This window comes from Anas platyrhynchos, chromosome Z (assembly GCF_047663525.1).
Source record: "Anas platyrhynchos isolate ZD024472 breed Pekin duck chromosome Z, IASCAAS_PekinDuck_T2T, whole genome shotgun sequence".
In the NCBI taxonomy this organism is placed as follows: Eukaryota; Metazoa; Chordata; class Aves; order Anseriformes; family Anatidae; genus Anas; species Anas platyrhynchos.
This window is the reverse complement of record NC_092621.1, coordinates 85,641,567-85,709,768: the sequence shown is the minus strand read 5'-3', so window position 1 is coordinate 85,709,768 and position 68,202 is coordinate 85,641,567. Positions and strand designations below refer to the sequence as shown.

The 68,202-nt window shown below is 52.5% G+C and overlaps 4 protein-coding genes and 1 long non-coding RNA gene across 13 annotated transcripts in view; 3 read left to right on the top strand and 2 right to left on the bottom strand.

Annotated features, from left to right (window-relative positions):
• The window catches only part of LOC113841751 (adenylate cyclase type 10), a 64,952-nt gene extending 52,254 nt beyond the window's left edge, over positions 1-12,698 (bottom strand). For 3 of the 6 annotated variants that reach the window (XM_072030692.1, XM_072030688.1, XM_072030700.1), the window contains exon 1: positions 4,120-4,237. The gene's annotated coding sequence lies outside the window, so the exon portion shown is untranslated. Of the gene's footprint in view, positions 1-1,813; positions 1,940-4,119; positions 4,238-11,141 lie in introns of those variants that run through there. The other 3 variants (XM_072030689.1, XM_072030691.1, XM_072030690.1) reach the window with 3 other exon arrangements.
• Positions 12,699-12,796: 98 nt separating this feature from the next.
• LOC119715215 (mitochondrial import receptor subunit TOM5 homolog) lies at positions 12,797-13,728 on the top strand. The gene is made up of 2 exons (XM_072030705.1): positions 12,797-12,986; positions 13,215-13,728. The coding sequence occupies exons 1-2, from the start codon at positions 12,866-12,868 to the stop codon at positions 13,247-13,249; spliced, it is 156 nt and encodes a 51-aa protein (XP_071886806.1). The 5' UTR covers positions 12,797-12,865; the 3' UTR covers positions 13,250-13,728.
• A 14,646-nt stretch (positions 13,729-28,374) lies between these two features.
• LOC119714600 (maestro heat-like repeat-containing protein family member 7) lies at positions 28,375-40,255 on the top strand. 2 transcript variants are annotated; one of them, XM_038171491.2, is made up of 22 exons: positions 28,375-28,761; positions 29,359-29,450; positions 29,677-29,787; positions 30,062-30,147; positions 30,600-30,711; positions 30,950-31,036; positions 31,202-31,306; positions 31,415-31,595; positions 32,165-32,256; positions 32,745-32,885; positions 33,077-33,231; positions 33,343-33,481; positions 34,038-34,225; positions 34,314-34,451; positions 35,189-35,303; positions 35,434-35,574; positions 36,103-36,279; positions 36,760-36,915; positions 38,008-38,109; positions 38,522-38,624; positions 38,942-38,998; positions 39,176-40,255. In XM_038171491.2, exons 1-22 carry the CDS (start codon positions 28,605-28,607, stop codon positions 39,364-39,366), a joined length of 2,826 nt encoding a protein of 941 aa, XP_038027419.1. In that variant the 5' UTR covers positions 28,375-28,604; the 3' UTR covers positions 39,367-40,255. The 2 variants fall into 2 exon arrangements, with proteins under 2 accessions (XP_038027419.1, XP_038027420.1); XM_038171492.2 differs by lacking the exon at positions 38,942-38,998 and having other exon boundaries at positions 28,376-28,761.
• Positions 40,256-42,973: 2,718 nt separating this feature from the next.
• LOC140000785 (uncharacterized) lies at positions 42,974-47,642 on the bottom strand. Of its 2 annotated transcripts, XR_011805988.1 has the most exons (4): positions 47,576-47,642; positions 45,969-46,738; positions 45,150-45,383; positions 42,974-44,679 (listed from the first exon to the last, which is right to left on the bottom strand). It is a non-coding gene; the product is annotated as an uncharacterized lncRNA (long non-coding RNA). The 2 variants fall into 2 exon arrangements; XR_011805987.1 differs by having other exon boundaries at positions 42,974-45,383.
• A 6,572-nt stretch (positions 47,643-54,214) lies between these two features.
• On the top strand, positions 54,215-66,089 carry LOC119715216 (maestro heat-like repeat-containing protein family member 7). Of its 2 annotated transcripts, XM_038172451.2 has the most exons (22): positions 54,215-54,592; positions 55,190-55,281; positions 55,508-55,618; positions 55,893-55,978; positions 56,431-56,542; positions 56,781-56,867; positions 57,033-57,137; positions 57,246-57,426; positions 57,996-58,087; positions 58,576-58,716; positions 58,908-59,062; positions 59,174-59,312; positions 59,869-60,056; positions 60,145-60,282; positions 61,020-61,134; positions 61,265-61,405; positions 61,934-62,110; positions 62,591-62,746; positions 63,842-63,943; positions 64,356-64,458; positions 64,776-64,832; positions 65,010-66,089. In XM_038172451.2, the coding sequence occupies exons 1-22, from the start codon at positions 54,436-54,438 to the stop codon at positions 65,198-65,200; spliced, it is 2,826 nt and encodes a 941-aa protein (XP_038028379.1). In that variant the 5' UTR covers positions 54,215-54,435; the 3' UTR covers positions 65,201-66,089. The 2 variants fall into 2 exon arrangements, with proteins under 2 accessions (XP_038028379.1, XP_038028380.1); XM_038172452.2 differs by lacking the exon at positions 64,776-64,832.
• The last annotated feature ends 2,113 nt before the right edge of the window (positions 66,090-68,202 follow it).

Below are 68,202 nucleotides of genomic sequence, written 5' to 3'. Positions count from 1 at the left end.
CTCCAATCTGTCCAGATCTCTCTGGACAGAGATGATTAGCAGATGTGTCCAGTGGAGCAGCACGGCCTGGGGACGAGTTGACCATGGAGGAGAGGAATGTCATGAGACCGCTCAGCCTGCAGACACACCGTCCACTGGCAGAGGTACAGACTCAGCCCTGCTGAGGACCTGTGCAAGGTGGCTCCATGCCCCACCCCGGAGGAGGAACTTATTGCAGCAGAACAGAGGAAGGGACACAGCAGCTATTGACAAGCTGAAAGACGAATCTGAGGGTCCAAATGAGCCATGCCCTCCACAGGAGTTACCTAGAGTAGCCACTGCCCAAGAGGCCCAGAAGAACCACTGCCATTTGGAATCTGTAAGCAAAATCCAAGTAATGCTTGGCAAGATCTGAGGAGGCAGGAGCACTTCTTGCGGTTTGCCTGAGAACAGGCACAAACAGCAAGCTGACAGTGTGCTACCAGATAGTCGTTAACACAGTCCCTCTCATTAGCCTGACCACTCTTACTACTGGTGCCCAGAAGCTGTTACTGAACACAAGCTGTTGGCTGCTGTGCAGCTCAGCCAACCTGCAGGGCCGTGCCAGCTGCTGGCTTTTTGTCGGCAGTCATTTGCAGTACTTTGGACTATACCATTGCACCTTCATACTGCTTTGGTTTAAGAACTTTCTGCAGACCTAAGAGGATTCAAGTCCAAATTAGTTTCAAAATACAAGGTTCTAGACATAGTATGGAAAGAGTTTACGCACCGAATAACAACACTAGCAAAGACCTCACATTCCTGCCTTGCGCGTAGATTCAGAACAGAAGACGAGAGTAGTAAGAATAGTGCCATGGGCCACTACACACAAACCAAAGAAAATTATACATGTTTTTGAGCAAGGGGGAGAAAGGAGAAAAATCAATGCCTCTCTTCCTGTATACCTTTCACTTCTAGAACTAGACTGGTGTGGAAGTGTGTGAAGACTTTGATCCCTTCAGTTATATTTCTCTGGACAAGAACTACCAGCATATAAGGAACTGTTCCCCTTTAATTTCACACAACCACGGAATTGCTCAGGTTGGAAAGGATGTTGGAGGTCATCCAGTCCAACCCTCCTGCCCAGTAGGCTCACCTATAGCACATTGCACAGGATGGCATCTAGATGGGTTTTGAGTATCTCCAGAGAAGGAGACTCCACAACCCCTCTGGGCAACCTGTTCCAGTGCTCCGTCACCCTCACGGTAAAGAAATTTTTCTCATATTCAGCTGGAACTTCCTCTGTTGCAGTTTATGCCCATTGCCTCTCGTCCTGTTGCCAGGCACATCTGAAAAGAAACTGACTCCATCCTCTCAACACCCTCCCCTCAGATATTTATAGAGATATTGATGACGTCTCCCCTTGGTATCCCCTTTTCCAGGCTAAACAGGCCCAGTTCTCTCAGCCTGTCCTTGTGTGACAGGTGCTCCCGTCCTCTAATCATCTTAGCAGCCCTCATCCGAACCCACTCCGGTACTTCTATGTCCCTCTGGTACTGAGGAGCCCAGAACTGGGCACAATACTCCACGTGTGGCCTCAGCAGGGCCAAGCAGCTGGGGAGGATCACCTCTCCTAAGCTGCTGGCAACACTCTTCCAAATGCAGCACCTGAAGTTTGCACAGCATGGAGGGAAATTCACACACACACAAAGCAATCCTGTGCAGAACTCCACGTACTGGCACTGGTCTCCATGTTCTGGTGCAGACCTTGAACCGAGAAACATGCCTCTGAAATTCAGCACTCTGCAGTATTCCCAGGATCTTCCTGTGGTCGCTCATGCAGAAGAAAACTAACCTGATCATGCACAAGCTCAGGGCAGGCAATGTAACAGGTTCTTCCACGTCTGGAGGTGGTCGTCACTTGTGCTTGGGGTTTTATCAAGCTTGAGGACTACATGTTGGGAAACAACTTCTGCATAACCTTTCAGTAAATGATATGAAAGGAAGATTAAAGAAAGGAAAACCACACGCACTTAAAGAACACTGACGTGGGAATGTCGTGCTGCATACAGAGCCGTTCATTTCACAAGCAGCCTAGGAATCCTCTTCAGTTTTAACAGTATCAAGCTCTTTGGAAGCATTACAGCCCAGATGGCTAAGCAGCACTAAACACACCGCCCTCTTTGCTGGCAGTTTGCTTAGAGAGTAATTTACTAAAACTTAGATGGGTGAAGTCACCTAGGGATGGTTAGATACATTAGATAGCACGACGCTTGGAAGCATGTGCCATATGCCTGCTACCAAAGGCTACATTACGGAAGCAAAGGAGTCTCTATGGCAAGCTCCACACTTCACTGCAAGCCCAGCTGCAACTGAATGCTTGCGGTTCTGCTGCCCAGCTGCTCTTCCCCACAGCAGCCATAATTGGCACAGAATGCAGCTGAGAGGCTCTGGTGGAAAAGAATTTCACTTGCTATTCCCTGGAAGTTTTCACTGGCTTCTTTCAAGCCTCCTTTTCTTCCAGAGCACTCCTACCCCAATAGTCAATCTGAGAACCCATCTCCACACTGCCATCTCTACCATCCCCTTTTGCACAATGGGGCCAGCACCTCGTTTTCAGTTATGCCGAGTCCTTGCAGATCGTCCCAGTGCCTCTCCCCCCCCCCCACCTCCAGTCTTCCCACCCAATTCAGTCCCTGAGCTTACTCATCACAGGCAATTCAGGAACAGAGAACTGGACCACAAGTGAAGTGCCTCTCTAGTTGATGTCAGGTAAAATGTACACAGAGAGAAAAGTTCCGCTTTGCAGGCTTCTAGATTTTTTTTCCCAGCTTTGATTTTTATCAGGTTGTATGACAGCCTTCTCAACATTTCATGATTTGCCTTGTTACAGATCACCCAATATGGGAGTGGGAACTGCAACAAAGGAAAAGTGGAGAAAATGGTTCACTGAGGGCTTCGTATCTCACATCACTACACTTCATCTCCAGTTCTGCAGATTCTTCTGCATCGGTAGGACTGCTCCTCCAGGAGGAGACCCTTGTAGCTAACACACTTCCTGGTATTTCTGGTCTTACAGCCCCTTTAGACCATTGGTCCGATATATATCTCACAAACAGGGAAGTCTGGAACCCAAATCTGCCACGAAGGAGAAACCTCAGATAGTTGCCCATTGCTTTAGTTACAATCACCTTCAACAAAAGAGCCACAAAGCACACAGAGCGTTATCAAAAACACAGAAGGCAGAGATCAACACCTACATCCAGAACAGGTTTCTCAGGTGGAATGTGGCAGGTGCGTTTCAGTGCTTAGATAGCCACCGTAAGCACATACAAGTGGAGCAAATCCGACCAAAATCCATAGCACCTACCAGACAAACACGCACAGGGTGTCTGATCCTACCTACTGTCCCCTGCAGAGTTCTGATTTCTGCATGTCATCAGACCCACACAGACCCTGCCTCTGCACAGCAACACCAGTGCCCTTGGTCATGAAGAACCCCTCTGGAAACCAGTTTACCCACCACTCACATGTTGAAGCCGCTTTGACTTCAGCTCCCTCAACCTCAGGTAAAATTGCTCCCGTCATATTTTCCCATTGCGGTTAAAAAGCCGGTATCACGCACTGAATTCTACAGCTGGAAGCCTTCTTTGAGAAGAGGGGAGCATCTAGAGCTTCTTCCCACGCAAAGGAAAATCAGCCCACAGCATTTGGTGCGAGAGCGAGATCAGGCCAGGAACAACCAAACAAGTCACACGCAGACAGCCACGCAACGTTCAAGGTCGTTAGCATTTCATTCAGACTGACGGAACACAAAGAGCTGCCATGCAGGTAGGCACGCATTTTTTGGCTAAGAGAGAAGAGCAGGACGCGAGACCACACCCCAGAGCCGCTGCTTTTCTGCTGGACCCGACGCAAAGCGGGGCAACCTCTCCCGCTTTGTCCTGGGCTGACCACTGCCAGCAAAGCCCCCGCCGTGGCTCTCGCGCCTCAGCCGGCAGCTTTGGGCCGGGCAGCACCGAAGCCAACCGAGCACGTCGGGAGGACACCGGGAGAAGCCCGGGAGAAGCCGCGGCAGCGCCGCGCTGCCCTCGCCCCCCCCCCGCGCCCCTGCCTTGCAGCCGCGGCTCGGGCGGCGCCGCTGGGAGCGGAGCTCGTTACCTGCTGCGCGGAGGCGAGCGCAGAGCCGCCGGCGACAGCGGGACAGGCGCGGCCTCTGCCCGGAAAGGCGGAGCCGGGGCGGGGGTGCTGGGGGCGGTGGGGGCAGGGGGCACCGCCCCCGGCCCGCCCCGCGCAGGAGGGCGCAGCGGGGGTCCCGGCGGCCCTCGGCTCCGCGCCGCCCCCTCCCGTCCCTCTTCCTCGCCGCCGCTGCGCCCTGCTCGGTCCCGCTGCCTGCCCCTTCGGGGGCGGCTGTCCCGCTCTCTCGCCCCCCGCAGGTCTCCTCCGCGCAACCTCCGCTGTTTCGGAGAGGCTCTTTCTGACTGTGCGCCGCGTCTCCGGGCAAGTCTCGGGCTTGCTCAGTCTCTGCAATGTCTTGAGGAAGACAAGTCCGGAATCCTTACAGAGGTGAATGCGCTGCAACTCTTTGCCCCGGGTAAAAGCAGCAGCGAGACTGGGAATGCGTTCCCCAAAGGCAGACACAAAACACATTTACACAACATACCTCAGCGAGATGAAAAGAGATGCATGAAGCACCCGCAGAAACACAAACAGCACCAACGGTCTCATCCTGTTCTCGCTGGATGCTTGGCATGAAGGTCCATTACTGAGAAAACGATGTATGGATAGATATATATACGTACGCACACATGCATGCAGATATGTGTGTTAGAAGTAGAACACTTCACTTGGATGGGACCTTCAAAGATCATTGAGTCCAGATGCCTGACCTCTTTCAGGGCTAGCCAAAAGTTAGAGCAGTTATTGAGGGCGCTGTCCAAATGCCTGTTGAATCCTGACGTGCAACCACCTCCCTAGGAAGCCTGTTCCAGCGTCTGACTGCTCTCATGGGAAAGAAATGTTTTCTGACGTCTGGTCTCAGCCTGCCCCGGCGCAGCTCTGTGCCATTACCGCGTCTCGCCATCAGCTACAGGGAGCAGAGGCAGGCACCTCCCTCTGCGCTTCCCCCCTCCTCTGGAAGTTGCAGAGCGCAAAGTCACCCCTCAGCCGCTTTTTCTCCAAGCTAGAAAACCTGAGTGTGCTAGGAGACAAAGCTGCGCATTTCCAACCTCACCTGCAAGGGAGACCTCCCTCCCTTAGTAGCACCTCTGCCTCTGATTGCAGCTCCTGCTCACAGGCAGCGTAACCCCTTCTGCACCCAGGCCTCCTTGCCAGGTTGTTCCTGGGTCACAAATCACCAGTGGTACCAGCAACTGTGATCTGAAATTTCCCTTTATGCCCCTCAGTCCTGCTTGCCCTGGTTGCTGGCGCCAGCAGGTGGGAGCCCCTCGCAGCAGCAGCACTGCTCCAGCTGCTGGCACAGCCCGCCTTGCACGCACTGAGCTTCACGCAGGCACCGGCACACAGCTGCCCAAGGCTGCCCTGGTCCCCCCTCAACAGCCAGTCCCTCCGGTGGTCTCACGCCTTGAGACCCGCACCCCCTGGCTCCCCAGCCACATCCCCTCCTTGCCCACTTGCCCGGCTGGATCTCCACTTGTGCTTGCACGCTCACGTGCACACCCGCGCTGCTCCAGGTGCTGCACCACTGACACGTGGGCCCTGTGACCCTGTGCACACATACACTCCAAACAGAGACCCTCCCCCAGGAAAGCAACTAGAAGTGGAGTTCAGCTGGGAGGCAGGACAGGCTGCCCCGATCAGGCAGACGGCATGGAAGACAAGCATCCTGACCAGCAAACCATTTATATGCTGCTGGCCCTTTTTATCCCATTCTCTCTCATTTTTCCCACATTTGTTCACCACAGGCTATCACCATCCCTGCCCTTCCCTACGTTTGGTTCCTGCCCTGAGCATCGTGCAATAAGTCCTCTGCAATCTTGAAATGCTCTTCTCCTGCACGCCATAGCATTTCCCATGCTCCTGGCAGGGACCCTCCTAGGTCCCAAGGGTGCTTGGGCTCTGACTCCCATTGAAGAGTTTTATGCCTGGACCCTGGGGCTGAGGTTCTCCTGAGAAAGCTCTGGGAGGGTCCTGGGTAGGGTACCCCTTCTGCTGAGCTCCTAATTTGAGTTTCCACCTGCCTTTGTGCTCCTCTGCTCCTCTGAGCTTGTGGAGACAGACCTTTGTTAGGCTGATGGCTCCTGGGAGTAAGTGGCACAAGATACTCTTTGGGTTCCTCCGCCACCATTGCCTCTCCGTGCTCCTCTGAGTGTGCAGAGCAGCTTCTATCACATAACACGGTGTGCTGTGCTCTTTCTCCTGATGTGGACAAAGCAAGTGGGTGTAGGGCTGCTTGGTGATTGCCCAGCACTGCACAAATGGGTGTACAGGAACCCACATCCACTGTGTCAGCTCTTCGTCTCCATCTCTGACACTAGCCTTCCCTGTAAAAATGCCCTGTTCTGTATTTAAACGCCTCTGCTACTCTCTGCAGCCCTTTATTTAGCATAGGGTTGGACAAGAAAAGAGTCGCCTACTGAAAGGTATTGATTTTTTCTGTTTTGTGCCTTTCTGGTTTTGCTTTTTCAGACTCCCTAATTAGCCAGAGTATTTCCGCACTGCGGGTCCTTCTGCCTTTACCTTTGTTCTTTTTTGCTCCCGGCTCAGGAACTGCTCGTCTCCCAAATCAACACTGATTGAAACTATCATTATTTTTCTCTTCTGCTGTTGTAAAAGCTGAATTTGTCTGTCACTGTTCATGACCAGTACTATTTTGTGATTGCTGAACTTAGCCAAAATTACATTTGCTCCTGCCATCTGTAACTAATATAGCATTAAATAGTGCCCTGGAATAGGTTTTGCATCAACTGCTGATTCATGTACCTTTCATGGACAATGGACAAGCATACATCTGTACCTACCAGTGCCGATAGATGTTGTTTCCAAAGCAATCTACACAGGAAGCAGAATCTGAATTAAAAACAAAATTAAACAATAGTTGTCTTTCATGTGGATGAAAAGTGGAATCCATTAAAAAGATGAATCAGAGCTCCATGTCAAACTATCAGATGCATTAGGTATCTACCTGTGTACATTGTAGAGCTGAACATGTAGTTTTCCTCTCTCTGAGTTTTCCAAGTTTCAGAAGTTTGGGAAACATCTATCTAAAAAGGTATGAGACACTTTATCTCTCAGCAGTGTTCTTCCTTGCCTGTGTATTCATCATGTCAGAGCTGATCTATAAAAGCCTTCCGTCTGGGGAAACATTGCAAAACCATGCGGAAGCGTCCAAATGGTTGATTCTGAGATGTTCTTCTGAAGAATGCAAGAACAGTTCAGATGTGTGGGGGTTAAACTAGATGGCCCACAATTTGGCCTTGAAACTTGTGACTTCCTTCTTACACCTTTGACAATGTATTTCAAAGGCAGAAAGCTCAAAAAGGAACCCACGCATTTTATATCTGTTGTAAAAGGCAAAAAGGGGAGAGAGTGACAAGAGAGATGCTTCTGCTAATGAAAGTGACCAGAAAACATTCCCAAGTGACCAGAAAACATTTCTCCAGAAGGTTCAGGCTCGCTCAAACTGCAGACACACATCATAATACTCTGTCATTCTTAAGAGTAGCAACTGCTTCTCAAAGTCACCCACACAAATGATACAAGTGATGTTCCCTTTCTTGTTCTCCTCAGTATAAAGTGCATTAAACTTTCAGAAGACATCAGAAATAATTTTCAATCATGTCTGGGCAGAACAGGAGGAAAAGCCTTCCCTTGGAGTCCTAGCAGAGCCAGGGTACCCCCTTGGAGCTGTAGTCCCAGGCTAGAATAGGAAAACGGGACTGGCCGAAGACCTGGGGTGTTGAGGACATCCCTGGGATTCCTGAATCAAGAACCGATGGGTGATTTCAAACTGTCTGACCTCACCTGGGTTGACTAATGCAGATTCCAGCCTGACTAGTCAAATAACACTTCTCTAAGCATTGTCTCTCAGAAAAGAAAACGTACTTTGCAGGTGCTTACTTTGGCACCAAAAAGCTCCTTTGCACAAACAAGAAGAGCCCCGGACTCAAGGGCTGTCAAAGGATCCCCACTGATACACTCCAAGACAGAGGCCCCTGCCCAGTCCCTTCTGGAAAAGGTAGCTTGGCCACGTGTGGGGGGTGGACACCCACCCTACCCTGACCACCCCACAGACCCTGCCAGGAGCATGGGAAATGCTATGGCGTGCAGGAGAAGAGCATTTCAAGATTGCAGAGGGCTTACTGCACGATGCTCAGGGCAGGAATAAACGTGGGGAAGGGCAGGGATGGTGATAGCCTGTGGTGAACAAATGTGGGAAAAATGAGAGAGAATGGGATAAAAAGGGCCAGCAGCATATAAATGGTTTGCTGGTCAGGATGCTTGTCTTCCATGCCGTCTGCCTGATCGGGGCAGCCTGTCCTGCCTCCCAGCTGAACTCCACTTCTAGTTGCTTTCCTGGGGGAGGGAGTGTCCTTTTCATGTGCAGGTGTTTTTTGGCATTTCAGAGACAGAAAGAGAAGCAGAATAAGGTTGTTTGGGCCATCTGAGTTTGTAGGAGTGCTGAGGGGGTCTGTCTGTGTTGGTGTGTGTGGCCAGCCATGTACCTAAGTGTGTGCATGCACCTTCTGGTAACACACATTCAGATTTGCTCCTGGCAAATCCTGGAGATGCAGCAAACTTGCCACTCTTGAGCTGCTGGATCCATCATCCCCTGACAGGGAACAGCCAGAGATCATGTCTTTGCTGATGAGGCAGTTGCAGCACTGTGGCAGAGGCACACAAGGGAAGATTGAAGCATTACCACTAGTAGTACCCAGTAGTGGTAATACTGAAGTATTACCCGAGTATCTGTCCAGGTGTGTTTTTTCCCCATATTATCCACTTGGTTTACATAACACAGGACAGCGGGCCTGAATGCTGCTTTATTTGTTGTTACTTGGTCTGCAGGAAAATAACATCTCTCCCACGGTCCTAATGTCACCTAAGGATTCCACTTTCTCCAGGAGTACCATGTTGAATGTACTCCTGCATGAGAATCTATGCAGTCTCCTTCCTTACGCCTAACAGAGGTCACTGCAAGATAGTATTTTAAGTCTCTTTCTCCGATTAAGCTCCTTACCATTCTGCTTCCCCTTCAGATTAGGAGTTGACAGCACTACTACAGCAGAGCATTCAAAAGAGTAATGTAATTTCCATTTTGGTCTCTGTCATTCAATGCAGTTATCTGGGCCAGAACATCTTCCCCCCTTGTACAGTCACCAAAAGAACCCTGCTTGGCTCTGCTGACTCTCCTGGACCTAAGAAGCAGACATGAGCTGCAATCCATGGCAGAGCTTCTGGCTGGAATTAGTTGAAAGGACAAGATTTCCAGTCTGGTGAACTCAGAAGCAGAGCTTTAACTGTGCATAGTTAGATGCCTGTCTTGCAGACTTTGTCTCTTCAGTGACCTGGGGATGGTTTTACCTGCTGCAGATATGAAGAGAGGGACTAAACAGAGGGAACACTGTGCCCCCTCTGGGTGTCTGTTACGATAGCCCTGGATGGTATGACTGCTGTGAACACTGACTGGACACTGATGTTGCTGTACAGCTGCCCCTGACACACCATGTACAATGTCTGGATTTACATGTGCACCATTTGAGTAGATACACTGGCCAGAAACTCGCAGAATCCCTACATAATAGCCATTGTCATCTTCCATGGAAAACAAATGCAATTAATAAGAAAGCTATCCAATATTGACTGGCCCAAAAGAAAACAGCTTGCACAATGACATGGCAGACCAAGCCTCAGAGGCAATTCTGCCAGTGCCATCCTGTCTGGGAGGGTCTGCCACAGCCTGGCTTAGATACCTGCATCTTCCCATGTGCCTGGGCAGTATTGTCTGCAGAAGATACATGCTGTAGTTTAACACCGGTGGGTAGCTAATAACCACACAGCCACTCTCTCACTCCCCCTTCTCAGAAGAACAGAGGGAGAAAATATGATATATATATAAAAAAAAAAAAAAGTGGGTTGAGATAAGGACAGGGAGATTGCTCACTCATTACTGTCATGTGCAGAACGGACTCAGCTTGGGGAAGACTCATTTAATTTATTGCCGATTACTAATAGACTAGAGCAGTGAGAACTAAAAGCAACCTAAACCCACCTTCCCATCACCCACTCTCTTTTACCTCTCTGCCCAAGCAGTGCAGAGGAATGGGGAATGGAGGTTGTGGTCAGTCCAGAATATTTCGCTGCTCTCCCACCCAACACTACAGAGGACGGGCAGGTTCTTCAGGGACCTTTGGCAGAATGAGGACTGGCCACAGGTTTGTGGTTATAATTATAAATATATATATAAAAAGAGATTAACAATCAACATATTTTATTATCTACAATTTCCAGCACCTAGCATAGCTGATAGCTGCACAGAATTTCTAGAACTACAGTAGAATTACTAGTTACACAGGTTTTTCAGTCACCTGGACCCCTGCAGATTGGGTCAAAATCTTATCAACCGGTGCAAGATACAAGCATAACCTAGACTCGGGATTTACATAGAAGAACAGGAGTCACTCAGTCACTGCTCAGAGGAAGAAGACAACAGCGGAGGTGCCCCTGCCCACTGAGGGACCACAGGTTTTGCCACCCAGCAGCAGCTCCAGTTTAAGACCCCCTTTGGGCTGGTAGCCTGCTGGCAGACAGTGCTCCTGGTGCTGTTACGCTTCCCTGAACCAGAACCCATGCTGACGTGTGCTACTAAGTTCTACATCTACACATTTCGTGAAGACCTCCAGGGATGGTGACTCAACCGCTTCCCTGGGCAGCCTGTTCCAATGCTGCATAAGCCTTTCAGTGAAGGAATTCCTAATATCCAACCTAGACCTTCCCTGGCACAACTTGAGGCCATTTCCCCTTGTCTCACCACTTGGTGCTTGGGAGAAGAGCTCGATCCCCGCCTCGCCATAGCCTCCTTTAAGGTAACTGTGAAGTACACTAAGGTCTCCCCTGGGCATCCCCTTTTCCAGGCTAAACAATGCCAGCTCCCTTAGCCACTCCACATAAGACCTGTTTTCTAGAATATTATGGATATTTCACATATTCTTCGTCATGCTCACCATACTGCCAGGGATCAGGAGCAGGGAGCACCAGTCACATACTTCACGGTCACTCTCTGCCCATGCGCCATGTGGGGTCCCTCCCATGGGATGCCATCCTTCCCAAATTGATCCTACGTGGGCTTCCCACAGGAAGTGGGAGCTCTTCAGGAACATCTCCAATATGGGTCTGTATCATGGGGTCCATCCCTCAGGAGCAAAATGCTGCAACATGGGTCTCCCGTGGGCAGCAACTACCCCCAGATCCCCAGCTCCTGTGTGGTCTCCTCTCCACAGGCTGCAGCTCATTCTCTGCAGGGTGTCTGGAGCACCTCCTTCCTTCCTTCTACACTGATCTTGGTGGCTGCAGGGTTTCTTCTCTCTCAGTTTCTCAGTCCCTTCTTCCAGCTGCTACAATGCAGCATTTTTTTTTTTTTTAAACTCTTCTTAAACACCTCCCAGAGGCACAACCGGCATCACTCACTGGCTCGGCTCTGGCCAGCGGCAGGTCTATTTTGGAGCTGGCTGGAGCTGGCTCTGATCTGACATGGGGCAGCTGCTGGGCTTTGCTCATCCATGCCAACCCCACAGCCTCTCCCACTACCAAAACATTGCCACGTAAGCCCGTTGTATATGCATCAGTCCTAGACTCAAAACATACATGGAGGGGTGGCGTGGCCATAAACCAAGCCTGAGAAGCTGGGGAGGCGTCAGTAGAGTGGATGGGAACCGTCCCTTCAACCTGAAATAGCACTGACATTCATTTGTTTTCAGGCTGGCTTAACGAAACCCAGAAAATGCATCTTTGCACAGTCTGACTGACTGTACGGAGCCCATACAGAGAGATCACAGAGCTGAAATTTATTGGCCAGATGAAGACAGACAAATTCTTTTTGCTTTCACAAAGGTAAACACTGCCATTAGTGTATGATCAATATTGATCCTTTTGATGGGGCGAAAGGGTCAACGTAGTAGGTAGCACCAAGGCTCCACCATTATCTACTTTGCCTCCCCTTTGTGCTTCTGCAAGTCTTCCCCTGGGTCTCTGAAACCTCTTTGGTATGCATCAGTGATGAACATCCTGATCTGACTGCAGCAGCGAAGGTTTCTGGTACTTCTCTGTATCTTCTTAGCAGGTGCTCAAGGGGCCAGAGAAAGCTATTGTTGCCTTGCCTAAAGGGAAGGTGTGCTGTCCTTTCAGGTGGCTGAGGAGCCATCTCCTGGATGTTGGAGCAGCCCTGGAGAAACACCCCAGAACAGCGTGTGCAGGGCCACCTCACAAAGCATCTTCATCAAGGAGGATGCAGGCGTCTCCTCAAGTTCCTTTCCCCCCACAGAAGTGCTTGAGATCGCAGATGATGAGATCTGGTGTACTTTCGTTTAGGGCCTTGCGCTAGAACTCTTGGGAGGACAGCCTTTCAGCTGTGGTAACGAGGAAGGGCTGCCCATTCCTTCGGACTAGGGGCTGCAAGCTGGGAAAAGTCCCAGTTCGGAGCAGGGCGCTTTGGGAAGGCTCCTCCTCGGCCATCCTCTGCCAAAGTCAGGGCTCTGTGGGAGCACCCAAGGGCAGGGCAGCTTCCCCAGGCGGCAGGGACGCACCGAGCCCCACAGCCCCCCGCCCCCAAGAGGCCCCGCCGCGGGGGGCCGGGAACGCCGCCGCCCTCCGTGCGCATGCTCGGAGCCCGCCCCGCTGCCCGCCGCCGCCTGTCCCTGCTCGGCAGCCGTAGCGGCGCGGGGCCGGCGGCATGTTCCGCATCGAGGGGCTGGGGCCCAAGATGGACCCGGAGGAGCTGCGGCGGAAGATGCGCCGCGACGTCCTCGCCTCCGTGCGCAACTTCCTCATCTACGTGGCGCTGCTGCGGATCAGTGAGTGCGCGGCACCGCGCCGGGCCGGGCCGGGCCGGGCCGGGCCTTGCTGCTGGCGGGCTGCGCGCTGCGGCGGGGCCGGGCGGGCGGGGGCCTCGGCGGGCAGAGCAGCGGCGGCGCGGCGGGGGGAGGGAGCTGGGTGGCGGAGGCGCAGCCCGTCTGGGTAGGCGAGGTGCGCGGCAGCTTGGCGGCAGGCTCGGTGATGCTCCTTCTGTGTTCTCTTTTCAGCTCCTGTCATCCTGAAGAAGCTGGACAGTGTCTGAACAGCGTGCGAGGTGCAAAGAAGACGCGGCTTCTGCAGACGTGAAATGAACTGTAGCTGCTTTCCCTTTCGTGTTAATTAAACGCTGTGCGAGAGACAGGCATGCAGTCCTAAATGGTGTTAAAAATGGACATTGAAGCATATCTGACCTGAAAGTGATAGCTTGGCTGGGAGTGTGGGGAAGATGTCTGTTTCTCCTGCAGCTGACTTCTGGTCGCAGAGTACTCTGTACTACAGGAAGCAGTATGTTATGATGGAATACTTCTGGTACTGTTTAAACAACAACAACAAAAACCCACCTCCATCTTCTTTTTGTATAAAGTGCCAGGACGTTGCTTTGTTATGCATCTGCCTCTAAATTGCCACATAGCTGTTAATATTACTGAACCTGTCTGTATGAGAAATCAGGTTGTTAATGAATCCAATTCAGAAAGTTGATTTAAAATAAATGGAAGAGCAGTCCTATCAATTAATGAACAACTCTGGTACTGATTGATTTATAACGTCTCCCAGGGGGAACAAAGTCACTCCCATAGTAAGCAAAAAGAAGGATTGATACCACCTGATCAGACTGAACAGGTACAAGTCTGGGGGGTTCATGGTGTGCATCCCAAGGTCCTGAGAGAACAGGCTGATGCAGATGCCAAGCCTCTCTCCATCCTATTTGAAAAGTCCAGCTATCTGACCCAAGGAAGCCAGCTGTTGTAGTCTCTCTGGATTTCACTAAAGCATTCGATACTGTCTCGCAGAACTTGTCTGGACAAAATGACCAGAAAGCAGTTAGATAAAATCACAGTAAGATGGGTGAACAATTGGCTGACAGGTGAGACCCAGAGGGCTCTTGTAAATGGGGTTACATCAGGCTGGTGATCTATCACTAGCGGGGTTCCCCAGGGCTCCATTTTAGGACCGGTCCTCTTCAGTGTTTTCATAAACAATCTGGATGAAGGGCTTGAAGGATTTTTGAGCAAGTTCACAAATGATTCCAAACTGGATGGAGCTGTTGACTCCGTCAAGGGTGGTGAGGCCTTGGAGAGAGATCTGGACAAATGAAGAGAGCTGGACAGTCACCAACAGTACGAAGTTTAACAAGAGCAAGTGCCAGATTCTGCACCTGGGAAGGGGCAACCCTGGCTATTTATAAAGAGTGGGGGATGAGAGGCTGGAGAGCAGCCCTGCAGAAAGTGATCTGGGGTTTTTGGTTGACAGCAAGCTGAACGTGAGCCAGCAGTGTGCCTTGGTGGCCAGGAGGGCCAACCATACCCTGGGGTGCATCAAGCACGGCATCGCTAGCTGGCCAAGGGAGGGGATTGTCCCAGTCTGCTCTGCGCTGGTGCAGCCTCACCTCAAGTGGTGTGTGCAGTTCTGGGCACCAGAGTATAAGGAAGAAAGACGTAAAACTGTTGGACAGTCTCCAAAGTAGGGCAATAAAGATGGAGAAGGGTCTAGCGGGGAAGACGTAGGAGAAGCAGTTGAAGTCGCTTGGATTGTTCAGCCTGGAGGAGACAGGAGGAGACCTCATTGTGGTCTGCAGCTTTCTCACAAGGGGAGAGGAGAGGCAAGCACTGGTCTCTGCTCTGGTGACCAGCAACAAGACCTGAGGGAATGTCAGTGTTCACCGAGAGGGTGGTCACGCACTGGAACAAGCTCCCCAGGGAAGTGGTCACAGCACCAAGCCTGCCAGAATGGAAGAAGCGCTCGGACAGTGCTCTCAGGTGCATGATCTGATCTTATATTATTATTATTTCACTATTTTATTATTATTTTGAGTGGCTCTTTGGGGAGCCAGGAGTTGGCCTTGATCCTTGTGGGTCCCTTCTAACTCAAACATTCTAAGATCCTATGATTCGATGAAGTCTGTTGGGCCTGATGACGTGCATCTCAGGGTCCTGAGGGAAATGGCTGATGTCGTCGCCAAGCCTCTCTCCATCCTACCTGAAAAGTCTTGGCAGTCAGGTGAAGTAGCTGGTGACAGGAAAAAGGGAAACATCACTCCCATTTTTAAAAAGGATGGAAAAGAGGACCCTTTTTTTAAACTAAGAGAGGGGAGACTTAGATTAGGGGTTAGGAGGAAATTCATCACTGTAAGCAATGTGAGGCACTGGAACAGGTTGGCCAGAGAAGGAACCTGTGGATGCCCCATGCCTGGAGGTGTTCACAACCAGGTTGGACAAGGCCCTGAGCAGCCTGATCTAGTGGGTGGCATCCCCGCCTATGGCAGGGGGCTTTGAATTGGATAGTCTTTATGGTCCCTTTCAACCCAAGCCGTTCTGTGGTATGATTCTAAGGCCCTCTCTCGTTCACAGTACTTCATAAGGCACTCTGACATAGTCCATTGTCTTAAACTAATGTGAGAAAAGTGCTGACATTCATGAGACCCTTCAGAGAGATGAGGACAAGACCCACCCCCAACAGGTGGCAGATGGGTACTCCAAACTTAAGAAGTGTTGGAAGAAGCTGTCCCTACATTGCTATCAGCAAGGAAACAGATAGTGAACTAAGTTACCTGAAATGCAGTATGACAATAGAGAACCTAAGCGTGGGAATGCAGAGCCGTGTCTGCTTTTAAATGCTTAAAGTGGTCTTCCTGTACAAGTTCCTACTCATACCTTTCTCCAAGTGGTGCCAGGAGTGGGCACTTTATTCAGTTCATGGGATAGATATGGCCAGGCCCCTGTGACATTGTGAATTTTCTTCGGTAACGGAATGAGCACAGGAGCTGGAAGAAACTAAACACTTACCTAGATGTGGCTACCTGGCATGGCTAGCATTCCCCCCGTGGTATGCCAGATGCACCAGGCAAGCTGTCTTTGTGCAGGCAGGCAGGGTGTGAAATCATCTACTGGCAGAAATAGCTTGGGCTTTCAACTCAGCTGTCAGGGAAGCTCACATTCTTGTGAACCAGAACTAGGTGGTTTGCAATTTCTGATGTTTAAACATGCAAAGAGACTGTCAAAATTAATAAAGATTTAATCATAGAATCATAGAATACCCCGAGTTGGAAGGGACCCATAAGGATCATCAAGTCCAACTCCTGGCACCACACAGGTCTACCCAAAAACTCAGACCGTATGACTAAGAGCACAGTCCCATCGCTTCTTAAATTCTGACAGGCTTGGTGCAGTGACTACTTCCCTGGGGAGCCTGTTCCAGGGCGTGACCACCCTCTTGGTGAAGAACCTCATCCTGATGTCCAGCCTAAATCTCTCCAGATTCCCAAAACTGTTGAAAAATAATTGAGAGAGGTCCCGTGATGACATCAGCCAGCTTTTTAAGCACTCTGGGATGGATCCCATCCGGACCCATGGACTTGTATGGATCCAGGTGGAGCAGCAAATCCCGCACACATTCAGGGTCGGTTGGGAGCTTGTCACATCTTAAAGGGCATATTTTGTCTGTGTTGACGCACTGAGGCTGTGACCATCACGCTCACAAGCTAAACATCATTAGCTGGTTTTACCCACTCTATACCGTGTCTTTCAGTGAATGAAGAACGATCAATCAACACAGAAGAAAATTGCAGAGGGCCCTCTGGTACCACCTAGCTGCCGCACAGGAATGCATCTGTTCCAAATCAAACTTCACTGGTCCCTCCTGTGAAGGGAAATGCCTCCGGTGGAAGTGTCACATGCTCAGTCAGCCTGCTCCCAAATACAGGAAATCTTAGAATTTCTGTTGAAAACCAACTCTCCTTGGGAAAAAAACAAGCAAACAAACAAACAAACAAAAATACTCTGATTTAAGGACTAAACCTCCTGCACACCTTGTCCTATCATCTTACTTAGTGCATGTATACTGCATTCCTCACTTGAAACTCTGTGGGGACATTGCTCCCCACATTCCTACTTCTGGAAGACAGCTCGGGAGGCAAGCTAATAAACATGTCTTCACGGAGCAAGCATTCAACCCCGTCCCAAGAAAAGGAGAACTGTTATTTCCAGGCAGAAGGTTTAGCCTCTAATAAGGACAACTATTTTAACAGCGATACCAAACCCATGGTCTCAACACCTATGGGTGCAATACCTTCACAGGTTTTTACAGTGGGTCAGTGTGTCCTTGGCTTTGAGTCATACACTAAAATTATTGGCTTGATCAAACGACACCCTCTGTTGGGACAGGAGCCTTCTGGGTCAGGGCATTTCACATGTACGGCAGGTCTTAGATACAGGGGATTTAGGATGGCTTCACACACTCTTACAAGCAGCAGCAACAATGCATTTTCACTCTGAAGAACTTTGCAAATAGTAAGGAAACTGCATGTCTCATCCCTAGGGATCAAATATCAGCTCAGATACGTCAAGGCAAGCATCCACTGAAGGAAAGGCTCCAATGGAAACTTGAGTGCAAGAACTTTCCCTGTGCAATCTGAACTCCAGCTCAGGTTGGAAAGATCCCAATAGTCTGGAGTGCGTGCAGTAACAGCAAGAATAGGTTTTACTCCAGCATATTACACCAGTTCGGAGACCTACATCTCTCCCACAAGATTTGCTGGTGTCATACTCTATATAATGTAGACAGATAATGTAGATTCAACTGCATCCTAATCCCTGCCTGTTAAGAACACCTCACAAAATCGTCAGTTTCATCACCAATTTCAGTAAGAACTGGTCTGACCTCAGGCAATGTCCCTTGTAAGTATATTCCTATTCTACTGTGAGCATCTTCCTCAAGCAAGAATCTGGATGTCCCTGATGAAACATGGGGATTCACCTGAGTAGAGCCAAGGACCTTTTAACTCATCAGCCCCAACCATGACCAGAAAGGCTCGCTGTGGCCCCATGGCAATGGCAGAACTTCATAAAACAGGCTCTCTTGAGTCCCTAGGCACATTTCATCAGACTGCACCTGTTCTGGGGCAGGCACTGGGTAGAACCAATGAGAATGGCATGCTCCTAACTGCTCTCACTAGTACTCCTCTTCAGGACCTGAACCGTGGCAGAAAAGCAACTGTAAGCAGTCTGAACATAAGCCTGAGGAGATTAGATCCATCCACAGACATGGCTCATTCTGTAGCAAACGAGGTGCAACAACTAGCAAGCAAGGAGGTCGTTTTTTGAAAGGAATGAAAAAACCCATCAGTGATGGGACAAAAGAACCGTTCTTGCAGCACAGATCACAACATCACACATAAGGGGAGCATGCAAGCATTTGGACATAGCGTGAGAAGTCAGACATAAGCAACATGGCACAGCTGTTGGACAATTGTATAAGCCCCAGAAAGAACTTCAGTTCTCCTGACCTCAGCGTGTTTCTCCTGAAGTGCTGGAGCCTCTTGAGAACATTTTCATTTGTACTGCATCAACCTGGCTGGTAGTTCAAAGCAGCAGAAGGGTGGTCTGGCACCCCTCTGACCTTTCCCCATCCCCTCAAGACCTTATCTGCACTGGTGGATGAGCAGATAAAGCTCCACTTTTTCTGTTATCCTCATCCCATGCTTCCTCCCGATCCTCAGGTTCTGCATTGTTATTGTGATTTCCCAGCTCCTCTTCCTCTTTTAGGACTCCCTCACTGTTCAGCCCCTGCAGGAGTGCCACCACTTCCTCCGGCTTGGGCAGTTTAGTTATCTTAAAAGTGTTTCTTATAATGGGGTGTGTCCTTGTGGATAAGCCTCTGTTTCTCCACTGGGAATGGTCACTTTTCATCTTCATCCTCATCTTCACTCCTTATTAATGTGTCCTCAGTAAAGTGTACAGTGGGCTGCAATGGCAAAGCCCCAGAAAGGCTGCGAGCCTCAGATAACAGCCATAGCTGCAGGCAGCACATAAATCTGCTGTCCCTCTACTACCAACGCATGCAAAGCCAGCATTTCTGCTTTAATGTTAAAGAAGATGCAGGAATACATACCCCAATTTCCCTATACTTGTTTTTGCCCCATCTCCCATATTAACTCCTTCACCTAGACACATCTGTCAGCTTCATGGGCACTCAAACCTGTAAGCCTGACTTTTGCACAGTCCCTGCCCCATTCCCATGCTATTTTTCCTAGTCTTTGATGGACCCTGTTCCACCACGCTCCCTGAATCTCTCCTTGCAGTTAGCTTCCAGGGCCTTTACTTGCCTCCAGCAATGCCCAAATCATACTCTGTAAATCCATTTATCATTTTCTCAGAAACTGTCAAATCCTTCCACTTTTTAACATGACCCTGATGCAGTTCCTAGATTCCTACCTCATTGTATTCTACTTCTACATCTTCCTCCTCTTGGACAGCTGCTTCTTTATGCTCCTCTTCAGCTTTTGGCTTTACAACCTTCCCCAGCTCCTGCATCTCAGACAGCTGCCCATTTGGCCAGCTCCTTTGTCCCTCTTTTCCCTGTTCCTCTGCCCTAAGGTCAGCAAGAGGTGGTGCTGTTAGAAAGGTGGCAGTCCTCACTGTGATTTGACGTGGCACTCAGTCTTTCTCCTGGGAAGATGATAGATTACAAAAATCAAGACGGAAACCAAAGTAGGAAATGGATCAGTATAATCTGATTGGTGCAGGGTGGGGTATGGTCCACTGCCAAAAGAACCAGCTTTTTCAAGTTGCCCACTACCTTCCTAGCTCTACCCCTGTTTCACCATCTATGTGGGCATTTATTGTCAATATCACACCTGGGCAGCAAGGCAACATCCCCCAGTACTCTATTCCCATCAATCTTTATTCAGTATATCAGAGCCTTCTTTTTCTCTCCCTCTTCTGTGACTGAAGTGGCACTGAGGCACACATTCCCCGTTATGGCCTTTTCTGTATCCTTGCTGCATCTTGTGCTGTCTCAGTGGCCCTAGCAGACACCACAAGGTAGGTTCTAACTCATGAAATGCAAGCAATCCATGCTCAGTCCAGTCTCACATTTCCCAAAAGTTAAGTTCTTTCTGCCCAGCTTACAAACACTGCCTCTCCATTTCCCCCATCTGCGACATGCTCTGTACAGTTATCCATTTCTTAGTGAACAGCACTCGCTTCTGACTTAGGTGAATTCAGGTCTGTGCCAGGTTTTGCAGCATGTACCTCATTGCACGGAACTTCAATAACTTTCTTCATAACCTTCAGCTCGCTGGGATGAGGGGTTGCTCTGCGCTGTAGGCCCTACCGAAGAAAAAGCACTCATGCAGAGCATGACATTTAACAATCAGAGGAATACGTGTCATACCTCAAGATTGAATCAGTTCAAATGACGTGTTTTATCAGACCACTAGAGCCCAAGCTGGACATGAACAAAATGTCACAGAATCTGATGCGGACTTCTCTGCTATTACAGCGTGCAGCTGGGTACAGGACTTCATTCTGGTCTAACCAAAGCTCGCACAAGTTTGGTAGCACTCCCAGAGTTATCTGGCTGTAACAGAGCAGGGCAGTAGCAGTGTCACAGCAGTAGCAGTGTCAGTCCTTTCCAGGGGAGAAACTGCTCTAGGATATTCCAAATCACACTAAAACTCTGCAAAACTCGATGGTACTGCTTTCACACCTCCAACAACCATTCATCAAATGGTTTATGAGACTAACATTTTGGTGTGCCACAATACTGCAGCAAATATGTTTGGAAGTGTCTGGGTTAGCATACTGGCTGCAGAAGCTCCCAACAGGAAACATAGAAGACAACAGGAAGGACTGTCCAGTAGCAAGGTTTTGGAAATGCTGGACCCACAGTAGAAATGTGTCTTTCTCCCCCTCCTGCCAGACATGAATAAAAGCTTTTGGTTAACACTGACAATCCCAACATGATATAGCAGCGCTATCAGCAATGGTAGACGTGTTCATAGTGTTGCTCCTTTTGTTACCTGTAAACACAACACACTCTGATGAGTGTTTGGTTTAGGACTTAAAGCACCACTCGAGTGCTGTTCAAGCATCAGCCAACTGTTCTCACAAGCAGGCTGCAGCTTTGTGCGTAGGAAGCTGCAAAATCTCTTCTGTCCCCATTTTAGTTGGCTTTCTGCCAAAAAGCATTTCAGAACATTAAGAACAGGATTCAGTAACAACTTGATCCACAACTGCAAAGTTAAATATCACTGGATTTCCCCCAGTGTCAAGACGAGCTGTAATTCAAGATTATGCACTGGCTCTCAGCATACTTAGGTTTAGGCTTGGGTTTAGAGCCCTCCATGGAGGCACCCTGATCCAGAGGGCACACACCACATGCTAGGCTGACATAACTGTCAGGAACAACATGGAATGGTCCTGTACTTTCTAAAGGAGAAAATAAATTACGAAGGGAAATGCAGAAAGTCAGCCCAGCAGAAGTGGAAAATGACAGCTGGTGGCAGTGCAACACCGCAGATAAATAAAGTACCAGACAAGAATTTCATTGGAAAGGAAAGATCTTTAGGCAGCTAGATAGCAACAAAGAATGTCTCAGAGCAAAGGGGCTTGGAAAAAGCAGAGCAAGGTGTGTATAAGGGTAGTAGAAAGTGAAACAGGGCCAACACACAAAGAAAACATTATACTGGGAACACTGACTAGGCCATCCTGGGCAGATCAGAATCTTCCCAAACAACCTGAGGGTCTACTTCTTTGCATTTCAGACAAAACAAAACAAAACAAAAAACACTTCCACAAAGGTACAGATGCTACCTCTACCAACCACCCATATTCCCTCCCCACCATCCCTCACCTACCAGTAATTCCAGGTCATTAGCACCAAGGTCCAACTGTTCTAACTTGACAAGGAATGAGAGCGAACTGCAACACACAGGGAATGGAAAGGGAAAAAGAGAGGAAGAGGAAGAGGAAGAGAGAATGAGAGAGAGAGAGAGAGAGAGAGAGAGAGAGAGAGAGAGAAGGGAAGGGAAGGGAAGGGAAGGGAAGGGAAGGGAAGGGAAGGGAAGGGAAGGGAAGGGAAGGGAAGGGAAGGGAAGGGAAGGGAAGGGAAGGGAAGGGAAGGGAAGGGAAGGGAAGGGAAGGGAAGGGAAGGGAAGGGAAGGGAAGGGAAGGGAAGGGAAGGGAAGGGAAGGGAAGGGAAGGGAAGGGAAGGGAAGGGAAGGGAAGGGAAGGGAAGGGAAGGGAAGGGAAGGGAAGGGAAAACTAATAATACAGTGTACAAACAAGTGATGTACAATGCACCCGCTGACTGATGCCCAGGCTATTCCTAAGCAGCCAGACCCCCCACCCCGTCCAGCCCCCCATATAATTGTTCAGCATGACGCCATATGGTATGGATTAGTCCTTTGGCCAATTTGGGTCAGCTGTCCTGGGTTTGTCCCCTCCCAGCTTCTTCTTCACCCCAGCCTGCCTGCTGGCAGGACAGAGCAAGAAGCTGAGAAGTCCTTGGCTTAGTGTAAGCACTGCTCTGCAACAATTAAAACATCAGGGTGATACCAACGTTAGTCTCATACTAAATCCCAAACACAGCTCTGTAACCTGCCCTGACGCTGACATCAGACTGACGGGCCTGTAATTCCCTGGAAAGTCCTTCCAGCCCTTCCTGTTGCCTGGAGGCACGTCTGCCAGCCTGCAGTCCACTGGGGCCTCCCTCATCACAGTGGGCAGCAGAAGAGACCTGCTGCGCTCCTCCCTTGCCACGGGAGCCCCACGGCTCCCACCGTCCCCCCAGGCCACAGTGAGCTCCACAGCCCTTCCAAGGAGGCAGGAGCAGGTGGTGCAGCAAGGCTGCCTCTGCCCTCCGCAAGCAACCTCAGGGCCCGATACACAACAGCCTGGCAGCATGGCTCTTACCCTCCAAACCGTCACACAGGTAGTCATTGTGGGCTTACATATGATGTTACAAGCACCCTGAAGTCCATAGCACTAATATCTACCTCTCTGTGAATATAACAGGCCATCAAATTATGGTCCCTTCATTTCGTATTTCATGTTAACAGTTAATATGTCACTCAGTAGTCATATAACTTATTTCTCTTGAGACCTAAGACAATATTAAATTACATCTCATGCTTCTTCTGTATTTGTCAAGGTGTGTGATTTATGGACTAATGAACACATTTCATGTGAACTTTTACAATATTCACCTCTGTTTCATTTCCATACTCAATATGATGTTCATGAAGGTGCATGACTACAGGACTGCTTTTCTCCAGTTAATTAGAAATCAGAGCATTTCTCTAGGTTAAAAGCAAAGAGTATGCAGCCACTTATGTTAAAATTGTTGCCCTGATTTTCACTGCTAGTGATTTCAAATTCTTTTCAGGCTGATCGGTCTGCTTTTCACATTACTTAGCTTTCATCATCCCTTTGCACTTCATTTATAACATATTCATTTTTTATATATCAGAATCCTACTCACTGCACTTTAGAAAACAGTCTTCCTGGCAGGGGAGAAGGAACAGAGGTCTATGAAATAGGATACAGCTAATGATGTAATTAGCAGTATACCAAGCTAGTACCAGACCCAAAGGATTATAAATTTTATAAATATTTATAAATCTAGTTATCTGATTAATTATATATTTTGGCTTTTGGTTTAGGTTGGATGGTTTATTGGTTGGTTTGGTTTGGTTTGGTTTGGCTTGGTTTTGTTGTTGTTTTGTTTTGTTTTTGAGAAAGCCTGAGAAAGTCATAATTTTGATAAGGCTGAAACTCATGAGTGGTATATGGATAACTTTTCAGCCCAGGGAGGTATGCATCTCTTTTTCCAGTGAGCTATTCATTCAAGAATAGCTCTAGAATAGTTGAGCTATTGATCAGCATCCAGGTGACTTTTTTATATTGTTTTTGCAGATGTGGAGGGATGAGGCATGTGCTACAGGGTAATGGATGCAGTGGAGTTCTCTGTGAAGGTGATCTAGTGTATAGTGTTGGAGGGAAGGCACTACAGTTGGTGACTACACGAAAATGGTTTTTGCTTGTTTGGAAGCTCTCTACAGGTACCTCAAAGGAGGCTGTAGCGAGGTGGGGGTTGGCCTGTTCTCCCACGTGCCTGGTGACAGGACCAGGGGGAATGGGCTAAAGTTGCACCAGGGGAGTTTGAGGTTGGATCTGAGGAAGAACTTCTTTACCGAAAGGGTTGTTAGACATTGGAACGGGCTGCCCAGGGAAGTGGTGGAGTCACCATCCCTGGAAGTCTTTAAAAGACGTTTAGATGTAGAGTATAGGGATATGGTTTAGTGGGAACTGTTAGTGTTAGGTCAGAGGTTGGACTCGATGATCTTGAGGTCTCTTCCAACCTACAAATTCTGTGATTCTGTGTGATTCTGTGAAGATGCAAAGCAGGGCATGACGTGGAATGTCAGCACCAGAGTCTACCTGAGCAAGTTAAGTGATGACCACCATGTTGAAACAGAGGTTATTTATTTGAGGTACTGGTGTGGCAGTTTTAAGTATTTCCCATTTGGGTATTACAGGTGATGCCCAGTCCTCAGTGTGGGAGAATTATCCTTGGGGCAGGTGAATGGTTTGGGTAAAGGAGTGGGAGAGAAAAATCACGGGAGGTAGATGCAGAGAATAGTCAGACTTGCTAGTGTCTCTGATAAGCACTGGCCTTGGGCAAGGTGGGAGTTGAGCAGCCTGCTTCCACTTCTCTCTTACACAGATGTTGTGGATGGAGGTCTGTAGGCTTGGTATGAGGGGCTACTGAGGGACAGTGTCTTGCCATATGAGGATGGTCCTTATCTGGCAGCAGAAGAGAATCTTGAAGGCCATGGTGCCTGGAGTGAAACGTTTCATTTGATTATTTGTAAAATGAATCTTAATGAAATACATGCTAAACATACATGTCTTTACTATTTGACTCTCCACACAAATCATGCTAAACATCACTCCAGGGAAGGGAACAGATAATGTAAGGATATAAAGGAAAAGGTTTTAGTGTTAGGAAAAAGCGTTGGTGTTAGCATTAGTTGATAAAGTGAGATGAATGTCATAAAAGAGCTGGGGGGAGAAAGAAGAGATTGGAAAGCTGGAAGAGGTAGTTGAAAGGCTGTGCTCCTTCTTCTCCACCAAGACAGGGATGCCTTGTTGGTAAGCTCTGCACCTTCATCTTTTGGAGAGGAATACCTGAGATAGCATTTTGCTAGCACTGTTATCAGATATGAGCGCTATTGCAGAAAGGGCGTTTACCAAAAGCAATTCCAAATCTCATATAGAAAATAGAATCATAGAATCATCCAGGTTGGAAAACACCTCTAAGATCATCTAGTCCGGTCCCATCTGTCACCTTATTAAAAGTTTTCAACTTTGTGAAACTGTCTCAGTGAAAGTCCTTGGCAGGGCTCTTAAAACAGGCAAGTGTTTGACTTTGATAGGCACCTTTCAATGTGACACAGATCCTACTCCCACTCCACCTAGGTCTCCCACAAAAAATTATTTACAACAGAAGCCATTTGGTATATCTCAACTTCCTTTAGCAGTGTGAGAAAAATCTCAATTAATTTTCTTCAGACAGGATCTTCTGCAAAGCTATTTTATTTGTGATTGGAATAGCGGAAGTCCTTTCAATTACGAGTGCATTTTAGTAAACAAATCATAACCTTTTATTTCCTATTACCCGACGCCTGATCACCTCCCCTGTTTCCTCATTGACTGAGTACTACAGGTTCACAAGCTACTCAACACTCCTCTATAGCATATATGTACAATCTTTCTTCCTTCCTTCCTTCCTTCCTTCCTTCCTTCCTTCCTTCCTTCCTTCCTTCCTTCCTTCCTTCCTTCCTTCCTTCCTTCCTTCCTTCCTTCCTTCCTTCCTTCCTTCCTTCCTTCCTTCCTTCCTTTCTTTCTTTCTCTCTTTCTCTCTTTCTCTCTTTCTCTCTTTCTTTCTTTCTTTCTTTCTTTCTTTCTTTCTTTCTTTCTTTCTTTCTTTCTTTCTTTCTTTCTTTCTTTCTTTCTTTCTTTCTTTCTTTCTTTCTTTCTTTCTTTCTTTCTTTCTCTTTCGTTCTTTTCGTTCTTTCTTTCTTTCTTTCCTTCTTTCTTTCTTTCTTTCTTAGTTTCTCACAGCAGCCTTTTCACACACTCACTCACAACGGAAGTCTGTACTCTCTCTGTCTCCACATCCTAACCCTAACTCTGAACTTTCTGTGAAACAAAACAATTTGTGGACTTTGACTGATTCCAAAGTCCTGCCCATACAGCAGAGCCCCACGTGCCCCAAGGCTCCAAGAGCCCTGCTGGCATATCATAGTGGGACTGGCTCTGGTCTGCACTCAGCTCACAACCACAAGATGTGTGCTGCTGTGTCCCCAACCCCAAAGGCACATCCTTTGAAAGCCCCTTCACAGTCACACTAACAATGGGAGTCTGTGTTTTCTCTCTCTCCAAACCCTAAGCCTAACTCTAGACAGTGCCCAGGTCCAACACACACCACACCCAGCACTTCCATGAAATGCTGCTTGCAGCGGAAGCAATTTATTTAGTAGCCCTCGATGTCCTTTGGCAGCCTTTTAATTAAACTGTTCACAATGGGAGTCTGGACTTTCTCTGTCTCTCTCTAAACCCTAACCCTAGCCCTAGACATTGCCTAGATCCAAGAAACATTTCACCTAGTGCTCCCAAGAAAAATTGCTCGCAACAGAATCTTTTGGTAGCCCTCCACTTGCTTTGGCAGCACTCTCACAACTTCAGTCACAAGGGGAGTCTGTGCTTCCTTTCTTTCCAAACATAAGGACAGGGCTAAGACAGCTCCCAGGTCGAACATTCATCCTAGCAAGAGCTCCCATGAAAAAGCGTTCACATCTGAAGCATTTGGTAGCCCTCAACTTCCTTTGGCAGCCCTTTTACAAACCTTAGTCCTAGAGAGAGTTTGACCTTTCTCTCTCAAAACCTTAATCCTAACCCTAGACAGTGCCCTAGTCAACACCCTTTTCCAATACCCACCCCACCTAGGCTCCCATAAAATAGTGCTCACAACAGAAACCTCTTGATAGTCCTTGGCCTTCTTTGGCAGAATTTTCACAAACCCACTCAAAAAGGGAATCTAAACTTCTTCTGCATCCAAACGTATCTGTAACAGTGACCATAACTCTACTTGACCCTTGTTACTCTAGGACATGTTGGAATGCTGTGAGGACATCCTTTAGTGTTCCTTGGAGAACCACTCTTTCTCCCAGAAGATGCTTGGTTTGCCATGGAGGTGCTTTGGTCCACAGGGAAATGCTAGCTTGGTAAACTGCTAATTACATCATTACCTATGTCCTACTTCATAGACCTCTGTTTCTTCTTCCCTGACAGGAAGACTGTCTTGAAAGTGCAGTGAGTAGGATTCTGATAACACTAATAACAGAAGGATTCTGATAACAGTAGGATTCTGGATAGGTACACAAGCACTACTGGGCCCGTCCAGCCTGGACCCCAGCTCCAGGCTCCCCAGCAGGCTTTTCAGACAATAAACTGCTGTTAGAGCTCCTCCTTTTTGCCCTTATCAGTGGTCGCTCAGGAGGTTTCTGCTTCTTAGGTGCACAGCCAAAGTTCCAAGGGGCCACTTGGGCCTTCTCAAGGATTAGCAGTTTGCAGGCTGACTGGCAGTTGCGTCTGCCAGTGTTTTAGCAGACCTTTGCTGTCAGAATGTCTCCCAGGATTGCCAGCTCACATCCATGGCTGCTCTGGCCACTGAGTGGGAGAGGCAAGGCTCTGGTGTGCCCATGAAGACAAAGGGAGGTCCTTCAGGCACACTGGCGCTCTGGGACACGCCACAGAGCCACAGGGTGGTCCCAAGAGAGTGTGAGGGCACACAGGTGACGCGCGGAAAAGACTCCACAACCATAGGGTTGTAAAGTAGGTACACTTTATTGCGGTGCACCAGGCGCACTGGGAATGGCTTCCCTGAAAAAGTGCGCACCTGCCTGGTCGTCTCTCACAACTTTATACACGAATACTGTTACATATTACATGAGCTCTCATACATATTCTTTATTGTCCCCCAAAAGGCGGACCTCTTCCAAGTACTCATTTCCATACTCCCCGCCCTTAGCTCCTCCCGGTTGCACCTGCGCAGTGTAGCCTGGTGGTCGTGGGCAGGGGTCTTTCGGGATGAAGGCAACGAGGAAGAGCAGGTTAAACTCTCTTGACCTTTCTGGACTTGGACCTGCTGTTGGACAGTATTTAGAAGTTTTTTGTTCATCTTTGCCTTGTTTCCTGCCAACAAGTTGTTCATCCTTCCCTAATGAGTTGTTTGTCCTTCCCTCACCCGTTGGCCTTGAGCGATATCTTCCTTTTTACATCTGCTTCTCATCTACATCCCTATAATTAGGATATTTTACCATATATGTAGCTAGATACTAATTTGGATAAGTTTTAGCATCTTCCCCATCTCACAGCGGCCTTGTGGCATCTGAGAGGAGTCAGGTGCCTGGGCCTCACGCCCTCCGCCCTGGAGACAGCGTCCCCCTTCTGGCCTGGGTGACATCACAGCAGAGCCCTTTGTGACTCACCCCTGGGACAGCTACAACTACCCAGCACCAGCAGGGCAGCCCCACAGTGTCCAGAAGGATTACAATGGGAGAGTGCATGAGTTGTGTGGCTCCTCGCCAAAACGATGCTGACGATCTTCCCCTGGCGGGGCTGCTATTAGTTATCCCCAAGATCCTGGACGCTGAGAAGGATAGCGGATCTGCTGCATATTCTATGTGGGAGACCCATGTGCTTCAGAGGGGTAAGTACGCAGGCACCGCTGGGCCCGTCCAGCCTGGCCCCAGGCTCCAGGCTCACCAGCAGGCTGGAGGCGCGCTCCACCAGGGACGGGTGCCGCAGCATGGCACTGCCATGCCACTGCCAGAACTGAGGAAGCCAAGCGAGCGAGGGTCCCCAGCGGGCTGGACGGGACCAAAGCGAGCGAGTGCACCCTGTTCTGCAGCAGGAGCCCGCTTCCCTGGAACATCAGCAGAGGGGTACAGCCGGCGGGGGGCATGCCGGTTCCTGAAGGGCAGGGCAGCTGTGAGCCAGGAGCCAGCCCCAGCACAGCCTCCCCTGGCAGCAGGAGAGGCTCCCGGCCGGAGAGAGTGGAGGGGACCCAGCTCTTGCTGCGGGGACAGGCAGCGGAAGGCTGCTCACCCGGCAGGAGGCAGCGGTGCTGCAGGACAGGGACCTTTCCTGCTCTGCTGCCAGCGGCAACCTTGAGGAAAGGGGGCATCAGTGCTCCGACCCAGGGCTTGCAGTCGGCAGGGCGGTGGGCACAGGGTTCAAGAGAGGGCACGGCTCTTCCCTCTGCCTCCTGCCCCGCTTACAGCTCTGTCCATTCTTTCTTAATCAGATAATGTTTCTGCTGTCTCCATCTTGTCTCTGGCGCCCAAGGACATGGAAGACTATGACTACTTCTGGGCTGTTCTCACTGGCACCAAAATGGTAACTGCAGACTTTGTCAGTGCGTGAGGCTCAGCGTGCTTCTCCCAGCTGGGGGCTGCTGTGTTTGCTGCCCACGCACAGGCTTTTGGAGGGCTGCTGGCTGTGCTGAGCTGCTGCCCTCCTGGCCCCTTGTGCTATCACTGCACCCCTGTGGTGCAGTGGCCCTGCTGGCCATGTCGCCGCCCTCTCACCGTCCCTATTTGTCTCTGTGCTCCCTGACTGTCAGGAAGAGGACTGGAAGCTGAAGTTTCTGGCCTCGATCCGCACCATCTGCAGCAACACGGTGCAGAAGAGATACATGTACCTGCCCTGTGACATGCTGGGAGTGGAGGAGAAGGTGAGGGGATACCCAGTGGGGCGGGGAGGGGGAAAGGGTGAGCTGTCCGGGCACCAGCCCAGCAGTCAGAACAGCACAGGGGTTTCTGCGCACAGGGGAGGGTGGGACGGGCCTCTGTGGGCACAGAGCAGCCTGGCCCGTGCCCCCCTTTACCCCGCCCCCGTCTTGACGCCAATGCTGGTATAGTGCCAGCAACGCTCTGCCTGCCCTGCAGATCAGTGCCAGCCCCTGGCAGCTTCCCGTGTCCCATCCTGACCATGTTGTCTCTCTCCAGATGCAACTGCCTGAGTCTTCCTCCGACCACCTGCGCACTCTGATGCTCCTGGGCTGGCAAGCTGCGTATGCCATCAGTGAAAGGAGGTACCTGCCCCAGACCTTGGCTTGGCCAGGGCCTCTCCACAGCATGGGCCTGACAGTAGCGGGCTTCCCCCACCCGGGCAGGACTTTGGTGCTCTGTCTTAGGGCCTCAGCTCTCCCCTGCGCCAGATAGGAGGGCAGAGGGTGCCATGCCGGCAGAGCCAGCCGGCAGAGCCGGCAGGGGCTCTCCATTGTCTCCCTGCCCAGCTTTTTTCCCTGAAGGGAGAGAGGCAGGAGCTGGAAAGGGCTTTGTGCACTGCATGCCATGACTGCCCTCTATCCCCGGCTCAGCAGCACGGGAGAGGGAGAAGATGCCTCCACACAAGCCTTGCCCACCCAGTACGGGTCCCACCTGGTGACCCCAGGCCCTGACATCTACGGTCACCTTCCCAGGGCATCTGGGCACTGCTCCTAGTGCCAGCCTCCAACGGGCACCTTCTCTCCTCTCCTTGCAGCAAAGAGAACCTAGCACTGCTGTCACAGCACCTCGGCCCCTGCATCAACGCCATCGGCTCTCTTGCTTCAACGAGGGAGAGGGGCAGTCTGGATGCTTCACTTTATGCTGAGGTAAGCACCGAGTGAGCTACAGAGAGCCTGCTGCCAGTCAGTTCCTGCGCACTAGTTAGCTTTGGCTGCTGAAAGACCACGGGAGAAACAGAAAGACAACAGAGATCCTGAGACACCACTGGGCAGGTTGCCGGCACCACTGGGCAGCTGAGGCCTGCCTCAGGCAGCAGGCGTTCAAGCCAGCTTCCCATGAGGAAGGACCAGCAAAAAAGCACCACCCGCTCTGTCTTCCTTACAGATTCTGAAATCTCTGGACAGCGTGCTGGAAGTGCTGGTGTGTACTTCGTCGGACTACACTGCTGCTATGCTGGAGATCATCTTGCAGGTCTGTCCCCAAGGCCGCGACGGGGTACACCCCCTTTCCAGGCTCTTCTCTTGTTCAGGAGAAGTCTGGGCACGCTGCGTAAACCCTGCCCGGTGCTTGGCAGAGCTGCTGCTACGGGAGCTGCCACTGCCTCCCAAGGCAAACCAGCAGCTTTTCTCTTCTCAGGCCCTGCTGCCCTTCACAAGATCCGAGAATGTGGCAAAGCGTCGGTATGCCGTGGGGAGGATTGCCAGTCTGAGCGAGGTGCTGATCCCCAGTTCTCTGATGCAGGTAAGGAGCTGGTGGCTCAGGCAACCTCTAAGCACTCCCTCACCCCTTCCCGGTGTCTCAAGTGCACTAGCTCAGCCAAGCTGCCACTGTCCATCCTCTCAATCCCAGGACTCGTTCAGAAACAGAGTGGGCACGGTCAGAGTTCGCACCTTCCAGACGAAGCCTGTGCCACTCCTGGGGCAGCTGATGGGGTGCCTCACCCTGTGCTGCGCCGAGAAGGACAAGGACATCAGCTGTGGGTCTGCAGAGGCTCTTCACGCCTTCCACAGGATCGTGATGGTGCGACAGAGTAAGAGAGGCTGGGGTGGGCTAGCACCTTCCAGACACGAGGGCCCTGTCAAGACCAGGCATGGTGATACGCCGCTTTGTCCGCCCTCCCCAGCTAGAGGAAAGAGCAGCACATTCCTCCAAGGGTGGAGCAGGGGAGCAGCCATGCTGCACCAACCCTAGGGGGCTCCCCCAGCCCCTATCGGAGCAGCAGGATGTCCCCTGGGGTAGTGGCTTAGTAGCACTCCTGAGAACCAGTGGACTGGAGAGCCTGTAGCAGTAGCAGCATCGTGGGGCTTCTCTCCTGCTTCAGAGCAGAAAGCCAGACCAAACTCTCCGGCCTTTTTTGCAGACTGCGAGGCGGTTTGCCCTCCTCCCCCTTGCAACAGAAGACCCATTTCCTCCCTGGCATGTCTCCTGTCCCCACCCCCTACCCTCCACCCAACACAGAGTGCCCCTCTTTGACAGACACAGCGCCCTGCCACAATCCCTGCCGCAAGCTCTGCTTGGTGTTCTCAGCTGTCTTCTCCAAGCAGCAGCTTCTCCATCATTCCTACCACTCACCCACCCTCTGTTTGCCTTGCTGCCCAGGCCACTTCATGACACCTACCTATCCGTATCTCTTTCTGGAGCGGGAATGCCCAAGCACCTTCCGGCCCAAGGACGCTGCTAACGAGCTGACGGTAATGAGCCCCTCCCTTCCTGGGATTCTTGGCTGTGAGGTTGACAGGAGACCTGGATGAACCAGTGCCCCAAGAACTGCGGGCAGGAGGCAGGGTCCGTCACGGCCTGCCAGCAAGCCGGCTGCAGGGTGCCACCGTATCTCAGCGGGGAGTAGCCAAAGGCTAATGTCAGTGGCCAGCGTCAGCACTGCAGGTCCAGCTGTCCTGGCCACCCACAAGGCCTGGCTGCCTACACACTGCCAAGTGTGCCCTGACCCTGACCTCCACCACCTGCCTTCACCCTGCGGGGCAGTTCCCTCTCCGCAGCCACTGAGGCTACAGTCATCCCAGCCCAGGCCGGCCCTTGCAAGCCCACGCCAGCTCTTGCTCCTGCCTGTGCTGGGGGCACAGTGCCAGCACTGCCCTGGCTCTCTCTGCAGAGCTGCCCTCGCTGCTCAGCTGCAGCCCGCCACCAAGGCAGGCTGTGGGACATGTCTTCCCTCTCACAGGTATTTGGCAGCTTCCTCTTCCCCGTCGAGAGGACGAACTTCATCCTCACCATCTTGGAGGGCATGACACACCCCAGGGTCTCCGACAAAAAGGTGGTTGCCCGTGTGTTGGATATGATCACAGACTCAGACATGGAGGAGGTTAGCAGTTTGCAGACAAATTGCCCTGTGCTGTTGCCCTCTCGGGGGCCGTTCTCCCTGGCCCGGGTCCAGGGCTTGGGAGTCCCCGACAGCCATTCGGGCTGGCAAAGAGCCACAGGAGGGAAACATTTGCTGGTGGCAGCTGGGGCCATGGCTGTGCTCTGCTCCATTCTCCCTCGTCTCTCCTCCAGGTGCCACGGGTCATGCGGATCATCCATGACTGCCTGGCGACGGTCAGAAAGGAATCACTCCTGGACATCCTGAAGAGGACCCTTTTCCAGATCACCTCCTTGCACCCTGGGCACGCGGTCCAGGGCCTGCTGGAGGTCTTCCCGTGGTGCGACAGGTACAGGACCCACCCACCCACCTCTGGCACAGCTCAGGACCCTCAGGGCCGGCACAGGCCAAGGGGCAGTGGCTGGGGTGGCCCCATCGACTGCATGCTTTGTCTCTGCAGGGTTGCCACGGCCATGTGGCAGACGATGGTCTCCGAGCCCTGCGTTGCAGAGGACGTGCTGAGAAACCTGCTGAAGCAACGCATAGGGCCTGAGCACGATGTCTTTGGCTCACCCCACAGCTGTGTCCGTTCCTGGGCTGTGAGTTCCTGGACCAGGCCTCGCTCACCCCCAGTGGGGCTGCACTCCCCTCCCCATCCCCTCCTCCCCCTCTTCCTCTGTCCCCAGTCGACAGCCTCCCCTGGGGCTCCCCAGTCAGGGGGGCTGGGAGCCAGAGCCCAGCAGGGCCACATGCACTGCTGGGGCCCCACTGCGCACAGGCACGCAGCCCACCCCTGCCCTGCCGCTCTCTGTCCTCCTCCCTCCCCGCCTGCTCCTGCCTTGCTGGGCAGCCCCGGGCAGGGCGGCTGCCTGGCCCAAGCAGGCTGCAAGGTTTGGCCCAGGGAGCTGAGGACAGCTGGCAAGACCCCCGGGGCCTGCTGGGCCCTTTGCTCTGGACACAAAAAGCTGGCTTGCCCATGCCACAAAGCAGAGCCGAACCCAGGGAGCCGCTGGGACTGGGCCCCAGGCCAGGCAGCCAGGCAGCGGGCTCAGAGCAATGCCTCACCCCCACCTCCCTCACCCCCCAACCCGCAAGCTCTGGCAGTGCTGCAGGGACACCCGTGCACTGAGAGCTGCACCTGACTGTTTTCTGCAGGTAACCAGCGCCATGAACAAGATCTTCCAGCTGCCCTCCAGCAAGAACATTGCGCTGTTACTTTTCCACAAGCTCTACATTGCCGTGCTCTTCCAGATCTCCTTCATCCATGAGTGCACACTGCAGGACTTCAGCAGCGGCAGCAGTCAGATGGGGGAGTGCGTGTGGCCTTCAGGCAGCTTTCTCAGGTGCTCCATCCCCTCTGCCAGGTCTGTGCCCCAGGCCGGAGCCAGGGCCGGGGCGCCACATGTGACGCGCATTATGCTCTGCATGCAGGACTGCGGTGATGACCATGAGAGCTCTTTTCCAACACCTGGGGGGTGCCACTTTGGTTGAAGACATCCAGATGCAGGGTGGCTGGGACAGGCTTTTAAGACATGAGACCTTCCACACAGGTGTTGCTGTGCTGACTAGGTGAGCGCCTCATCAGTTGTCCTTGTCTCCCCTGGCACTCTTCCCCCAGAGGTGGGTCCCCTTCCTCGTGGCTGGTGAGGTGTCCCCAGGGGTCCGAGGGACAGCGTTGGTGACTGAGGGATCTCAGGAGAGACCGGCAGGGGGAGTGGCCTCTTTGATCTTTAAGGTCCCTTCCAACCCGAGCCATTCTATGATTCATTCTATGATTTCCATGCTGCTGCCTCTGAGAGCTCCTTGGTGAAGGGCTGCTGTTGCCCAGTGCAAGAGGAGGACTCGCAGGACCTGTCACCTTCCAACGCACTCCTTCCTCGGGGACCAGCGGTGCAGGAGAGTGCTGGGGCTGGCTCTGCAGGCAGTGCCACAGCCTGCACTGGAGCTGTGTGGCAGAGCAGCCGGAAGGGTGGCCAGAGAGCGCGGGAAGGCTCAGTGGCCTGGGCATCCAAAGTGGTCAGGAAATGGCATCTGTTGGAAGGCCACAACTTGTGTGTAGGCAGGGCGTCTCTCAGTGAATCGAGCACATCTGTGCTCGTCACCCTCCATGTTTGCAAAGGCAAGGTACATGGTGAAGGGCGGGCGGCCTCTCCTCAAGCGGATGGCACCAGCTGCTGAAGCAGAGTGCAGAAATGCAAGCCTTGCCCTGGTCTGGCCCATGGGATAACAGCTAGCGCTGACAGCACAGTCCCAAGGAGGTTTGTTTGCCCGGCTTGGTACTAGCAATGCGTTCTTCCCCTGGCCAGGGCTCTGGGAAGCAAAGCACCGCTCTTTGGTGCCTCGGTGTTTGAAGAGGCAGTCGTACGTCTCTGGCAGAGACAGAAGCATGAGGAGATCACCGCCATGGCTGTCTTCACGGAGGTAGGGCCTAGCAGCAAGCGGTGCCTCTCCAAGGTGCCTTGAAACTCTGGGCTCTCTGGCAGATTCAGCATGCTGCCAGGAGTCCTGCCGGCTGGGCCAGGCTCTCACTGGGCTGCTGGGTGTCTTTCAGTTGCTGGACTGTGTAGACTTTGAGCAGCTTGTTGATAACTGCATCCCGCACCTTCTTCATTCACACCTGCGCAGTCAGTCCTCGGTGCTGCGTAGGATGGCGGTTACAAGCCTCGTCACGCTGTCTACGAGACCCAAGCTGGTGAGTGGGGGCATCTGGGCCAAGTGGCGGCATCTGCCTGGGGCTGGGCTGCAGGTGCTGTTGCCCGCAGAGGCTTGCTTGGACTTTGCCAAGAATCGGGAGGGGCGGTAGTGGCTCCACTGCTCTCACTGCCTTCTTCATCAGCCCCTGAGCGCTTCTGGGCAGCCCCTGCCTGGACTGTGCAGCACGAGGAGAGCGGCACCAGTGTCCGCTCAAAGGCACCTCCTGCTGTGCCAGAAAGAGGTCAATGCCAGGCCCCAGGCCAGCCAGCGCAGGGCTGCCTCAGCTGCAGGAGCACTCTACCCAGAGCAGTCATCCTGCTGAGGTTGGGAAGATGAGCCCCCGCACGGGGCCAGGCTGACACAAGTGGCTGCTTCTGCAACCCAAGGCAGCAGCCTTCTGTCTCGAGGGGCCTCAGCACGCTCCTGGAGACAGACCTCTGCTCTGGGCTGTGCCTGCTGTAAGCAAAGGGCTTCTGCCAGGATGGTCTTCGGTGTTTCTGAAACAGAACTGCTGTGTTTCATGTAGGCAGTAACTCTGCAAGACCTGCTGCCAGAGGTCATGCAGCAACTGCAGGATGCCAACAGCGACATCAATATGCAGGCCATGACTGTCCTCCGCAACACTCTGCGCCTAGCAGATGGGCAAGTGGCTGGCCCCATCGCTCTGCAGCTGCCTGACAGGCTCCTGCCCCTCTTTGACAACGTAAGTCTGGTGGGCAAGCAGGAGGTTTGGCCACGGGGCACGTGAGTGTGGCCTGGGGGTGGTGCGTCCCTCTCCACGTGTCTCTCTGGCCTGTGAGACACGATCCCTGGGCACGTGCTGGAAACGTTTTGCTTGGTGCTTCTTGGGCTCTCCCGCTGGGGCAGCCCCTCCCTGTGCAGAGCCCTGCGGATGTGTGCTCCACAATGGCAACTTCTCCTCGGCCCCTCGCTGCCCATGGCCGCTTCTCCCCTTGCCATGTGTCCCCTTGCCAGCCCCAGGGTGGACCATCTGCAACCCACTGCCTTGCCCTTCCTGTGTCTTGAGCCATTTTGCACTGCCCACACACTTGGCCTACCTGCCACAGCTCACTGCAGAGTGAGAGCCAGGAGCGTGTGTCTCCCTGTCTGCCACACCGACCCCTTGCTCACTGTGAGCTCGGAAGAGCCTGGACTGAGGTCCTCCCTTGTTCTGTCTCACCAGGAGTCCAGCTGCATGAGAGAGCTCTCCATCCTTCTCTGCAAGGACGCCATGGAGGTTGCAGAGGGCACCCATAAGATGGAGATGAAGAAGCAAGTGCACAGGACCGTCCTCCCCCTCTTCTTCCACCTGCATGACCAGAACCAGCATGTGGCTGAGGTGGGGACACTAAGCTGAGCATTCACTTGAGGGGGCAGCACCCCTCAAGAGGGCCTGCCTGAGCATTAGGGGCACGGGCCGTTAGCAAGGCTCCCTCTGAATGTGCCTCACCTCAGGGCCGAAGCTCCCGAATCCAAAAGAAAGGTGCAGAGCCCCTCTGTGCCTGCACCAGGCCCACCACAGCCATTTTGCCCCTACTACGCCTCCGCCTGCACAGAGGGCCAGAGCGGAAGGGCCTCTCCCTGCCCCACATCCAGCGCCGCATGCAGCCCTCCACAGAAAAGCCCGCTGGGAGGCTTCCTGCAGCCCCAGAGCTGTCAGGGGCCAAGAAGGTGGGCACGGACATTTTCCAGACCTGCCCTGCCTGCTCCCAGCTGTGCTCAGCAGTGCTGCGTAGCCACAGATACCTAGGCACTAGAGTTTTCACGGGCATCCCAGCTGTGCCTGCAGGTGTCTGAGGCCAGTGGTGAGGTGCCCAACAGTTGTCGACCCCATGTTATGCACAGGGACCCGCCAGATGCCTAGGCTGAATGCTCCTTTGCTCTCTTGGGCACGAGCACCCTGGAGCCGCCAGCGTGCTCACTGCAGAAACCCTGGCCTGCAGGCTGCCCTGGGCCACGCAGAAGGGTGCAGCCCCTGCCAGGGGTTGCAGGAGCCAGCATGGCTGCCAGCCTCACCAGCCTGGGAAGGGAGCCGCAGCCAGGGCAGGGGTCTGGCCCTGTGTCCGCGGTGGCGGGCTCTGGAGCCCAGGCCCTAGGGAACAGCCTGCTGGGGTCCCCGTGGGTGGTGTCCCTGGCTGCCTCCTGCCCTGGTGCCTCAGTGACTGCAGCGCTTCAGCTGCCTGCTGGCCTTGGCTGCAGATGAGCAGCTCTGGGGGACCTCTGTCCTGCAGCCCCAGCAGCATGAAGTGCCGAAGCTGGTGGTTGCCCCACACCACTGCCCGAGCACCGAGCCCTCTGGCAGATGCCTTCCCCAGCTGCTGCACCTCCCCAGCAAGGGCCAGGAAAGCCCCCAAGCCTCGCCAAGGTGCGGGACAACCAGGGCCTGTCCCATGCGCAGTGGTTTCATCTCCCACTCTCTGCTGCTCTGCAGGCCTCTCGGGAAGCCCTCCTTGGTGCTGCCAAGCTCCTGAAGTGGAAGCAGCTCAGGAACCTGCTGGAGACAGCGCAGCCACAGAGGATTGGCGAGTGCCTGGTAAGGACAACTGCCCGAGGACTCCCAAAACCTGGCCCAGACAAGGCCTGCCAGCCCTGGCCCAGGGTGCGGGGTGGCTACCCTTGCCTCTAGCCACTGCTGCAGGCCAGAGCCCCCAGCCTGCAGCCGTACACGCACCCCTACCCCCACGCCCCGGCACGTAGCAGTACAGGCTCTTCGACAGCCTCGTCGCTCTCCCAGGTCCCAGGCATACCGACAGCTGACCCTTGGCAGCGGGGTGGCACCTCAGCACCCTGCCCCTTGCTCCCTCCAAAGCCTGGCCCCAGCAGCAGCTGGCTGCTGGTTGGGCATCAGGCTATCCCAGCAGGGGAAGCCAGTCCCACGTACAGGGCCGGCCTGGCCAAGGGGCAAGGCTGCACCAGCCCCATCCACATGTACTATTCTCTTCCAGCTGGTGGGGCACAGCAGCAGAGTGGATGACTACCTGTCCCAGAGCCTGCAATACCTGCGGAGCCCCCAGGAGCCCCTGCAAGAGGCGGCCATCAGGTTCATTGGTGAGTCACAACCCCATGGGCCCTCTGTGCCCCACAGCAGCTTGGCCGCAGCCCCAGCTGCTGCTGAATCAGCCACGTGGCTGCAGAGCATTGCCGGCTCAGAGTGGGCCTGGAGTGCCTGTGGGGGCTCCCTGCTGCCCTCGCCCACACCCTGCCCACGCAGTGGTTGCTGGTGGGAAGCCTAGCAGGTGCCTCGCAGCCTCCTTGGGTGTTGTCACACTTGGGCACACATGGCCAAGCCGGCAGGGATGTTGAGGGGGGGACTGTGTCTGGGGCGAGCTGGCCAGCGGGATCTGTGATGGGCTGTGTGTACCTAGGGCTTGCCGGGCAGCACTTGGTGGATGGGCGCGAGGAGAAGCTCAAGATCATCGAGGGTGAGTGAGGGCAGTGGGGTATCAGCAGGAACTGGCTGGGAGGAGAAAAGACCCTGGGCAGTGAGCTGCGACCCCTGCCCCAGCTGAGGAGGTGGGGTGGCCTTGGCAGGAGGGGTTCCTGGGCGTGCTTCCCAGTGATACGGGCTCTGACCTCCACTCTGTTCCTTTCCATGTCAGCCCTGAGAAGCATGGAGGGCAACAGCAGCCCTTCGGTCTCCTCCCTGGTGACTGAAACCATCCTGGTCCTGAGAACTTCCTCCACATTCAGCCTGCAAGCACTACGTTACCGGCTCCGGAGGGTGTGGGAGAGGAGGCCCCGTGTCCCGAGAGCTGGCTGGCTACGCTGCTGCAGCTGTGCTCAGTGCTGAGCGCTGCTCCAGCCCTCGGGCCCCACCGAGTAACCCCTCTGCTGGACTTTCCCCAAAGAAACAGCCCTCTTTCTTCACCGCTTGAACGTGTCATTTTTTTGTGTGAAAACTGAACGGTTAGAAAACTCCACGGCACCAAGCTGCTCTGCTAGGCTGTGAAACCAAGAGGAAGGAAAGCTTTTGCTTCCCTGGCCGCAGCGTGTTAGAGCAACCCACCGCCTCAGCCTTCCTGGGCCTTGGGCCATTTTGCTAGGAACAGTGCGATTTTAGGGTGAGCCTGATGGTACGGAACTGATAGATTGCATGGCCAGCCCTGAGTCTAACTGACAACCTACTCATGTCCTCTGGATGAACTTTGCTCATTATAATCTCACTACAGTGCCAAAATACACCTCCATCCCCAAGGCTACCCGCCTCCAAGGTGCAACTACCTCTCACTGAGCACGCGCTCTGAATTTCCCTGAGCAAAAACAAAAGCCAGGAAAATGTATACCAGTGACAACAAAGGCGCATATGACTTGAGTCACTCACTACCTAAAAGCAGGAACATAGTAAAAAAAGGGCTCAAGAGAGGAAAATGTCGGGGAAGACACCACCACAGACAAGTCGGGAGGACGTCGCTGACTCCTGGCATCAGCCGAAGGCTGCTGTGCTGAACCTCTCTTCCCCCCTACAGGGATGCCTACAGGGCGAGATCTGAACCCTCAGTTACAGCGAGTGCTTCCCTGGGAAACCTAACATTCTCTATAGAGTTGTTCCACAAGTTAACGTATATGCAGCTGGTTGTGTTAGTCATATTCTTGGTATTTGCACGTGCTTTGCATCACCGGCAATCCAAAAGAACCTGTGCTCGTGTTGCTCCAATAAACTACACCAGTCATTTACTAGACTGAAAGTGTATTACACGATATGTGCATCCATGATCACGATAATTTAGTCTATTGAATACAACCGGATTTATAGTTCCAGACAGGGCATCGCTCAGAATCCAAACCCAGCCACCCCCAGCCCCTCTGATATCTGAGGAGAAGTTGGAACGCAAGGGGGTTTAGGTCCTGCCAAGCTTCCTTAGCCTTTAACACAACATGCTATGCTAAACGTCCGCTACAGTGGAGCAAATTACTAATGTTCCGGCAGATTCTATCACCTCAGTGCTACAGGAGGTCACATCCTTACCAGCAGGGGTAGTTCAGAACCATGAGGGGTTAGACTGCATAGTAGCATCCCATGGAGCAGTAGGTACACGGCTGCGTTGGAGCTGCTTGCTTCCACGTAGGTGAAAATCAGGTGATTGCCAGTGATGCTGTTATCTCAAATCCTTCGTGCCCCACGCTGGCTGCCCAAAAGGACTGCTGTGGCTGAACCCCAGTGGGCAGCTGAGCACCACACAGCTGCTCTCTCACTCCGTCCTTGCACCGGGAGTGGGGAGAGAGCTGGAGGGGCCAAAGTGAGCAAAGTCATGCATTGAGGTAGTGCCCAAAGAGAGTGGGCTGGCTTCTCCTGGGATGTCAGCCATTGCTGTCATGAGCGCTGAGCCAGGGCCAGGGAAGGCGCTGCAGCTGACATGCGGGACAACGGAGGGATCAGAAGTAGCTGGTTTGGGTTTCTGAAGGGCTGGTCTTTGTGCCTAAAGGCAGGACTCCGTAGAACCACCAGCAGGGGACAGGTATCAAGTCAGGGATTACTTGAACAAACTCAGCCACCATAAACAGAAATGGAGGTGGGTGCTCTGACCAGCTCCCCAAACACAAGTAGCGGTATGCCATGACACCCCAGGATCACAACCCTATGGTTATGGAGTCTTTTCTGCGCATGAGTTTGGCGAGCCTGGCAGGAGGACTCTGGCTGCAGGATCGACTGTGGAGCGGACCTCCTAGGCACGCCCCGAGCCCCTTTTTCTCTCTCGGAGGAGTTCCTCTCCCAGCCTCTCACTGCAGGGATATAGGAAGTTCCTGTGGTTGCGGGCAAACGGTACACCTTAATTAAGGTAAGCCAATTGGCCGGGGAGGTCAATAAGCCACATAGAGATGTCTAGCATGCGACACGAACCCTGAGGGCGTCCTGGGAGGTGGCCAGTAGAGCGGCCAAAAGGGGTTTTGAGTAGAAGCTGCCATACCCTGGTTCTAGGAACCACAAGGAACATCCTGAAGATCATAGAAGAGACGGGAGGAGGGTAGGCGAGCTTTAATGGTAACTGGCATAATGTTTGCAGGTGCTGGGGAAGAATTCTAACTGGAATAATAACTGTATGATGTATATGTAAAGGCCCGGGCATTTTTGTTGAAGTGTTCTTTTAAACATATGTTAATATGTTGTCGTGGTTTAACCTGGCCGGCAGCTAAACACCACGCAGCCGTTCGCTCACCCTCCCCCCTCCCTCTCTGGGACGGGGGGAGAGAAATGGAAAGTGAAGCCCGTGAGTTGAGATAAAGACAGTTTAATAAGACAGGAAAATAATAATAACAAAATAATAATAACAATAATAACAATAATAATACAATGGTGATAATAGGGAAATAATAATAATATGTACAAACAAGTGATGCACAATGCAATTGCTCACCACCCGCTGACCGATGCCCAGCCTAACCCCGAGCAGTCCGGCCCCCTCCCCCCGGCTAGCCACCCCTATATACTGTTTAGCATGACGTCAGATGGTATGGAATACCCCTTTGGCTAGTTTGGGTCACCTGTCCTGGGTCTGTCCCCTCCCAGCTCTTACTGCACCCCCAGCCTGCCCGTTGGCAGGACAGAGCAAAAGGCTGAGATGTCCTTGGCTTAGTATAAGCACTGCTCTGCAACAATTAAAGCATCGGGGTGTTATCAGCACTCTTCTCATCCTAAGCCAAAACACAGCATTCCACCAGCTACTAGGAAGAAAATTAATTCTGTTCTAACTGAAACCAGGACATATGTGAATATGTAAATATAATATAAGAACTGCCATTGAGGTGTATGCCTAAGGGAACGAAATTTGCCCAGGCATATTATCTGCTCGTCGGGTTTAAATGTCCTCAGTGTAATTGTCTACAGGCAGTTAATTTACAGTGGTCTGATTTTACTTGTGTATCTCTATATATTGTGGATTTTGGAGGGATTGGGATTGACTAGTAAAGAGCTCCTAGGAAAATGGTGGAATATTAACTGCTATGGATTAGAATGGGAAAAGGCCAAAGCAAAGCAATCCCACGGAAAAGGCCCCTAGAATGTATACTAACACATTGGAGGGATATAGTGGGAAGAGGGGGGCCAGAGAGTAAAAAAACTGTTATCAAATATTGTAATCAGTGGTGGCCACTTTATAAACTAGAGGCTGGAGAGGAGTGGCCCCAAAATGGAACTATTAATTATAACACCGTATTACAGTCAATATGTCCTTTATTACAGTCAATAAAGTCCTTTTTGGAGAGAAGGAAAATAGGATGAAATGTAGTATACAGATATGTTGTTTCAGCATCTTAGAGAGAAAAGGAGTGGAGTTAATTGGCCCTTGACTGAGCCTTTGGTGTTGGCATTAGAAAAGTACAGTCCCAAGAAAAGGAGAACTGTTATTTCCAGGCAGAAGGTTTAGCCTCTAATAAGGACAACTATTTTAACAGTGATACCAAACCCATGGTCTCAACACCTATGGGTGCAATACCTTCACAGGTTTTTACAGTGGGTCAGTGTGTCCTTGGCTTTGAGTCATACACTAAAATTATTGGCTTGATCAAACGACACCCTCTGTTGGGACAGGAGCCTTCTGGGTCAGGGCATTTCACATGTACGGCAGGTCTTAGATACAGGGGTTTAGGATGGCTTCACACACTCTTACAAGCAGCAGCAACAATGCATTTTCACTCTGAAGAACTTTGCAAATAGTAAGGAAACTGCATGTCTCATCCCTAGGGATCAAATATCAGCTCAGATACGTCAAGGCAAGCATCCACTGAAGGAAAGGCTCCAATGGAAACTTGAGTGCAAGAACTTTCCCTGTGCAATCTGAACTCCAGCTCAGGTTGGAAAGATCCCAATAGTCTGGAGTGCGTGCAGTAACAGCAAGAATAGGTTTTACTCCAGCATATTACACCAGTTCGGAGACCTACATCTCTCCCACAAGATTTGCTGGTGTCATACTCTATATAATGTAGACAGATAATGTAGATTCAACTGCATCCTAATCCCTGCCTGTTAAGAACACCTCACAAAATCATCAGTTTCATCACCAATTTCAGTAAGAACTGGTCTGACCTCAGGCAATGTCCCTTGTAAGTATATTCCTATTCTACTGTGAGCATCTTCCTCAAGCAAGAATCTGGATGTCCCTGATGAAAGATGGGGATTCACCTGAGTAGAGCCAAGGACCTTTTAACTCATCAGCCCCAACCATGACCAGAAAGGCTCGCTGTGGCCCCATGGCAATGGCAGAACTTCATAAAACAGGCTCTCTTGAGTCCCTAGGCACATTTCATCAGACTGCACCTGTTCTGGGGCAGGCACTGGGTAGAACCAATGAGAATGGCATGCTCCTAACTGCTCTCACTAGTACTCCTCTTCAGGACCTGAACCGTGGCAGAAAAGCAACTGTAAGCAGTCTGAACATAAGCCTGAGGAGATTAGATCCATCCACAGACATGGCTCATTCTGTAGCAAACGAGGTGCAACAACTAGCAAGCAAGGAGGTCGTTTTTTGAAAGGAATGAAAAAACCCATCAGTGATGGGACAAAAGAACCGTTCTTGCAGCACAGATCACAACATCACACATAAGGGGAGCATGCAAGCATTTGGACATAGCGTGAGAAGTCAGACATAAGCAACATGGCACAGCTGTTGGACAATTGTATAAGCCCCAGAAAGAACTTCAGTTCTCCTGACCTCAGCGTGTTTCTCCTGAAGTGCTGGAGCCTCTTGAGAACATTTTCATTTGTACTGCATCAACCTGGCTGGTAGTTCAAAGCAGCAGAAGGGTGGTCTGGCACCCCTCTGACCTTTCCCCATCCCCTCAAGACCTTATCTGCACTGGTGGATGAGCAGATAAAGCTCCACTTTTTCTGTTATCCTCATCCCATGCTTCCTCCCGATCCTCAGGTTCTGCATTGTTATTGTGATTTCCCAGCTCCTCTTCCTCTTTTAGGACTCCCTCACTGTTCAGCCCCTGCAGGAGTGCCACCACTTCCTCCGGCTTGGGCAGTTTAGTTATCTTAAAAGTGTTTCTTATAATGGGGTGTGTCCTTGTGGATAAGCCTCTGTTTCTCCACTGGGAATGGTCACTTTTCATCTTCATCCTCATCTTCACTCCTTATTAATGTGTCCTCAGTAAAGTGTACAGTGGGCTGCAATGGCAAAGCCCCAGAAAGGCTGCGAGCCTCAGATAACAGCCATAGCTGCAGGCAGCACATAAATCTGCTGTCCCTCTACTACCAACGCATGCAAAGCCAGCATTTCTGCTTTAATGTTAAAGAAGATGCAGGAATACATACCCCAATTTCCCTATACTTGTTTTTGCCCCATCTCCCATATTAACTCCTTCACCTAGACACATCTGTCAGCTTCATGGGCACTCAAACCTGTAAGCCTGACTTTTGCACAGTCCCTGCCCCATTCCCATGCTATTTTTCCTAGTCTTTGATGGACCCTGTTCCACCACGCTCCCTGAATCTCTCCTTGCAGTTAGCTTCCAGGGCCTTTACTTGCCTCCAGCAATGCCCAAATCATACTCTGTAAATCCATTTATCATTTTCTCAGAAACTGTCAAATCCTTCCACTTTTTAACATGACCCTGATGCAGTTCCTAGATTCCTACCTCATTGTATTCTACTTCTACATCTTCCTCCTCTTGGACAGCTGCTTCTTTATGCTCCTCTTCAGCTTTTGGCTTTACAACCTTCCCCAGCTCCTGCATCTCAGACAGCTGCCCATTTGGCCAGCTCCTTTGTCCCTCTTTTCCCTGCTCCTCTGCCCTAAGGTCAGCAAGAGGTGGTGCTGTTAGAAAGGTGGCAGTCCTCACTGTGATTTGACGTGGCACTCAGTCTTTCTCCTGGGAAGATGATAGATTACAAAAATCAAGACGGAAACCAAAGTAGGAAATGGATCAGTATAATCTGATTGGTGCAGGGTGGGGTATGGTCCACTGCCAAAAGAACCAGCTTTTTCAAGTTGCCCACTACCTTCCTAGCTCTACCCCTGTTTCACCATCTATGTGGGCATTTATTGTCAATATCACACCTGGGCAGCAAGGCAACATCCCCCAGTACTCTATTCCCATCAATCTTTATTCAGTATATCAGAGCCTTCTTTTTCTCTCCCTCTTCTGTGACTGAAGTGGCACTGAGGCACACATTCCCCGTTATGGCCTTTTCTGTATCCTTGCTGCATCTTGTGCTGTCTCAGTGGCCCTAGCAGACACCACAAGGTAGGTTCTAACTCATGAAATGCAAGCAATCCATGCTCAGTCCAGTCTCACATTTCCCAAAAGTTAAGTTCTTTCTGCCCAGCTTACAAACACTGCCTCTCCATTTCCCCCATCTGCGACATGCTCTGTACAGTTATCCATTTCTTAGTGAACAGCACTCGCTTCTGACTTAGGTGAATTCAGGTCTGTGCCAGGTTTTGCAGCATGTACCTCATTGCACGGAACTTCAATAACTTTCTTCATAACCTTCAGCTCGCTGGGATGAGGGGTTGCTCTGCGCTGTAGGCCCTACCGAAGAAAAAGCACTCATGCAGAGCATGACATTTAACAATCAGAGGAATACGTGTCATACCTCAAGATTGAATCAGTTCAAATGACGTGTTTTATCAGACCACTAGAGCCCAAGCTGGACATGAACAAAATGTCACAGAATCTGATGCGGACTTCTCTGCTATTACAGCGTGCAGCTGGGTACAGGACTTCATTCTGGTCTAACCAAAGCTCGCACAAGTTTGGTAGCACTCCCAGAGTTATCTGGCTGTAACAGAGCAGGGCAGTAGCAGTGTCACAGCAGTAGCAGTGTCAGTCCTTTCCAGGGGAGAAACTGCTCTAGGATATTCCAAATCACACTAAAACTCTGCAAAACTCGATGGTACTGCTTTCACACCTCCAACAACCATTCATCAAATGGTTTATGAGACTAACATTTTGGTGTGCCACAATACTGCAGCAAATATGTTTGGAAGTGTCTGGGTTAGCATACTGGCTGCAGAAGCTCCCAACAGGAAACATAGAAGACAACAGGAAGGACTGTCCAGTAGCAAGGTTTTGGAAATGCTGGACCCACAGTAGAAATGTGTCTTTCTCCCCCTCCTGCCAGACATGAATAAAAGCTTTTGGTTAACACTGACAATCCCAACATGATATAGCAGCGCTATCAGCAATGGTAGACGTGTTCATAGTGTTGCTCCTTTTGTTACCTGTAAACACAACACACTCTGATGAGTGTTTGGTTTAGGACTTAAAGCACCACTCGAGTGCTGTTCAAGCATCAGCCAACTGTTCTCACAAGCAGGCTGCAGCTTTGTGCGTAGGAAGCTGCAAAATCTCTTCTGTCCCCATTTTAGTTGGCTTTCTGCCAAAAAGCATTTCAGAACATTAAGAACAGGATTCAGTAACAACTTGATCCACAACTGCAAAGTTAAATATCACTGGATTTCCCCCAGTGTCAAGACGAGCTGTAATTCAAGATTATGCACTGGCTCTCAGCATACTTAGGTTTAGGCTTGGGTTTAGAGCCCTCCATGGAGGCACCCTGATCCAGAGGGCACACACCACATGCTAGGCTGACATAACTGTCAGGAACAACATGGAATGGTCCTGTACTTTCTAAAGGAGAAAATAAATTACGAAGGGAAATGCAGAAAGTCAGCCCAGCAGAAGTGGAAAATGACAGCTGGTGGCAGTGCAACACCGCAGATAAATAAAGTACCAGACAAGAATTTCATTGGAAAGGAAAGATCTTTAGGCAGCTAGATAGCAACAAAGAATGTCTCAGAGCAAAGGGGCTTGGAAAAAGCAGAGCAAGGTGTGTATAAGGGTAGTAGAAAGTGAAACAGGGCCAACACACAAAGAAAACATTATACTGGGAACACTGACTAGGCCATCCTGGGCAGATCAGAATCTTCCCAAACAACCTGAGGGTCTACTTCTTTGCATTTCAGACAAAACAAAACAAAACAAAAAACACTTCCACAAAGGTACAGATGCTACCTCTACCAACCACCCATATTCCCTCCCCACCATCCCTCACCTACCAGTAATTCCAGGTCATTAGCACCAAGGTCCAACTGTTCTAACTTGACAAGGAATGAGAGCGAACTGCAACACACAGGGAATGGAAAGGGAAAAAGAGAGGAAGAGGAAGAGGAAGAGAGAATGAGAGAGAGAGAGAGAGAGAGAGAGAGAGAGAGAGAGAGAGAGAGAGAAGGGAAGGGAAGGGAAGGGAAGGGAAGGGAAGGGAAGGGAAGGGAAGGGAAGGGAAGGGAAGGGAAGGGAAGGGAAGGGAAGGGAAGGGAAGGGAAGGGAAGGGAAGGGAAGGGAAGGGAAGGGAAGGGAAGGGAAGGGAAGGGAAGGGAAGGGAAGGGAAGGGAAGGGAAGGGAAGGGAAGGGAAGGGAAGGGAAGGGAAGGGAAGGGAAGGGAAGGGAAGGGAAGGGAAGGGAAGGGAAGGGAAGGGAAGGGAAGGGAAGGGAAGGGAAGGGAAGGGAAGGGAAGGGAAGGGAAGGGAAGGGAAGGGAAGGGAAGGGAAGGGAAGGGAAGGGAAGGGAAGGGAAGGGAAGGGAAAACTAATAATACAGTGTACAAACAAGTGATGTACAATGCACCCGCTGACTGATGCCCAGGCTATTCCTAAGCAGCCAGACCCCCCACCCCGTCCAGCCCCCCATATAATTGTTCAGCATGACGCCATATGGTATGGATTAGTCCTTTGGCCAATTTGGGTCAGCTGTCCTGGGTTTGTCCCCTCCCAGCTTCTTCTTCACCCCAGCCTGCCTGCTGGCAGGACAGAGCAAGAAGCTGAGAAGTCCTTGGCTTAGTGTAAGCACTGCTCTGCAACAATTAAAACATCAGGGTGATACCAACGTTAGTCTCATACTAAATCCCAAACACAGCTCTGTAACCTGCCCTGACACTGACATCAGACTGACGGGCCTGTAATTCCCTGGAAAGTCCTTCCAGCCCTTCCTGTTGCCTGGAGGCACGTCTGCCAGCCTGCAGTCCACTGGGGCCTCCCTCATCACAGTGGGCAGCAGAAGAGACCTGCTGCGCTCCTCCCTTGCCACGGGAGCCCCACGGCTCCCACCGTCCCCCCAGGCCACAGTGAGCTCCACAGCCCTTCCAAGGAGGCAGGAGCAGGTGGTGCAGCAAGGCTGCCCCTGCCCTCCGCAAGCAACCTCAGGGCCCGATACACAACAGCCTGGCAGCATGGCTCTTACCCTCCAAACCGTCACACAGGTAGTCATTGTGGGCTTACATATGATGTTACAAGCACCCTGAAGTCCATAGCACTAATATCTACCTCTCTGTGAATATAACAGGCCATCAAATTATGGTCCCTTCATTTCGTATTTCATGTTAACAGTTAATATGTCACTCAGTAGTCATATAACTTATTTCTCTTGAGACCTAAGACAATATTAAATTACATCTCATGCTTCTTCTGTATTTGTCAAGGTGTGTGATTTATGGACTAATGAACACATTTCATGTGAATTTCACAATATTCACCTCTGTTTCATTTCCATACTCAATATGATGTTCATGAAGGTGCATGACTACAGGACTGCTTTTCTCCAGTTAATTAGAAATCAGAGCATTTCTCTAGGTTAAAAGCAAAGAGTATGCAGCCACTTATGTTAAAATTGTTGCCCTGATTTTCACTGCTAGTGATTTCAAATTCTTTTCAGGCTGATCGGTCTGCTTTTCACATTACTTAGCTTTCATCATCCCTTTGCACTTCATTTATAACATATTCATTTTTTATATATCAGAATCCTACTCACTGCACTTTAGAAAACAGTCTTCCTGGCAGGGGAGAAGGAACAGAGGTCTATGAAATAGGATACAGCTAATGATGTAATTAGCAGTATACCAAGCTAGTACCAGACCCAAAGGATTATAAATTTTATAAATATTTATAAATCTAGTTATCTGATTAATTATATATTTTGGCTTTTGGTTTAGGTTGGATGGTTTATTGGTTGGTTTGGTTTGGTTTGGCTTGGTTTTGTTGTTGTTTTGTTTTGTTTTTGAGAAAGCCTGAGAAAGTCATAATTTTGATAAGGCTGAAACTCATGAGTGGTATATGGATAACTTTTCAGCCCAGGGAGGTATGCATCTCTTTTTCCAGTGAGCTATTCATTCAAGAATAGCTCTAGAATAGTTGAGCTATTGATCAGCATCCAGGTGACTTTTTTATATTGTTTTTGCAGATGTGGAGGGATGAGGCATGTGCTACAGGGTAATGGATGCAGTGGAGTTCTCTGTGAAGGTGATCTAGTGTATAGTGTTGGAGGGAAGGCACTACAGTTGGTGACTACACGAAAATGGTTTTTGCTTGTTTGGAAGCTCTCTACAGGTACCTCAAAGGAGGCTGTAGCGAGGTGGGGGTTGGCCTGTTCTCCCACGTGCCAGGTGACAGGACCAGGGGGAATGGGCTAAAGTTGCACCAGGGGAGTTTGAGGTTGGATCTGAGGAAGAACTTCTTTACCGAAAGGGTTGTTAGACATTGGAACGGGCTGCCCAGGGAAGTGGTGGAGTCACCATCCCTGGAAGTCTTTAAAAGACGTTTAGATGTAGAGTATAGGGATATGGTTTAGTGGGAACTGTTAGTGTTAGGTCAGAGGTTGGACTCGATGATCTTGAGGTCTCTTCCAACCTACAAATTCTGTGATTCTGTGTGATTCTGTGAAGATGCAAAGCAGGGCATGACGTGGAATGTCAGCACCAGAGTCTACCTGAGCAAGTTAAGTGATGACCACCATGTTGAAACAGAGGTTATTTATTTGAGGTACTGGTGTGGCAGTTTTAAGTATTTCCCATTTGGGTATTACAGGTGATGCCCAGTCCTCAGTGTGGGAGAATTATCCTTGGGGCAGGTGAATGGTTTGGGTAAAGGAGTGGGAGAGAAAAATCACGGGAGGTAGATGCAGAGAATAGTCAGACTTGCTAGTGTCTCTGATAAGCACTGGCCTTGGGCAAGGTGGGAGTTGAGCAGCCTGCTTCCACTTCTCTCTTACACAGATGTTGTGGATGGAGGTCTGTAGGCTTGGTATGAGGGGCTACTGAGGGACAGTGTCTTGCCATATGAGGATGGTCCTTATCTGGCAGCAGAAGAGAATCTTGAAGGCCATGGTGCCTGGAGTGAAACGTTTCATTTGATTATTTGTAAAATGAATCTTAATGAAATACATGCTAAACATACATGTCTTTACTATTTGACTCTCCACACAAATCATGCTAAACATCACTCCAGGGAAGGGAACAGATAATGTAAGGATATAAAGGAAAAGGTTTTAGTGTTAGGAAAAAGCGTTGGTGTTAGCATTAGTTGATAAAGTGAGATGAATGTCATAAAAGAGCTGGGGGGAGAAAGAAGAGATTGGAAAGCTGGAAGAGGTAGTTGAAAGGCTGTGCTCCTTCTTCTCCACCAAGACAGGGATGCCTTGTTGGTAAGCTCTGCACCTTCATCTTTTGGAGAGGAATACCTGAGATAGCATTTTGCTAGCACTGTTATCAGATATGAGCGCTATTGCAGAAAGGGCGTTTACCAAAAGCAATTCCAAATCTCATATAGAAAATAGAATCATAGAATCATCCAGGTTGGAAAACACCTCTAAGATCATCTAGTCCGGTCCCATCTGTCACCTTATTAAAAGTTTTCAACTTTGTGAAACTGTCTCAGTGAAAGTCCTTGGCAGGGCTCTTAAAACAGGCAAGTGTTTGACTTTGATAGGCACCTTTCAATGTGACACAGATCCTACTCCCACTCCACCTAGGTCTCCCACAAAAAATTATTTACAACAGAAGCCATTTGGTATATCTCAACTTCCTTTAGCAGTGTGAGAAAAATCTCAATTAATTTTCTTCAGACAGGATCTTCTGCAAAGCTATTTTATTTGTGATTGGAATAGCGGAAGTCCTTTCAATTACGAGTGCATTTTAGTAAACAAATCATAACCTTTTATTTCCTATTACCCGACGCCTGATCACCTCCCCTGTTTCCTCATTGACTGAGTACTACAGGTTCACAAGCTACTCAACACTCCTCTATAGCATATATGTACAATCTTCCTTCCTTCCTTCCTTCCTTCCTTCCTTCCTTCCTTCCTTCCTTCCTTCCTTCCTTCCTTCCTTCCTTCCTTCCTTCCTTCCTTCCTTCCTTCCTTCCTTCCTTCCTTTCTTTCTTTCTCTCTTTCTCTCTTTCTCTCTTTCTCTCTTTCTTTCTTTCTTTCTTTCTTTCTTTCTTTCTTTCTTTCTTTCTTTCTTTCTTTCTTTCTTTCTTTCTTTCTTTCTTTCTTTCTTTCTTTCTTTCTTTCTTTCTTTCTTTCTTTCTCTTTCGTTCTTTTCGTTCTTTCTTTCTTTCTTTCCTTCTTTCTTTCTTTCTTTCTTAGTTTCTCACAGCAGCCTTTTCACACACTCACTCACAACGGAAGTCTGTACTCTCTCTGTCTCCACATCCTAACCCTAACTCTGAACTTTCTGTGAAACAAAACAATTTGTGGACTTTGACTGATTCCAAAGTCCTGCCCATACAGCAGAGCCCCACGTGCCCCAAGGCTCCAAGAGCCCTGCTGGCATATCATAGTGGGACTGGCTCTGGTCTGCACTCAGCTCACAACCACAAGATGTGTGCTGCTGTGTCCCCAACCCCAAAGGCACATCCTTTGAAAGCCCCTTCACAGTCACACTAACAATGGGAGTCTGTGTTTTCTCTCTCTCCAAACCCTAAGCCTAACTCTAGACAGTGCCCAGGTCCAACACACACCACACCCAGCACTTCCATGAAATGCTGCTTGCAGCGGAAGCAATTTATTTAGTAGCCCTCGATGTCCTTTGGCAGCCTTTTAATTAAACTGTTCACAATGGGAGTCTGGACTTTCTCTGTCTCTCTCTAAACCCTAACCCTAGCCCTAGACATTGCCTAGATCCAAGAAACATTTCACCTAGTGCTCCCAAGAAAAATTGCTCGCAACAGAATCTTTTGGTAGCCCTCCACTTGCTTTGGCAGCACTCTCACAACTTCAGTCACAAGGGGAGTCTGTGCTTCCTTTCCTTCCAAACATAAGGACAGGGCTAAGACAGCTCCCAGGTCGAACATTCATCCTAGCAAGAGCTCCCATGAAAAAGCGTTCACATCTGAAGCATTTGGTAGCCCTCAACTTCCTTTGGCAGCCCTTTTACAAACCTTAGTCCTAGAGAGAGTTTGACCTTTCTCTCTCAAAACCTTAATCCTAACCCTAGACAGTGCCCTAGTCAACACCCTTTTCCAATACCCACCCCACCTAGGCTCCCATAAAATAGTGCTCACAACAGAAACCTCTTGATAGTCCTTGGCCTTCTTTGGCAGAATTTTCACAAACCCACTCAAAAAGGGAATCTAAACTTCTTCTGCATCCAAACGTATCTGTAACAGTGACCATAACTCTACTTGACCCTTGTTACTCTAGGACATGTTGGAATGCTGTGAGGACATCCTTTAGTGTTCCTTGGAGAACCACTCTTTCTCCCAGAAGATGCTTGGTTTGCCATGGAGGTGCTTTGGTCCACAGGGAAATGCTAGCTTGGTAAACTGCTAATTACATCATTACCTATGTCCTACTTCATAGACCTCTGTTTCTTCTTCCCTGACAGGAAGACTGTCTTGAAAGTGCAGTGAGTAGGATTCTGATAACACTAATAACAGAAGGATTCTGATAACAGTAGGATTCTGGATAGGTACACAAGCACTACTGGGCCCGTCCAGCCTGGACCCCAGCTCCAGGCTCCCCAGCAGGCTTTTCAGACAATAAACTGCTGTTAGAGCTCCTCCTTTTTGCCCTTATCAGTGGTCGCTCAGGAGGTTTCTGCTTCTTAGGTGCACAGCCAAAGTTCCAAGGGGCCACTTGGGCCTTCTCAAGGATTAGCAGTTTGCAGGCTGACTGGCAGTTGCGTCTGCCAGTGTTTTAGCAGACCTTTGCTGTCAGAATGTCTCCCAGGATTGCCAGCTCACATCCATGGCTGCTCTGGCCACTGAGTGGGAGAGGCAAGGCTCTGGTGTGCCCATGAAGACAAAGGGAGGTCCTTCAGGCACACTGGCGCTCTGGGACACGCCACAGAGCCACAGGGTGGTCCCAAGAGAGTGTGAGGGCACACAGGTGACGCGCGGAAAAGACTCCACAACCATAGGGTTGTAAAGTAGGTACACTTTATTGCGGTGCACCAGGCGCACTGGGAATGGCTTCCCTGAAAAAGTGCGCACCTGCCTGGTCGTCTCTCACAACTTTATACACGAATACTGTTACATATTACATGAGCTCTCATACATATTCTTTATTGTCCCCCAAAAGGCGGACCTCTTCCAAGTACTCATTTCCATACTCCCCGCCCTTAGCTCCTCCCGGTTGCACCCGCGCAGTGTAGCCTGGTGGTCGTGGGCAGGGGTCTTTCGGGATGAAGGCAACGAGGAAGAGCAGGTTAAACTCTCTTGACCTTTCTGGACTTGGACCTGCTGTTGGACAGTATTTAGAAGTTTTTTGTTCATCTTTGCCTTGTTTCCTGCCAACAAGTTGTTCATCCTTCCCTAATGAGTTGTTTGTCCTTCCCTCACCCGTTGGCCTTGAGCGATATCTTCCTTTTTACATCTGCTTCTCATCTACATCCCTATAATTAGGATATTTTACCATATATGTAGCTAGATACTAATTTGGATAAGTTTTAGCATCTTCCCCATCTCACAGCGGCCTTGTGGCATCTGAGAGGAGTCAGGTGCCTGGGCCTCACGCCCTCCGCCCTGGAGACAGCGTCCCCCTTCTGGCCTGGGTGACATCACAGCAGAGCCCTTTGTGACTCACCCCTGGGACAGCTACAACTACCCAGCACCAGCAGGGCAGCCCCACAGTGTCCAGAAGGATTACAATGGGAGAGTGCATGAGTTGTGTGGCTCCTCGCCAAAATGATGCTGACGATCTTCCCCTGGCGGGGCTGCTATTAGTTATCCCCAAGATCCTGGACGCTGAGAAGGATAGCGGATCTGCTGCATATTCTATGTGGGAGACCCATGTGCTTCAGAGGGGTAAGTACGCAGGCACCGCTGGGCCCGTCCAGCCTGGCCCCAGGCTCCAGGCTCACCAGCAGGCTGGAGGCGCGCTCCACCAGGGACGGGTGCCGCAGCATGGCACTGCCATGCCACTGCCAGAACTGAGGAAGCCAAGCGAGCGAGGGTCCCCAGCGGGCTGGACGGGACCAAAGCGAGCGAGTGCACCCTGTTCTGCAGCAGGAGCCCGCTTCCCTGGAACATCAGCAGAGGGGTACAGCCGGCGGGGGGCATGCCGGTTCCTGAAGGGCAGGGCAGCTGTGAGCCAGGAGCCAGCCCCAGCACAGCCTCCCCTGGCAGCAGGAGAGGCTCCCGGCCGGAGAGAGTGGAGGGGACCCAGCTCTTGCTGCGGGGACAGGCAGCGGAAGGCTGCTCACCCGGCAGGAGGCAGCGGTGCTGCAGGACAGGGACCTTTCCTGCTCTGCTGCCAGCGGCAACCTTGAGGAAAGGGGGCATCAGTGCTCCGACCCAGGGCTTGCAGTCGGCAGGGCGGTGGGCACAGGGTTCAAGAGAGGGCACGGCTCTTCCCTCTGCCTCCTGCCCCGCTTACAGCTCTGTCCATTCTTTCTTAATCAGATAATGTTTCTGCTGTCTCCATCTTGTCTCTGGCGCCCAAGGACATGGAAGACTATGACTACTTCTGGGCTGTTCTCACTGGCACCAAAATGGTAACTGCAGACTTTGTCAGTGCGTGAGGCTCAGCGTGCTTCTCCCAGCTGGGGGCTGCTGTGTTTGCTGCCCACGCACAGGCTTTTGGAGGGCTGCTGGCTGTGCTGAGCTGCTGCCCTCCTGGCCCCTTGTGCTATCACTGCACCCCTGTGGTGCAGTGGCCCTGCTGGCCATGTCGCCGCCCTCTCACCGTCCCTATTTGTCTCTGTGCTCCCTGACTGTCAGGAAGAGGACTGGAAGCTGAAGTTTCTGGCCTCGATCCGCACCATCTGCAGCAACACGGTGCAGAAGAGATACATGTACCTGCCCTGTGACATGCTGGGAGTGGAGGAGAAGGTGAGGGGATACCCAGTGGGGCGGGGAGGGGGAAAGGGTGAGCTGTCCGGGCACCAGCCCAGCAGTCAGAACAGCACAGGGGTTTCTGCGCACAGGGGAGGGTGGGACGGGCCTCTGTGGGCACAGAGCAGCCTGGCCCGTGCCCCCCTTTACCCCGCCCCCGTCTTGACGCCAATGCTGGTATAGTGCCAGCAACGCTCTGCCTGCCCTGCAGATCAGTGCCAGCCCCTGGCAGCTTCCCGTGTCCCATCCTGACCATGTTGTCTCTCTCCAGATGCAACTGCCTGAGTCTTCCTCCGACCACCTGCGCACTCTGATGCTCCTGGGCTGGCAAGCTGCGTATGCCATCAGTGAAAGGAGGTACCTGCCCCAGACCTTGGCTTGGCCAGGGCCTCTCCACAGCATGGGCCTGACAGTAGCGGGCTTCCCCCACCCGGGCAGGACTTTGGTGCTCTGTCTTAGGGCCTCAGCTCTCCCCTGCGCCAGATAGGAGGGCAGAGGGTGCCATGCCGGCAGAGCCAGCCGGCAGAGCCGGCAGGGGCTCTCCATTGTCTCCCTGCCCAGCTTTTTTCCCTGAAGGGAGAGAGGCAGGAGCTGGAAAGGGCTTTGTGCACTGCATGCCATGACTGCCCTCTATCCCCGGCTCAGCAGCACGGGAGAGGGAGAAGATGCCTCCACACAAGCCTTGCCCACCCAGTACGGGTCCCACCTGGTGACCCCAGGCCCTGACATCTACGGTCACCTTCCCAGGGCATCTGGGCACTGCTCCTAGTGCCAGCCTCCAACGGGCACCTTCTCTCCTCTCCTTGCAGCAAAGAGAACCTAGCACTGCTGTCACAGCACCTCGGCCCCTGCATCAACGCCATCGGCTCTCTTGCTTCAACGAGGGAGAGGGGCAGTCTGGATGCTTCACTTTATGCTGAGGTAAGCACCGAGTGAGCTACAGAGAGCCTGCTGCCAGTCAGTTCCTGCGCACTAGTTAGCTTTGGCTGCTGAAAGACCACGGGAGAAACAGAAAGACAACAGAGATCCTGAGACACCACTGGGCAGGTTGCCGGCACCACTGGGCAGCTGAGGCCTGCCTCAGGCAGCAGGCGTTCAAGCCAGCTTCCCATGAGGAAGGACCAGCAAAAAAGCACCACCCGCTCTGTCTTCCTTACAGATTCTGAAATCTCTGGACAGCGTGCTGGAAGTGCTGGTGTGTACTTCGTCGGACTACACTGCTGCTATGCTGGAGATCATCTTGCAGGTCTGTCCCCAAGGCCGCGACGGGGTACACCCCCTTTCCAGGCTCTTCTCTTGTTCAGGAGAAGTCTGGGCACGCTGCGTAAACCCTGCCCGGTGCTTGGCAGAGCTGCTGCTACGGGAGCTGCCACTGCCTCCCAAGGCAAACCAGCAGCTTTTCTCTTCTCAGGCCCTGCTGCCCTTCACAAGATCCGAGAATGTGGCAAAGCGTCGGTATGCCGTGGGGAGGATTGCCAGTCTGAGCGAGGTGCTGATCCCCAGTTCTCTGATGCAGGTAAGGAGCTGGTGGCTCAGGCAACCTCTAAGCACTCCCTCACCCCTTCCCGGTGTCTCAAGTGCACTAGCTCAGCCAAGCTGCCACTGTCCATCCTCTCAATCCCAGGACTCGTTCAGAAACAGAGTGGGCACGGTCAGAGTTCGCACCTTCCAGACGAAGCCTGTGCCACTCCTGGGGCAGCTGATGGGGTGCCTCACCCTGTGCTGCGCCGAGAAGGACAAGGACATCAGCTGTGGGTCTGCAGAGGCTCTTCACGCCTTCCACAGGATCGTGATGGTGCGACAGAGTAAGAGAGGCTGGGGTGGGCTAGCACCTTCCAGACACGAGGGCCCTGTCAAGACCAGGCATGGTGATACGCCGCTTTGTCCGCCCTCCCCAGCTAGAGGAAAGAGCAGCACATTCCTCCAAGGGTGGAGCAGGGGAGCAGCCATGCTGCACCAACCCTAGGGGGCTCCCCCAGCCCCTATCGGAGCAGCAGGATGTCCCCTGGGGTAGTGGCTTAGTAGCACTCCTGAGAACCAGTGGACTGGAGAGCCTGTAGCAGTAGCAGCATCGTGGGGCTTCTCTCCTGCTTCAGAGCAGAAAGCCAGACCAAACTCTCCGGCCTTTTTTGCAGACTGCGAGGCGGTTTGCCCTCCTCCCCCTTGCAACAGAAGACCCATTTCCTCCCTGGCATGTCTCCTGTCCCCACCCCCTACCCTCCACCCAACACAGAGTGCCCCTCTTTGACAGACACAGCGCCCTGCCACAATCCCTGCCGCAAGCTCTGCTTGGTGTTCTCAGCTGTCTTCTCCAAGCAGCAGCTTCTCCATCATTCCTACCACTCACCCACCCTCTGTTTGCCTTGCTGCCCAGGCCACTTCATGACACCTACCTATCCGTATCTCTTTCTGGAGCGGGAATGCCCAAGCACCTTCCGGCCCAAGGACGCTGCTAACGAGCTGACGGTAATGAGCCCCTCCCTTCCTGGGATTCTTGGCTGTGAGGTTGACAGGAGACCTGGATGAACCAGTGCCCCAAGAACTGCGGGCAGGAGGCAGGGTCCGTCACGGCCTGCCAGCAAGCCGGCTGCAGGGTGCCACCGTATCTCAGCGGGGAGTAGCCAAAGGCTAATGTCAGTGGCCAGCGTCAGCACTGCAGGTCCAGCTGTCCTGGCCACCCACAAGGCCTGGCTGCCTACACACTGCCAAGTGTGCCCTGACCCTGACCTCCACCACCTGCCTTCACCCTGCGGGGCAGTTCCCTCTCCGCAGCCACTGAGGCTACAGTCATCCCAGCCCAGGCCGGCCCTTGCAAGCCCACGCCAGCTCTTGCTCCTGCCTGTGCTGGGGGCACAGTGCCAGCACTGCCCTGGCTCTCTCTGCAGAGCTGCCCTCGCTGCTCAGCTGCAGCCCGCCACCAAGGCAGGCTGTGGGACATGTCTTCCCTCTCACAGGTATTTGGCAGCTTCCTCTTCCCCGTCGAGAGGACGAACTTCATCCTCACCATCTTGGAGGGCATGACACACCCCAGGGTCTCCGACAAAAAGGTGGTTGCCCGTGTGTTGGATATGATCACAGACTCAGACATGGAGGAGGTTAGCAGTTTGCAGACAAATTGCCCTGTGCTGTTGCCCTCTCGGGGGCCGTTCTCCCTGGCCCGGGTCCAGGGCTTGGGAGTCCCCGACAGCCATTCGGGCTGGCAAAGAGCCACAGGAGGGAAACATTTGCTGGTGGCAGCTGGGGCCATGGCTGTGCTCTGCTCCATTCTCCCTCGTCTCTCCTCCAGGTGCCACGGGTCATGCGGATCATCCATGACTGCCTGGCGACGGTCAGAAAGGAATCACTCCTGGACATCCTGAAGAGGACCCTTTTCCAGATCACCTCCTTGCACCCTGGGCACGCGGTCCAGGGCCTGCTGGAGGTCTTCCCGTGGTGCGACAGGTACAGGGCCCACCCACCCACCTCTGGCACAGCTCAGGACCCTCAGGGCCGGCACAGGCCAAGGGGCAGTGGCTGGGGTGGCCCCATCGACTGCATGCTTTGTCTCTGCAGGGTTGCCACGGCCATGTGGCAGACGATGGTCTCCGAGCCCTGCGTTGCAGAGGACGTGCTGAGAAACCTGCTGAAGCAACGCATAGGGCCTGAGCACGATGTCTTTGGCTCACCCCACAGCTGTGTCCGTTCCTGGGCTGTGAGTTCCTGGACCAGGCCTCGCTCACCCCCAGTGGGGCTGCACTCCCCTCCCCATCCCCTCCTCCCCCTCTTCCTCTGTCCCCAGTCGACAGCCTCCCCTGGGGCTCCCCAGTCAGGGGGGCTGGGAGCCAGAGCCCAGCAGGGCCACATGCACTGCTGGGGCCCCACTGCGCACAGGCACGCAGCCCACCCCTGCCCTGCCGCTCTCTGTCCTCCTCCCTCCCCGCCTGCTCCTGCCTTGCTGGGCAGCCCCGGGCAGGGCGGCTGCCTGGCCCAAGCAGGCTGCAAGGTTTGGCCCAGGGAGCTGAGGACAGCTGGCAAGACCCCCGGGGCCTGCTGGGCCCTTTGCTCTGGACACAAAAAGCTGGCTTGCCCATGCCACAAAGCAGAGCCGAACCCAGGGAGCCGCTGGGACTGGGCCCCAGGCCAGGCAGCCAGGCAGCGGGCTCAGAGCGACGCCTCACCCCCACCTCCCTCACCCCCCAACCCGCAAGCTCTGGCAGTGCTGCAGGGACACCCGTGCACTGAGAGCTGCACCTGACTGTTTTCTGCAGGTAACCAGCGCCATGAACAAGATCTTCCAGCTGCCCTCCAGCAAGAACATTGCGCTGTTACTTTTCCACAAGCTCTACATTGCCGTGCTCTTCCAGATCTCCTTCATCCATGAGTGCACACTGCAGGACTTCAGCAGCGGCAGCAGTCAGATGGGGGAGTGCGTGTGGCCTTCAGGCAGCTTTCTCAGGTGCTCCATCCCCTCTGCCAGGTCTGTGCCCCAGGCCGGAGCCAGGGCCGGGGCGCCACATGTGACGCGCATTATGCTCTGCATGCAGGACTGCGGTGATGACCATGAGAGCTCTTTTCCAACACCTGGGGGGTGCCACTTTGGTTGAAGACATCCAGATGCAGGGTGGCTGGGACAGGCTTTTAAGACATGAGACCTTCCACACAGGTGTTGCTGTGCTGACTAGGTGAGCGCCTCATCAGTTGTCCTTGTCTCCCCTGGCACTCTTCCCCCAGAGGTGGGTCCCCTTCCTCGTGGCTGGTGAGGTGTCCCCAGGGGTCCGAGGGACAGCGTTGGTGACTGAGGGATCTCAGGAGAGACCGGCAGGGGGAGTGGCCTCTTTGATCTTTAAGGTCCCTTCCAACCCGAGCCATTCTATGATTCATTCTATGATTTCCATGCTGCTGCCTCTGAGAGCTCCTTGGTGAAGGGCTGCTGTTGCCCAGTGCAAGAGGAGGACTCGCAGGACCTGTCACCTTCCAACGCACTCCTTCCTCGGGGACCAGCGGTGCAGGAGAGTGCTGGGGCTGGCTCTGCAGGCAGTGCCACAGCCTGCACTGGAGCTGTGTGGCAGAGCAGCCGGAAGGGTGGCCAGAGAGCGCGGGAAGGCTCAGTGGCCTGGGCATCCAAAGTGGTCAGGAAATGGCATCTGTTGGAAGGCCACAACTTGTGTGTAGGCAGGGCGTCTCTCAGTGAATCGAGCACATCTGTGCTCGTCACCCTCCATGTTTGCAAAGGCAAGGTACATGGTGAAGGGCGGGCGGCCTCTCCTCAAGCGGATGGCACCAGCTGCTGAAGCAGAGTGCAGAAATGCAAGCCTTGCCCTGGTCTGGCCCATGGGATAACAGCTAGCGCTGACAGCACAGTCCCAAGGAGGTTTGTTTGCCCGGCTTGGTACTAGCAATGCGTTCTTCCCCTGGCCAGGGCTCTGGGAAGCAAAGCACCGCTCTTTGGTGCCTCGGTGTTTGAAGAGGCAGTCGTACGTCTCTGGCAGAGACAGAAGCATGAGGAGATCACCGCCATGGCTGTCTTCACGGAGGTAGGGCCTAGCAGCAAGCGGTGCCTCTCCAAGGTGCCTTGAAACTCTGGGCTCTCTGGCAGATTCAGCATGCTGCCAGGAGTCCTGCCGGCTGGGCCAGGCTCTCACTGGGCTGCTGGGTGTCTTTCAGTTGCTGGACTGTGTAGACTTTGAGCAGCTTGTTGATAACTGCATCCCGCACCTTCTTCATTCACACCTGCGCAGTCAGTCCTCGGTGCTGCGTAGGATGGCGGTTACAAGCCTCGTCACGCTGTCTACGAGACCCAAGCTGGTGAGTGGGGGCATCTGGGCCAAGTGGCGGCATCTGCCTGGGGCTGGGCTGCAGGTGCTGTTGCCCGCAGAGGCTTGCTTGGACTTTGCCAAGAATCGGGAGGGGCGGTAGTGGCTCCACTGCCCTCACTGCCTTCTTCATCAGCCCCTGAGCGCTTCTGGGCAGCCCCTGCCTGGACTGTGCAGCACGAGGAGAGCGGCACCAGTGTCCGCTCAAAGGCACCTCCTGCTGTGCCAGAAAGAGGTCAATGCCAGGCCCCAGGCCAGCCAGCGCAGGGCTGCCTCAGCTGCAGGAGCACTCTACCCAGAGCAGTCATCCTGCTGAGGTTGGGAAGATGAGCCCCCGCACGGGGCCAGGCTGACACAAGTGGCTGCTTCTGCAACCCAAGGCAGCAGCCTTCTGTCTCGAGGGGCCTCAGCACGCTGCTGGAGACAGACCTCTGCTCTGGGCTGTGCCTGCTGTAAGCAAAGGGCTTCTGCCAGGATGGTCTTCGGTGTTTCTGAAACAGAACTGCTGTGTTTCATGTAGGCAGTAACTCTGCAAGACCTGCTGCCAGAGGTCATGCAGCAACTGCAGGATGCCAACAGCGACATCAATATGCAGGCCATGACTGTCCTCCGCAACACTCTGCGCCTAGCAGATGGGCAAGTGGCTGGCCCCATCGCTCTGCAGCTGCCTGACAGGCTCCTGCCCCTCTTTGACAACGTAAGTCTGGTGGGCAAGCAGGAGGTTTGGCCACGGGGCACGTGAGTGTGGCCTGGGGGTGGTGCGTCCCTCTCCACGTGTCTCTCTGGCCTGTGAGACACGATCCCTGGGCACGTGCTGGAAACGTTTTGCTTGGTGCTTCTTGGGCTCTCCCGCTGGGGCAGCCCCTCCCTGTGCAGAGCCCTGCGGATGTGTGCTCCACAATGGCAACTTCTCCTCGGCCCCTCGCTGCCCATGGCCGCTTCTCCCCTTGCCATGTGTCCCCTTGCCAGCCCCAGGGTGGACCATCTGCAACCCACTGCCTTGCCCTTCCTGTGTCTTGAGCCATTTTGCACTGCCCACACACTTGGCCTACCTGCCACAGCTCACTGCAGAGTGAGAGCCAGGAGCGTGTGTCTCCCTGTCTGCCACACCGACCCCTTGCTCACTGTGAGCTCGGAAGAGCCTGGACTGAGGTCCTCCCTTGTTCTGTCTCACCAGGAGTCCAGCTGCATGAGAGAGCTCTCCATCCTTCTCTGCAAGGACGCCATGGAGGTTGCAGAGGGCACCCATAAGATGGAGATGAAGAAGCAAGTGCACAGGACCGTCCTCCCCCTCTTCTTCCACCTGCATGACCAGAACCAGCATGTGGCTGAGGTGGGGACACTAAGCTGAGCATTCACTTGAGGGGGCAGCACCCCTCAGGAGGGCCTGCCTGAGCATTAGGGGCACGGGCCGTTAGCAAGGCTCCCTCTGAATGTGCCTCACCTCAGGGCCGAAGCTCCCGAATCCAAAAGAAAGGTGCAGAGCCCCTCTGTGCCTGCACCAGGCCCACCACAGCCATTTTGCCCCTACTACGCCTCCGCCTGCACAGAGGGCCAGAGCGGAAGGGCCTCTCCCTGCCCCACATCCAGCGCCGCATGCAGCCCTCCACAGAAAAGCCCGCTGGGAGGCTTCCTGCAGCCCCAGAGCTGTCAGGGGCCAAGAAGGTGGGCACGGACATTTTCCAGACCTGCCCTGCCTGCTCCCAGCTGTGCTCAGCAGTGCTGCGTAGCCACAGATACCTAGGCACTAGAGTTTTCACGGGCATCCCAGCTGTGCCTGCAGGTGTCTGAGGCCAGTGGTGAGGTGCCCAACAGTTGTCGACCCCATGTTATGCACAGGGACCCGCCAGATGCCTAGGCTGAATGCTCCTTTGCTCTCTTGGGCACGAGCACCCTGGAGCCGCCAGCGTGCTCACTGCAGAAACCCTGGCCTGCAGGCTGCCCTGGGCCACGCAGAAGGGTGCAGCCCCTGCCAGGGGTTGCAGGAGCCAGCATGGCTGCCAGCCTCACCAGCCTGGGAAGGGAGCCGCAGCCAGGGCAGGGGTCTGGCCCTGTGTCCGCGGTGGCGGGCTCTGGAGCAGCCCAGGCCCTAGGGAACAGCCTGCTGGGGTCCCCGTGCGTGGTGTCCCTGGCTGCCTCCTGCCCTGGTGCCTCAGTGACTGCAGCGCTTCAGCTGCCTGCTGGCCTTGGCTGCAGATGAGCAGCTCTGGGGGACCTCTGTCCTGCAGCCCCAGCAGCATGAAGTGCCGAAGCTGGTGGTTGCCCCACACCACTGCCCGAGCACCGAGCCCTCTGGCAGATGCCTTCCCCAGCTGCTGCACCTCCCCAGCAAGGGCCAGGAAAGCCCCCAAGCCTCGCCAAGGTGCGGGACAACCAGGGCCTGTCCCATGCGCAGTGGTTTCATCTCCCACTCTCTGCTGCTCTGCAGGCCTCTCGGGAAGCCCTCCTTGGTGCTGCCAAGCTCCTGAAGTGGAAGCAGCTCAGGAACCTGCTGGAGACAGCGCAGCCACAGAGGATTGGCGAGTGCCTGGTAAGGACAACTGCCCGAGGGCTCCCAAAACCTGGCCCAGACAAGGCCTGCCAGCCCTGGCCCAGGGTGCGGGGTGGCTACCCTTGCCTCTAGCCACTGCTGCAGGCCAGAGCCCCCAGCCTGCAGCCGTACACGCACCCCTACCCCCACGCCCCGGCACGTAGCAGTACAGGCTCTTCGACAGCCTCGTCGCTCTCCCAGGTCCCAGGCATACCGACAGCTGACCCTTGGCAGCGGGGTGGCACCTCAGCACCCTGCCCCTTGCTCCCTCCAAAGCCTGGCCCCAGCAGCAGCTGGCTGCTGGTTGGGCATCAGGCTATCCCAGCAGGGGAAGCCAGTCCCACGTACAGGGCCGGCCTGGCCAAGGGGCAAGGCTGCACCAGCCCCATCCACATGTACTATTCTCTTCCAGCTGGTGGGGCACAGCAGCAGAGTGGATGACTACCTGTCCCAGAGCCTGCAATACCTGCGGAGCCCCCAGGAGCCCCTGCAAGAGGCGGCCATCAGGTTCATTGGTGAGTCACAACCCCATGGGCCCTCTGTGCCCCACAGCAGCTTGGCCGCAGCCCCAGCTGCTGCTGAATCAGCCACGTGGCTGCAGAGCATTGCCGGCTCAGAGTGGGCCTGGAGTGCCTGTGGGGGCTCCCTGCTGCCCTCGCCCACACCCTGCCCACGCAGTGGTTGCTGGTGGGAAGCTTAGCGGGTGCCTCGCAGCCTCCTTGGGTGTTGTCACACTTGGGCACACATGGCCAAGCCGGCAGGGATGTTGAGGGGGGGACTGTGTCTGGGGCGAGCTGGCCAGCGGGATCTGTGATGGGCTGTGTGTACCTAGGGCTTGCCGGGCAGTACTTGGTGGATGGGCGCGAGGAGAAGCTCAAGATCATCGAGGGTGAGTGAGGGCAGTGGGGTATCAGCAGGAACTGGCTGGGAGGAGAAAAGACCCTGGGCAGTGAGCTGCGACCCCTGCCCCAGCTGAGGAGGTGGGGTGGCCTTGGCAGGAGGGGTTCCTGGGCGTGCTTCCCAGTGATACGGGCTCTGACCTCCACTCTGTTCCTTTCCATGTCAGCCCTGAGAAGCATGGAGGGCAACAGCAGCCCTTCGGTCTCCTCCCTGGTGACTGAAACCATCCTGGTCCTGAGAACTTCCTCCACATTCAGCCTGCAAGCACTACGTTACCGGCTCCGGAGGGTGTGGGAGAGGAGGCCCCGTGTCCCGAGAGCTGGCTGGCTACGCTGCTGCAGCTGTGCTCAGTGCTGAGCGCTGCTCCAGCCCTCGGGCCCCACCGAGTAACCCCTCTGCTGGACTTTCCCCAAAGAAACAGCCCTCTTTCTTCACCGCTTGAACGTGTCATTTTTTTGTGTGAAAACTGAACGGTTAGAAAACTCCACGGCACCAAGCTGCTCTGCTAGGCTGTGAAACCAAGAGGAAGGAAAGCTTTTGCTTCCCTGGCCGCAGCGTGTTAGAGCAACCCACCGTCTCAGCCTTCCTGGGCCTTGGGCCATTTTGCTAGGAACAGTGCGATTTTAGAGTGAGCCTGATGGTACGGAACTGATAGATTGCATGGCCAGCCCTGAGTCTAACTGACAACCTACTCATGTCCTCTGGATGAACTTTGCTCATTATAATCTCACTACAGTGCCAAAATACACCTCCATCCCCAAGGCTACCCGCCTCCAAGGTGCAACTACCTCTCACTGAGCACGCGCTCTGAATTTCCCTGAGCAAAAACAAAAGCCAGGAAAATGTATACCAGTGACAACAAAGGCGCATATGACTTGAGTCACTCACTACCTAAAAGCAGGAACATAGTAAAAAAAGGGCTCAAGAGAGGAAAATGTCGGGGAAGACACCACCACAGACAAGTCGGGAGGACGTCGCTGACTCCTGGCATCAGCCGAAGGCTGCTGTGCTGAACCTCTCTTCCCCCCTACAGGGATGCCTACAGGGCGAGATCTGAACCCTCAGTTACAGCGAGTGCTTCCCTGGGAAACCTAACATTCTCTATAGAGTTGTTCCACAAGTTAACGTATATGCAGCTGGTTGTGTTAGTCATATTCTTGGTATTTGCACGTGCTTTGCATCACCGGCAATCCAAAAGAACCTGTGCTCGTGTTGCTCCAATAAACTACACCAGTCATTTACTAGACTGAAAGTGTATTACACGATATGTGCATCCATGATCACGATAATTTAGTCTATTGAATACAACCGGATTTATAGTTCCAGACAGGGCATCGCTCAGAATCCAAACCCAGCCACCCCCAGCCCCTCTGATATCTGAGGAGAAGTTGGAACGCAAGGGGGTTTAGGTCCTGCCAAGCTTCCTTAGCCTTTAACACAACATGCTATGCTAAACGTCCGCTACAGTGGAGCAAATTACTAATGTTCCGGCAGATTCTATCACCTCAGTGCTACAGGAGGTCACATCCTTACCAGCAGGGGTAGTTCAGAACCATGAGGGGTTAGACTGCATAGTAGCATCCCATGGAGCAGTAGGTACACGGCTGTGTTGGAGCTGCTTGCTTCCACGTAGATGAAAATCAGGTGATTGCCAGTGATGCTGTTATCTCAAATCCTTCGTGCCCCACGCTGGCTGCCCAAAAGGACTGCTGTGGCTGAACCCCAGTGGGCAGCTGAGCACCACACAGCTGCTCTCTCACTCCGTCCTTGCACCGGGAGTGGGGAGAGAGCTGGAGGGGCCAAAGTGAGCAAAGTCATGCATTGAGGTAGTGCCCAAAGAGAGTGGGCTGGCTTCTCCTGGGATGTCAGCCATTGCTGTCATGAGCGCTGAGCCAGGGCCAGGGAAGGCGCTGCAGCTGACATGCGGGACAACGGAGGGATCAGAAGTAGCCGGTTTGGGTTTCTGAAGGGCTGGTCTTTGTGCCTAAAGGCAGGACTCCGTAGAACCACCAGCAGGGGACAGGTATCAAGTCAGGGATTACTTGAACAAACTCAGCCACCATAAACAGAAATGGAGGTGGGTGCTCTGACCAGCTCCCCAAACACAAGTAGCGGTATGCCATGACACCCCAGGATCACAACCCTATGGTTATAGAGTCTTTTCTGCGCATGAGTTTGGCGAGCCTGGCAGGAGGACTCTGGCTGCAGGATCGACTGTGGAGCGGACCTCCTAGGCACGCCCCGAGCCCCTTTTTCTCTCTCGGAGGAGTTCCTCTCCCAGCCTCTCACTGCAGGGATATAGGAAGTTCCTGTGGTTGCGGGCAAACGGTACACCTTAATTAAGGTAAGCCAATTGGCCGGGGAGGTCAATAAGCCACATAGAGATGTCTAGCATGCGACACGAACCCTGAGGGCGTCCTGGGAGGTGGCCAGTAGAGCGGCCAAAAGGGGTTTTGAGTAGAAGCTGCCATACCCTGGTTCTAGGAACCACAAGGAACATCCTGAAGATCATAGAGGAGACGGGAGGAGGGTAGGCGAGCTTTAATGGTAACTGGCATAATGTTTGCAGGTGCTGGGGAAGAATTCTAACTGGAATAATAACTGTATGATGTATATGTAAAGGCCCGGGCATTTTTGTTGAAGTGTTCTTTTAAACATATGTTAATATGTTGTCGTGGTTTAACCTGGCCGGCAGCTAAACACCACGCAGCCGTTCGCTCACCCTCCCCCCTCCCTCTCTGGGACGGGGGGAGAGAAATGGAAAGTGAAGCCCGTGAGTTGAGATAAAGACAGTTTAATAAGACAGGAAAATAATAATAACAAAATAATAATAACAATAATAACAATAATAATACAATGGTGATAATAGGGAAATAATAATAATATGTACAAACAAGTGATGCACAATGCAATTGCTCACCACCCGCTGACCGATGCCCAGCCTAACCCCGAGCAGTCCGGCCCCCTCCCCCCGGCTAGCCACCCCTATATACTGTTTAGCATGACGTCAGATGGTATGGAATACCCCTTTGGCTAGTTTGGGTCACCTGTCCTGGGTCTGTCCCCTCCCAGCTCTTACTGCACCCCCAGCCTGCCCGTTGGCAGGACAGAGCAAAAGGCTGAGATGTCCTTGGCTTAGTATAAGCACTGCTCTGCAACAATTAAAGCATCGGGGTGTTATCAGCACTCTTCTCATCCTAAGCCAAAACACAGCATTCCACCAGCTACTAGGAAGAAAATTAATTCTGTTCTAACTGAAACCAGGACATATGTGAATATGTAAATATAATATAAGAACTGCCATTGAGGTGTATGCCTAAGGGAACGAAATTTGCCCAGGCATATTATCTGCTCGTCGG

Excerpts from the sequence above, each read along its gene's own strand:
- LOC119715215 (XM_072030705.1), top strand. The coding sequence starts at position 12,866 with ATGTTCCGCATCGAGGGGCTGGGGCCCAAGATGGACCCGGAGGAGCTG. Across the intron at positions 12,987-13,214 it reads CGTGGCGCTGCTGCGGATCA|CTCCTGTCATCCTGAAGAAG; the intron begins GTGAGTGCGCGG and ends TTCTCTTTTCAG.
- LOC119714600 (XM_038171491.2), top strand. The coding sequence starts at position 28,605 with ATGGGAGAGTGCATGAGTTGTGTGGCTCCTCGCCAAAACGATGCTGAC. Across the intron at positions 31,596-32,164 it reads GATCGTGATGGTGCGACAGA|GCCACTTCATGACACCTACC; the intron begins GTAAGAGAGGCT and ends CTTGCTGCCCAG. Across the intron at positions 36,280-36,759 it reads TCCTGCCCCTCTTTGACAAC|GAGTCCAGCTGCATGAGAGA; the intron begins GTAAGTCTGGTG and ends CTGTCTCACCAG.
- LOC119715216 (XM_038172451.2), top strand. The coding sequence starts at position 54,436 with ATGGGAGAGTGCATGAGTTGTGTGGCTCCTCGCCAAAATGATGCTGAC. Across the intron at positions 59,063-59,173 it reads GTCTTCCCGTGGTGCGACAG|GGTTGCCACGGCCATGTGGC; the intron begins GTACAGGGCCCA and ends TTGTCTCTGCAG. Across the intron at positions 63,944-64,355 it reads AGAGGATTGGCGAGTGCCTG|CTGGTGGGGCACAGCAGCAG; the intron begins GTAAGGACAACT and ends ATTCTCTTCCAG.